Raw genomic sequence first — 72,089 nt, 5'->3', positions numbered from 1 at the left:
AACAGCCCCATATCAACCTACAAAGAGGGATTTGGCTCGTATCCTAGAAACAGATGATTGGCATAAATCAAAAGGCACATATGCAAACCTAGATCTCTCTGAACTTAAGGCTTTGGCCAGAGAAAGAGAGATAGAGTCTGAACTTCCAGAGCAAACCATAATTTCCAAATTGTGGCAGCAAGATGAAGAGAGAAGGAAGGGAGATGCCAGCCCTTCTGCCCCTGGCATAGAGAAATCTGTTGCAGTTTATCCTGTCAGAACCCAATTAGTTTTTGAAGGTGATGCTGTTGACAGTAAGTCTCAAATTAAATGGCATGTACCTTTTAGTCCCCAAGATATGAGAGCCATATTAGAAGGATTGGGAGATCCTAGAAAGAATCCAATTGGGTTTGCAAACAAACTTAGTGCTGCACAGGAAGCATATGAGGCTTCTGCTACTGACATTCATCAGCTTCTTATTAAAGCAGTGGGAAGCAACATGTCTGGCTATATACTTAAAGAATGTGGTGTAGACGTCAAAAATCTAGGTAAGATGGTTAGTGGACGGGAGGTTTGTGAGAAATTGAAGGAAAAATTGCCCCAAATATATGGACAAACCAGACATGCTGAATTTATGAATGCTAAGCAAGGGAAAGAGGAAGCAGCAGGGGCTTATTGGAGGCGGTTAAGTGAGATGGCTGAGGAAGCAGGCATTAAAATAGAGGAAGAGAAGGCGGGAGAAACTGCAAGTCCATCTACACAACTGGTGAAACAAAGGTTTCTTGATGGTTTAATACCCCAGTTGAAAGAAAAGTTGTTCACAGCAAGGCCTGAGGCAGGCAATATGTCTATTCGAGACGTCCTGCCTATCCTGTTGTCCATAGAAAACAGGATTAACCAAAAAGACAGCAAACCCAAGGTAATGTACATGGGGAAGCAGAGAGGAAAAGGAAGAGGAAGAGGCAAAGGCAATTTCAGAAATCATGGCAATCGGGGACCAATTATATGCTACAATTGTGATGGGGAAGGACACATAGCCAAATTCTGCCATCTTCCTGACCGTAGACTAGAAAAGAGCTTAGAGGCCCCTCATGCTGATCCCAGTTCTCTGCCAAAAGCAGTGGATCAGGCATAGGAAAATGGCATGCCAGTATCAATCATGTTAAATAGGGGAGACAATGGTCCCGAGGCCAGAGTAAAAGTATTTTTACAAGAACTCCCCTATCCTGGAGGAGAAACAGAATTAACCTGTTTAATTGATACTGGTGCAAGCCGAAGTGTTTTTAATATAGAGGACTTACCTCCAGGATTATTATCTACAAATGTTATCTCTGGTGTTGGCCTAACTGGGACCTCTACTGATTTGGTTGAGTCCAAGCCACTTAAACTTAGGCTAGGACAGCAATCAGAAATCAGTCATATCAGTCTTGGCGAGCCAGCAAACAGAAATTGTCACTAAAGTGTTAGTTTCAGACACAGTTCCTACCAATCTTTTGGGAGCTGACATTTTGAACCAAATTCTAGCAAACATAGACTACACTCCTACAGGAGTCCAAGTGGTCAGTAGTCTATCAGGAGAAGTTTTAAATTCTGCCTGTGGAGTATTTTTAATCCAAGACTCCACTCTGCCATTTCCACCAGAATTGAAAGTGATTCCCACTGAATTATGGGCCACCAGCAAATATGATGTAGGTCTGCTGGATTGCACCCCAGTCATGATAAAAATTAAACCAGGAGCCCATCTCCCACAGATTAAACAGTACCCACTGAGTATTGCTCAGACTGAGGGGATAAAGGATCAAATCACTCAACTGAAAGCAGCAGGGGTTGTTGTACCCATTAAGTCCCAGGTCAATACACCCCTGTTCCCAATTGCAAAGAAGCCAGACAAGAAGGGTGGGCAGGTGACATATCGCATGGTGCATGATTTGAGAGCCATTAACAATATAATAGAGGCAGATACCCCGATCGTGCCCAACCCCCGCACTTTACTAAGTGGAATACCTGCCTCCAGCACCTGCTTTACAGTGATCTTGCAAATGCTTTCTTTTCGGTGCCCCTGCACCCAGATTGCTGGCACCTTTTTTCATTTACCCATGATGCCCAAAAGTTAGCATGGACAAGATTGCCCCAAGGCTGTGTGAGTAGCCCCTCTGAATATAATACTGCGTTAAAGCAAGTATTGGACCAATGGTCCCCCTCACACCCAAACACAGTTTTGCTTCAGTACATAGACGATTTGCTTATTTGTTCTGATACAGAGGACATTTGTAGCAGAGAAACAGTAAGCCTTCTCCTGTTTCTCTATAACAGTAACAACAAAGTTAGCAAAGATAAGCTACAATACTGCCAAGAGAAAGTGATCTTCCTGGGTCACTGCATTTCACATGGAATCCGTCACCTAACCCCAGATCGAGTTAAAACTCTACAAAACTTTGAAAAGCCAAGAAATGTCCGGCAACTACGTGCCTTCCTGGGGTTAGTGGGATATTGTAGGGACTGGATTCCAAATGCATCAGAACTTATAGCTCCTCTATATGAGGCTACCACTAGAAACCCTTTCAAACTCACATGGGACAATGAATTGCAGATGAAGGAGCTTATTAAAATTTTGTCTGAAGCTCCCGCCATTGGACTTCCTGACTATACTAAGACTTTCTCGTTGTTCTGTCATGAAGTCAATGGATTTGCTGCAGGTGTACTCACCCAGCTACATGGAGACAAACAGAGGCCTGTGATGTATGTATCAGCCTCATTAGACCCTGTCATCAAAGGCTCCCCCAGTTGTATGCGAGCCATAGCAGCCTGCATTTTGCTGCTAGACAAAGTAACGGAGCTTGTACTAGATTCTGCTCTGATCCTGTATGTACCACATGCAGTACAGGAAATCATGAATCAAGTAAATACTAGACATGTGTCTGCCAGTAGATTTGACAAGTACCAGTCTGCTCTTTTTGCTCCATCGAATTTAACAATCAAACGATGTGTTACTTTAAATCCGGCTACTCTTCTTCCTATAATTGATGAGGAAGATGCAACAAATGGTACTGATGTAGAACCTGAGAGTTTTTCTCATGATTGTATGGCTCTTATGAAGGTAGAAAGGGCCTCTGTCACACCAGCAAAAGATGAGCCCTTATCAGATTGTGACACACACTTATTCGTAGATGGTTCCAGATTTTACACTGACGATGGTCAGCCACACACAGGGTTTGCTGTAACCACTACAGACACCATTTTACATCAGGAAGCATTGAAACCCCAGATGTCAGCACAGGAAGCGGAGTTGTATGCTGTAGTCAAAGCATGTCATCTCCTAGAGAATCAAAGGGGAAACATCTACACTGACAGCAGATATGCATTTGGAATGATTTTGGGCCTATCTGGAAAGCACGGCACTTTCTGACTAGTGCAGGGAAGCCAGTGAGACATGCAAAACTCATAGAGCGGCTATTTGAGGCCTTTCAGAAACCAGCAGAAGTTGCCATCTTGAAGGCAAAAGGGCATGCAAGGGGAAGTGACATGACAGCCAGAGGAAATGCTTTAGCGGACCAAGCGGCAAAGGATGCTGCCCTTATGGCATTTGGAGTCACATCCACTGTAGGGGTCGCCCAGGTAGCGGGGACAGATTCCCCTCATCAAGAGCAGTGGGATGTAGAAACTCTAATTCAGTTGCAGAACCAGGCCCCTGATGAAGAAAAGGATAAGTGGATCAAATGTAATGCTACCCAAAATCAGCAGGGCCTGTGGAGCGCTGACAACAGGTGGTGTCTACCCAGGAGTTTGTACCCAGTTTTAGCACAGCTGGCACATGGCGTCAGTCATCTTGCTAAGGGCGCGATGGTGGCACTTACTGACTGCTATTGGATAGCACCTGGATTTAGTGCATTTGCAGCCAGGTTTTGTGCTTCATGTCTCACTTGTGCTCTGTACAATGCAGGGAGGCCTGTTCATGTTCCCCAAAGGCATTCTCCAAAGCCAGATTTCCCTTTCCAAAGAATTCAAATAGACTACATTCAGATGCCCAGAATAGGCACCTATGAGTTTGCTTTAGTGTGTGTTGACATGTTTTCAGGTTGGCCCGAGAGCTGGCCAGTAGCCAAAGCAAATGCAAAAACAACAGCAAAGAAAATTTTGAATGAAATAGTTTGTAGATATGGAGTTCCTGAAACTATTGAGAGTGACAGAGGAACCCATTTTACTGGGGAAGTAATGAAAGAGGTAATGGAAGCACTTCACATACAGCAAGCTTTCCATACACCTTATCATCCACAAAGTAGTGGTAAAGTTGAGAGACTTAATGGAATTTTGAAAAACAGATGTGCAAAAATTAAAGCAGATACAGGAAAAGGATGGGTGGAAGCTTTGCCATTAGCCCTATATTCTGTAAGAACTACCCCTAAACAACCACATGGGCTGTCCCCCTATGAGATTTTATTTGGAGGGCCACCCAAAACAGGGCTATATTTTCCCCAACAGTTGCAGGCTTCTCACTCTAATCTGTTAGAATATGTTCAGATTTTGCAAAGAACATTGAATAAAATACATGAAGGTGTTTATAAATCTATCCCCGACCCAGATTCTGTTTCAGGTATTCACAGAATCCAACCAGGTGACTGGGTGGTGGTCAAGCGACACGTCAGAAAGCCACTAGAACCAAAATTTGACGGACCACATTTGGTGCTTTTGACAACCGGTTCTGCTGTCAAGTTGGAAGGAAAACCCACCTGGATTCACGCCAGTCACTGCAAGAAAATCCTGAAGTGATGATATCCTTTGAAAAAAAGATGATAATGTTTCTTTTCTTTTTGTTGTTTGTGAGAACTGAGACATGGAAAAATAACCCTTTCATCCAAATGTTAAAATTGTATGCAACCCATAGCAACGCTAGTAACTGCTGGGTGTGTTCTCACTTACATCCCCAAACAGGAACAATACCCATGATAGCAATGCCTCTCAATTTCACTGATCTAAACAGGACCAGAATAAATGGCTCATACATAGTCTCCACAGCCAATGAGCACAGATCAGTAACTTTGATGGTTTCGAAACAGATAAACACTCCACAGATTTGTTTAAACATCACATGCCCGTTTAACACTAAATGTAGACGGTTGGGCAATTCAGATTGCACTGGAGCAAAAATTACAGTTTATGGAGGAAACTATGGTCAATATTATTATATCCCAGATCCAGAACTAAATAGAACCCTTTATAGTACAAATTGCTCACAGTTTCCAATATGTGAAAATATCGGTTTCCTGAGATTCCATGTTATTGCTTCCAGTTTTTTAGGAGCAGGCATACCGTCCATACGTAGAGGGTTATATTATATATGTGGAAATAAAGCTTACGCCTGGCTTCCTACTAATGTCACAGGTACATGTTATATTGGGAAGTTAGTACCTGCTTTGGCTGTTCGCAAAGATACAGTGCGACCAGATCAAAGTCCAGAATACCCTTTAGTGTTCAAAAGAGAGCTGTTCACTGAAGGTGACATGACATGGTCATGGTTCCCTTCCTGGACAGGATGGGGAATTGAAGCAATGAAAAGACTAAATAATTACACTAGAATTGTAGATGAGATTATTAACCTTACTACCACTGATATAGGTTTATTAAATGAAGAAATGGCTCAGCTTAAAAAAGTAGTATTAGAGCACAGATTAACGCTAAATTATCTCACTGCAGCTCAAGGTGGGATGTGTAAGATATTTCACACTGACTGTTGTATATACATTTCTGATAATGAGGACATTATTAAAGGGCATCTTGCTAAGATAAGAGAACTACAGAATAAGGCCAGAGATATTCCTAAAGATGGATGGAACCCCTTTCAGGGTTTAGGAGGTTTTGGTGATTTTTTATATGGCATAGCAACATGGTTACAGAAACTAGGCGCTTACATTGTGATGTTTCTATTTCTCATGTTTGTTATTTACTTCCTCATCAGGCTATGCCTCTGTGTGACTACCCGCTGTACCAACAAATGTACCACCAGCCCTGATGAACCCATTATTGTGAGAAAGCTAGGAGAGAGCTGAACAGGACGCCGTCTCTCTGCGCCAATGTAACAGGAGTTACCAGCAATCGGCTGAACGTAACGCGGAGAAGAATGGTGTCAAATAAACAAAAGGGGGAAATGACATGGACATTCATTGTACTGTTCATTTAAGCACAAGAGAATCCATTTTGTTCTCACTGTTGAAATGTGTTCTGTAACCTTCACCTAACACACAGACACTTCTCCTACTAAACGCTCTCTACTCCCCCCTCCCTTTTCAAGGTTTAACTTTTGCAATTGTTCTATTCGCTAGTTTTTAATAATATATTTCTATTTGTTAGCTTTTAATAACATATTGCTATTTGTTACTTTTTAATAACATCTCACACCACCCCTTTCTTATCTATGTATAAAATAACATGTAATAATACATTTTTCACTGAACGGACATTTTAAACACAGTGATTGAGTCCTGTGAATCTGTTCCTGCAGCTGCAGTATTAACTTTGTTTTAGAGTCCCAATCAGAAATCAGTCATATCAGGGGCATGGTCAGAAATCAGCCTGAACTTCCTCCCAAAAAGGTAATATCTGAGAGATTCCAATGCCCACTTAATGGCCAGACACTCTTGTTCAATTATAGCATAGTTTTTCTCCGCTGGTGTTAACTTCTTACTGAGGAAGACTACCGGGTGCTCCTCTCCATGAACAACCTGTGACAACACCGCTCCCAATCCTACATCGGAAGCATCAGTTTGGACAACAAACTCTTTTGAAAAATTGGGTGCTACCAGGACAGGGTGTTGGCACAGTGCTGACTTGAGCTATAAAAAGGCCTTCTTAGCATCTGCATTCCACTCCACCATGACCGATTTCCGACCCTCAGTCAGATCGGTGTTGCCTTATTGGATTATGTGAAATCTCCATTAATCGCTGTAAAATATTGCAATTAGAAATATATTTCAGTTAGAGGGAAATATATTTAAAATACCGAGTGTTGTGTTGGTGTTATTGTAATTAGTTCAACTTCAAAGGTTGGCCTTTTGTTCTCCCTGTTAACATCTTCCCTGGGTAGTAAACAACAGCCTTCTTTGACTCATCCAATCAGGTTGTGCCCAATATACATTTACTAGGTACAGTGACCAATTAGGGAGAATTATATTAGCCACACTACAGAAAGGTGGGGGGGGATATAATGCTTTGTGACCAAGCTAACTCGCTCTTTGGTGTGGGAACAGACAGCAGTCACCATGGGCTGACCTGAAGTTAGCAGGTAATCTAATATACTTGTATTTTATACTGTACTGTAAATATGGGTGTTGTGGGTAATTTGTAAATACCATGTAAGCCAGGAGACCTACACTGTACATTGTGTTGTAAATAATGTTGGGTGTGTACTTTGTATAGATTATGTAACCCTATTAATAAATGTGTATTGCGGAACGAACCACCTCTTTGTTGTAAGATCTCTCAGATCTAGATATGTATATGTCCATACTACTACAATGATTGAGGTGTATGCACAAAATACAGAACTAGTCAACATCGGTCAATGGAGCCGCCAACGTGGCAAAGTTGGGTACAAACCTCCTGTAGTATCCCACCATGCCCAGGAATGCACGTACCTGCTTTGTTGTGAGGGGACGGGGCCAACTCTGTATAGCCTCTACCTTGCTGACCTGAGGTTTCACCACCCCTCTACCCACGATATAGCCCAGGTATTTCACCTCCTCCATTCCCAAAGCACATTTTTCAAGGTTTATTGTAAACCCCCTTCTTCCAAAGAGAGTCCAGAACTGCCTGGACTTTGGGTAAGCGTGATTCCCAGTCTCTGCTAAAAATGACTATGTCGTCCAAGTACACTGAGGAATACTTCCGGTGAGGTCGTAAAATCCTATCCATTGCTCGCTGGAATGTGGCTGGAGCAGTTTGCAATCCAAAAGGCATCCTTTTGTACTGAAAACTCTCCTCTGGGGTAGAAAAAGCAGTTTTATCTCTAGCAGCCTTAGTCAACGGGATTTGCCAATATCCCTTGGTAAGGTCTAATGTAGTGATATACCTGGTTGGACCTAGTCTCTCAATAAGCTCATCTACCCGGGGCATGGGGTAGGCAGCAAACTAAGAAACTTCAATAAGTTTCCATAAATCATTGCAGAATTGCAGAGTCCCGTTGGGCTTCGGTACCAACATAATCGGGCTCGACCACTCACTTTGCGATTCTTCAATAATCTCCAGGTCTAACATCTTCTTCACTTCCTCGGAAACAGCCTTCCTTTGGGCCTCTGGGATGCGGTAGGGCCGGACAAAAACTTTGACTCCTGGTTCCGTGATAACATCATGCTCTATGATACTCGTGAGCCCTGGCAAGTCTGAAAACTTGTTTTTATTTCTCTGCAAGAACTCCTTTGCCTGCTGCCTTTGGGTTTTAGACAGGGTATTTGCTACTTGGGCACTCTCCACCCCAACCGAGGCTCCAATCTTGCACTAGCCAGGGAGGTCACTGGTTCCCTCTCTGTCCAGGGCTTTAATAAGTTTACATGATATATTTGATAGGGTTTCCTCTTACCTGGTTGGTGGACTCTATAATTTACCTCTCCCACTTTTTCTACAACTTCAAAGGGGCCTTGCCACCTGGCCAAGAATTTACTTTCCACAGTGGGAATCAACACCATTACTCGATCCCCCACTTGAAAGTTCCTTATTTTAGCAGCCCTATTATAGACCCGTCGTTGAACCTCCTGGTCTTTTTGTAAATGTTCCTTGACTAGTGGCATCACAGTTCAGATCCTCTCCTGCATTTGGGAAACATATTCAAGAACACTTATGCTGAATAGGTTCACTTTCCCATTCCTCTTTAACAAAATCCAGTAGTCCGCGGGGTCTCCGCCCATTTACCAACTCAAAGGGCGAAAACCCAGTGGAGGCCTGGGGCACTTCCCGGATAGCAAACAGGAGAGCTGGTAACAGGCAGTCCCCGTCTTTCCCATCCCTTTGTAAGACTCTCTTGAACATAGATTTAAGGGTCTTATTTAGGGATAAGCCGAACACCCCCCTGTTCGGTTCGCACCAGAACATGCGAACAGGAAAAAAGTTCGTTCGAACACGTGAACAACGTTAAAGTCTATGGGACACGAACATGAATAATCAAAAGTGCTAATTTTAAAGGCTTATATGCAAGTTATTGTCATAATGAGTGTTTGGGGACCTGGGTCTTGCCTCAGGGGACATGGATCAATGCAAAAAAAAGTTTTAAAAATGGCCGTTTTTTCAGGAGCAGTGATTTTAATCATGCTTAAAGTCAAACAATAAAAGTGTAATATCCCTTTAAATTTCATAGCTGGGGGGTATCTATAGTATGCCTGTAAAGGGGCGCATGTTTCTCGTGTATAGAACAGTCTGACAGCAAAATAACATTTCAAAGGAAAAAAGCCATTTAAAACTACTCGCGGCTATTGCATTGCCGGTCCAACAATACACATAGAAGTTCATTGATAAAAACAGCATGGGAATTAATTCCCCACAGGGGAACCCCGAACCAAAATTAAAAAAAAAAATTACGTGGGGGTCCCCCTAAATTCCATACCAGGCCCTTCAGGTCTGGTATGGATATTAAGGGGAACCCCGGCCAAAATTAAAAAAAAAAATGACGTGGGGGTCCCCCTAAATTCCATACCAGGCCCTTCAGGTCTGGTATGGATATTAAGGGGAACCCCGGCCAAAATTTAAAAAAAAAATGACGTGTGGGTCCCCCTAAATTCCATACCAGACTCTTCAGGTCTGGTTTTGATTTTAAGGGGAACCCTGCGCCAAAAAAAAAAAAACGGCGTGGGGTCCCCCAAAAAATGGATATCGGGTGGCATAGTCGAGGATCACCAGTATGTAGGAGTGACCTCGAGTTGACTTTACCAAGGGACCCACTATATCCATGGCTATCCTCTCGAATGGGACCTCAATTATGGGCAGAGGGACCAAAGGACTCCGGAAGTGGGTCACCGGAGTGGTCAACTGACAGGTGGGACAGGAGGTACAGTATCTCCTTACCTCTGCTTTCAGACCTGGCCAGTAAAACCGGTCAGCGATCCGTGCCTCCGTCTTTTCAAATCCCAGGTGTCCCCCTAAAACATCATCATGGGCCAGGTCCAGGACCTTGCGTCTGTACTGTTGGGGTACCAATAATTGCTCTACCACATTTTCTCTCACTTTGGTAACCCGATAAAGCAATTCATTACATATTGCAAAGTGTGGCCACCGCTCATTCGCACCTGGCTCTTGGGGAACCCCATTTACTACTACGACCTGTTCCACATTCTCCTCTACGCTCCTCCACACCCATCTGTAACTTCCTGTCTTGTTTTTAAATCCACTTCCTCTGACAGGTGAGTTAACCCTTTTTGTTCCCTTAAAGGGACCACAGTCCAAACAGAGGGGAAACATAGCGTCCTTCCAGGACCCAGCCATGGCGTCCTGTACTATATATATATATATATATATATATATATATATATATATATATATATAATAATTTCTTCCTTTCAGATTGGATAGGATATTTATTGGATATTGGATACATTGGATTCATTGAAGGAGTGTTATGTAAACTACCTGATTTATTCAAATTATAAACTTTGACTAATAAGGTTGTATATTTCTTGTAAGAATAAAAAAAGTAGTTTGTGACAGCATCAATAATGCAACTTGTAGTTAAATTAAACATTTTTTGACAAACTTAAAAAATGTTTTCTAATGAATTAACACTTATGAGATCAGAGATTATTGAAGCCTAGATGCCAAGGCTACATTTACCGTTGTTAACATATCTCCATCCAAAATACCTTTATGGCCAACTTATATATTTTTAAAATAATTTGTATACATATTTTTAAGAACATATATCGCCTTGAAAAAGTATTTAAACCACTTGAAATTTTTCACATTTTGTTACAACCAAAAACGTAAATGTATTTTATTGAAATTTTATGTGATAGACCAACACAAAGTGGCACATAATTGGGAAGTGAAAGGAAAATGATAAATGGTTTTCAAAATTTTTTACAAATAAATATGTGAAAAGTATGGCGTGCATTTGTATTCAGCCCCCATTCAGTCAATACTTTGTAGAACCACCTTTGGTTGCAATTACAGCTGCAAGTCTTTTTGGGGCTGTCTCTACCAGCTTTGCACATCTAGAGAGTGACATTTTTATCCATTCTTCTTTGCAAAATAGCTCAAGCTCTGTCGGATTGGATGGAGAGCGTCTGTGAACAGCAATTTTCAAGTCTTGCCAAAGATTCTCAATTGGATCTAGGTCTGGACTTTAACTGAGCCATTCTAACACATGAATATGCTTTGATCTAAACCATTCCATTGTAGCTCTGGCTGTATGTTTAGGGTTGTTGTCCTGCTGGAAGGTGAACATACGCCCCGGTTTTGCAGACTCTAAAAGGTTTTCTTCTAAGATTGCCCTGCATTTGGCTCCATCCATCTTCCCATCTACTCTGACCAGCTTCCCTGTCCCTGCAGAAGAAAAGCATACCCACAACATGATGCTGCCACCACCATGTTTTACAGTGGGGATGATGTGTTCAGGGTGATGTGCAGTGTTAGTTTTCCACCACACATAGTGATTTGTTTTTAAGGCAAAAAAGTAAAATGTTGGTCTCATCTGAACAGAGCACTTTTTTCCACATTTGCTGTGCCCCCACATGGTTTCTTGTCAGCTGCAAACAGGATTTCTGATGGCTTTTCATAAAGACCAGATTTGTGGGGTGCATGACTAATAGTTGTCCTGTGGACAGATTCTCCCACCTGAGCTGTGGATCTTGGGTAACTCTGCCTCTTGGCTGCTTCTCTGATTTAATGCTCTCCTTGCATGGTCTGTCAGTTTAGGTTGACGGCCATGTCTTGGTAGGTTTTCAGTTGTGCTGTACTCTTTCCATTTTCCGTTGGTGGATTTAACAGTGCTCAATGAGATGTTCAAAGCTTGGGATATACTTCTCTACAACTTTATCCCTGACCTGTCTGGTGTGTTCTTCAGCCTTCATGATGCTATTTGTTCACTAAGGTTCTCTAAGACAGTGGTTCTCAACCCTGTCCTCAAGTACCCCCAACAGGCCATGTATTGTGAATTTCTCTTAGCTAAAATAGCTGTCCAAAATACCAAGTCATTAACTCTGATTTAAAGCACCTGTGCAAGATAAAGAAAAACCTGCAAACCTGGCCTGTTGGGGGTACTTGAGGACAGGGTTGAGAACCACTGGTCTAAGAAACCTCTGAGGGCTTCACCGAACAGCTGTATTTATACTGAGATTAAATTACACACAGGTGGACTCTATTTACTAATTAGGTGACTTCTGAAGGCATTTGGCTCGACTTGATTTTAGTTAGGGGTATCAGAGTAAAGGGGGCTGAATACCAATGCACCCCACACTTTTCAGATATTTATTTTAAAAAATGTGAAAACCATTTATCGTTTTCCTTCCACTTCACAATTATGTTCCACTTTGTGTTGGTCTATCACATAAAATCCCAATAAGATACATTTACATTTTTGGTTATAACATGACAGTATGTGGAAAAAGTAATGGGGTATGAACACTTTTTAAAGGCACTGTATAAGGTATCTTTTCAGTACACTATTTTAACAGAAAAAAAAACTTTGCTCAATTTTTCAAACATGAATGATTGTTTTTAATAGTGTAATGGTATTTGGCAGGTACACTATAAATATGTGACATTGCAGAATGAAGTTGTCATCATACATTTGCAGGCTGAAGGCTTTCATTTTTCCTTAGTGGAGCCTTCAGCCTTCATGTGATTACTATGTCAGAGCTGCCATAGAGATCACATGATTGGAAACCACTTTGAAAGGTTCCCATTGGTCAGAGAGAACTATCAGTCACAAGAAGTGTCATTTAGCTGCTCTGAAGCGAGAGAAAGACATTTTCTAACATCAGCTTCACAAAATTTTGCCACTAATTAATTCACACTGAGTAAAAAGAAGATTTTATCAGTGTTTCTAGGTATTTGACTATTTATTTCACATTGCCCTATTGTCAACTTCGCTCTGCAGCAGCCCCATTTATACCATACGGCTAACAGTGTTCGTATAGATCTTCCATGTCCATTGAGGTAAGGTGCTACAGGTCCAGTGCATTTATGATTTTATAGGACCTGCTATTCTGTGGGATTAACCCTTCACTTCTGCAAAACTTTGAAGTGCAAGTAAAAGGCAAAACTTTTTTTAGCTTTGGATAGAGTGAAGAGGGATGAGAGCACCTGTCAGGTTTTTATTGCTGTCTGTGCCCCCCATTAAGGAGATTCACCTTCTCTATTTGTCCTGTTTACCATTATCATTAAAAGTGAAAGTAAAATAAAATCTCAGGTATTGGGTTGTCCTCACAAAAGTAATAGAGGGGAAATCTTCCAAAGGCGACACTAGTTCTGGTGACCTGGGGGTCCCTAAGGAATTCCCTTCATTTGCAAGGATTCCCTCTCACTTCCTGTTTGCCTATAGGACAGGAAGTGAAGGAATCCCCGCAATTGGACAGAGATGGTGAAAAAAAATCTGACAGGGGTTTTAATCCTCCCTTATGCCGCATACACACGGTCGGACTTTACGGCAGACTTTGCCCGGCGGACTTTTCGACGGACTTTCTGAATGAACGGACTTGCCTACACACAATCCACCAAAGTCCGTCGAATTTGTACGTGATGACGTACGACCGGACTAAAATAAAGAAGTTCATAGCCAGTAGCCAATAGCTGCCCTAGCGTGGCTTTTTGTCCGTCGAACTAGCATACAGACGAGCGGACTTTTCGACCGGACTCGATTTCGACGGATTGATTTAAAACATGTTTCAAATCTAAGTCCGTCCAAGTTTTGAGAAAACAAAGTCCGCTGGAGCCCACACATGATCGAATTGTCCCACGAAATCCCGTCCGCCGGGCAAAGTCTGCCGTAAAGTCCGCTCGTGTGTACGCGGCATTACTCTATCCAAAATGAAAAAAAATTCCCCTTTGTCTCTTCTTCTGGTGAAAACTCATTTTGTTTTTTTTCTCAATTTCTTTCTTGGTGACAAAGGTCCCAGGAGCGACAGAGGGTTGAATCTCCCCAATTAGGAATACAAAAAAAGAAGGGTCCTAAAAGATGACCCAAGTTTGGACTTTACTGGCACAGTAAACAATAAGGATATAGAAAAGTAATATTTATTGAAACATAGAAACATACACAGTATATAGTATAAAAAGGAACATGAAAAAGGATTAAAAAACCATATGCATAGAAATATACAGTGGGGACAGAAAGTATTCAGACCACCTTAAATTTTTCACTCTTTGTTATATTGCAGCCATTTGCTAAAATCATTTAAATTTATTTTTTTTCCTCATGAATGTACACACAGCACCCCATATTGACAGAAAAACACAGAATTTTTTTTGACATTTTTGCAGATTTATTAAAAAAGAAAAACTGAAATATCACATGGTCCTAAGTATTCAGACCCTTTGCACAGTATTTAGTAGAAGCACCCTTTTGATCTAGTACAGCTATGAGTCTTTTTGGCAAAGATGCAACAAGTTTTTCACACTTGGATTTGGGGATCCTCTGCCATTCCTCCTTGCAGATCCTCTTCAGTTCTGTCAGGTTGGGTGGTAAACGTTGGTGGACAGCCATTTTAGGTCTCTCCAGAGATGCTCAATTGGGTTTAAGTCAGGCCTCTGGCTGGGCCATTCAAGAACAGTCACGGAGTTGTTGTGTTATTTTAGCTGTGTGCTTAGGGTCTTCTTGGAAGGTAAACCTTCGGTCCAGTCTGAGGTCCTGAGCACTCTGGAGAAGGTTTTTGTCCAGGATATCCCTGTACTTGGCCGCATTCATCTTTCCCTCGATTGCAACCAGTCTTCTTGTCACTGCAGCTGAAAAACACCCCCACAGCATGATGCTGCCACCACCATGCTTCACTGTTGGGACTGTATTGGATAGGTCATGAGCAGTGCCTGGTTTTCTCCACACATACCACTTAGAATTAAGGCCAAAAAGTTCTATCTTGGTCTCATCAGACCAGAGATTCTTATTCTCACCATCTTGGAGTCCTTCAGGTGTTCTTTAGCAAACTCCATGCGGGCTTTCACGTGTCTTGCACTGAGGAGATGCTTCTGTCAGTCCACTCAGCCATAAAGCCCCAACTGGTTGAGGGCTGCAGTGATGATTGACTTTCTACAACTTTCTCCCATCTCCCGGCTGCATCTCTGAAGCTCAGCCACAGTGATCTTCAGATTCTTCTTCACCTCAGGCTCTTCTCCCTTGATAGCTCAGTTTGGCCGGATGGCCAGCTCTAGGAAAGGTTCTGGTCATCCCAAACGAAGGTGTAGAACCATCTCGAGGATGATCAGAAGAAATGTACAGCACCTGAGTTAAATATATGAGTGTCACAGCAAAGGGTCTGAATACTTAGGACCGTGTGATATTTCGTTTTTTCTTTTTTAATAAATCTGGAAAAATTTGAATAATTCTGTGTTTTTCTGTCAATATGGGGTTCTGTGTGTACATTAATGAGGAAAAAATTTAACTTAAATGATTTTATCAAATGGCTGCAATATAACAAAGAGTGAAAAATTTAAGGGGGTCTGAATACTTTCCGTTCCCACTGTATAGTATGTAATGTGAGCCCTAGTGCGTCAACATGTTTTGCCATTAAGCTTTGTCAGGACACATTCGGGATTCATTGGTTGCAAGAAAAAGGAAAACAGATCTCACGATTTGCAAGAGAGTCAGTCTTGTACAACATATAGTTCAAGAAGAATTATCCAATGTAGAAAAAGAGTTGGCTCACAGAAAGAGAGCAATTCTCAAGGATTCATAGAAACCAGTGGCTCATAAATTAAAGTATCCTTGTATTATGGCCTCAAACAGGGGGTGGTACATATGAGTAGCAATGAGGAGATAACCATATACAGGTTGTCACAATATAAATGGATACAATCTTCCAATCCAAGATATCCAATAAGCAGACAAGCTCAGCTAAATCCAAACACAAGAGTATGTTGTACTAAAGGCCATGCTATTGTCCTCAAAACAAGTTGGTGGTATGAAAACATCAACGTAACCCCCTGGGAGAGAGTGAAATGCTCTGCAACTTGGGACACACACTGCAATAAAAACTTGACAAACCCCTCTTAAATCTATCCAAAGTATAAAAATGTTTTTTTCTTAGAGGTACACTTTAACATTATGAACTAAAATTTAAATATTATTTGATCATAGTTTGTATGACCGGGTAACTCACTTGCAAAACTTTAACCAATGAAGCCTCAAATTTGATGATAATTTTTCCAACAACTTGTTTCAAGTTTTTATTCCTCAGTCTGTATATGATTGGATTCATCAGAGGGGTGACCATAATTTAAAGCAATGACACAAATTTGTTGATGTTCCATGATTGTCCTCTACTTGGTATCAAATAAATGAAAATTATGGTACCGTAAAACATGGAGACAACAGTCAGGTGGGAGCTGCATGTTGAGAAAACCTTCTTCCTCCCAGTTAGAGATGGGATTTTTAAAATGGTAACTATAATATAAACATATGATACAATGATGACAAAAAATGGAATGGTACCAAAAATGATGGTTAATAATGTTACTAATAGTTGAACAAAGTTGGTATTGGAGCAGGAGAGTTGTAGAATTGGTTCAAGGTCACAGAAAAAGTGATTGATATTATTGGGAACACAAAACTGACATTTTGATATGTCTAAAGAATAAGTCAATATTGCTAAAAAACTAAAACTCCGACTTGTGATGATTGTTATCCAACAAAACTGGTGACTCATTAACAAAGGATAATGTAAAGGCTTACAAATGGCCAAATTTCTGATATTAATAAGACATTAATGTCAATAGAAGACCCTCTGAACCTTCTGCGACAGCAAAGAAATAATTCTGCATGATACAATTAGAAATGGAAATGATAGTAGCATTTTCCACCAAAAAATCATGGAGCATGTTAGGAAGAATATCAGTTGATAAAAAGATATTTGTTACAGCAAGCTGGGAGAGGAAGAATTACATGAGAAAATGAAGAGTTTTGCTGTAAAACACCAGTGTGATGATCAGGAGGTTTCCACATATTGTCACGCAATAAAACAAAAGAAATATTAAGAATGACGAAAATGTTAAACTATGTGAAAATCTGAAACCCTAATGCCCTGTACACACAGTCTGACATTGATCGGACATTCTGACAACAAAATCCATGGATTTTTTCCAACGGATGTTGGCTCAAATTTGTTTTGCATACACACGGTCACACAAAGTTGTTGGAATTTCTGAACGCCAAGAACGCGGTCACATACACCATGTTCGACGAGACTATAAAAGGGCAGTTCAATACCAAGCGCGGCACCCTTTGGGCTCCTTTTGCTAATCTCGTGTTAGTAAAAGTTTAGTGAGAGACTACTCGCGCTTTTTCAGACTCGTGGTTTTTAGATCTTTTTTCTGCTGTTCAGTTTGTGCTTGTGGGTTTGTATCTGATCTTCAGTGCGTGAGTTTTTGTATCCTATTATTATCTTGATAGGTAATAGCAGAGTGTAAAAATGTGCTAAAATGTGTACAGTGTGTATTTATATCTTTCTATTATGACACTTCTTACCTGTCCAGTGGGCTGCCAATAGTATAAGTAGGGAGGGGCACGCCAAAGTAACACACATTATTTAGGCATTCATCTCTCAATGAAGTGGAGAGGGTTACCTGGCCAAAACATCTTCCCCCTAACATTTTTACAATGGGCCATGAGAGGGGGGATGAATCTGATAGGCGGACCTTATTTGTCTTTAAATGCTCCCTAAAATAAATGTTATACTGATGTTGGCCAAGAATGTTTGTGTCTAAGCTACTTTCAATGTTTATGTGCAAAATGATTAATTTATTTTTCTTGTTTGACTCCACAGTTTCCTTCCAACCCACAGGAATGGCAGACTGTCCCACTTTGCCCAGTGGTGGGACTTTCCTAACTGAGTTGTGGCAATTGATGGGAAACACGTCCTCATCATCCCATCACCCAATGCTGGGTCATACTATTACAACTACAAGGGGTTCAATAGTATTGTGATGTTGGTGGTGTCGGCTACTTACGAGTTCCTGTATGTGGATGTGGGGAAGAATGGCAGATGTCAGATGGTGGAGTCATCGCCCACACAGAGTTCTACAGGCATCTCCAAAATGGCAGCTTGGGCTTGCCACCTCCAGAAGACAATGCGGAAGGACTCCCATTCATCTTCGTTGCGGATGAAGCGTTTGCGCTGGGGGACCATCTTATGCGACCAATCCCTATGAGGACCCTCACCCCGGACCAGAGGGTTTTTAATTACCAGCTGGTCAGAGCCAGAAGAGTGGTGGAGAACACGTTTGGAATAATGGCCAGCCGGTTCCGCCTATTTCTTACACCGATACACATGGCAGAATATAAACTCAATCACATCATCCTGGCTTGCTGTGTTCTCCAAAATTTTTTAAGGAGAGATTCTTGGAACTATGCTGGCTCAGTTGGGCCTGAGGCCAGAATTCATATTAATGAACCAACCCTGTCAGCGCTTGAAGTTGGCCGTCCTGGCTAGCCCCCCCAGAGTGCCCGCAAGGTCCATATAGGAAGGTTGCTATATATATTCCACATATTCACCCAAGCCTCAGTCTGAGCCTCGAGCAGCTAATGTTGATGACGCCATATTCGTTAAGGGAAAACTGAAAAAACAGAACCCATTCGCCAAGGGACAGAATAGATAATGACGGAAATGACAACCGCACATTTACTGCCACACCGTCATATATATCATGACTGTCCTCGTAGTCGGCCCAAATATTTATATGTATTTAAATCAGCGAAAAATCCTAACACTGCTGTGGGTAGTAATCAAACCCCCTACACATGTTATATAATTAGGCCTAACATTAATTGTGGTTAGAGGTAATATACCCATAATTGGTAAAGGGGGGAGAGAGGGAAGAAAAAGGGGAATGGAAGGAGGAAGTGAGAAACCATTGACAAAACCCCAACCTTACTTCCTTATTAGTAGAAATTTAAAAAAAATTTAATTCATTTACACAAAAATCATAATTTTATAAAAATTTAATGAACGAAATTTAGAAATAAAATTCATAGTTGAAAACCATACATTTATATTAAAAAATTGATAATAATAAAAGATGAAAGAACTAAACTGATGAATAAAAAATGAAAATGAGAAAATGAAAAATAAAGGATCTATTACTAGGTAAATCTAGGTAGACTATAATGGTCAGCTACCAAACGAGCGATAGCACCATGGTATACATTAATAGATCTCCACAGACTTTACATCAACACGGGCAGATAATTTCCCTTATGGAAATTGTTTACAATTATACCAAAGGGACACTAATATTCCATTGAATTGCCAATTGTCTTCCAAAGAAAACTGCCCAAGACTCAGACCAAGTTAACATAGAGGTGGGGTCAAAAAACTGGAACAACAGAAAATATATTAAATACACCAAAAACAGAGAAGTCATAATTTATTCTTTCTAGGAGTTATATATGAAGGAATTGCGTCTACATCAATATTTAAACCGTAAGGGGTAGAACACTTGATTTTATGAACCCAAGTCATCTCTAATTTTGAGATGCTTCTAACAAGAAAACTGCCCTTCCAGTGAGTACTTGTCAATCCCTCAAAATATGGTATTGGTAGGGTCTCTATTATTTACTGTTAAATAATGTTTAGATAGAGTGTTTAGTGAAACCTTTCTGGATGTTGTTAAGGTGCTTGTTCAAACGTACTTGAAGGGGACATTTGGTCCTGCCCACAAGTACGTTTGAACAAGCACATTAACAACATCAGTAGAGCAAGTGATAAAGGGCTCTATTTTGAATGCCCTAGAGGTACAACTGGAAGTAAATCCAGTCATTCTCCTAGTTCTGCATCCATTAACCCCTTCCCGACCGGCTCCTGTACATTTACATCGTTAGAATGGCACGGCTGCGCAAAGTAACGTACCCGTACGTTACTTTGAATTTGCCTGCCGCGAGCTCAGTGAGTCGGGTCACGGGTCCTGTGGACTCGATCGATGCGAGCATACCTGCGATCGCCTCACAGAGAGGATGAATGGGGAGATGCTGATGTAAACAGCATCTCCCTGTTCTGCCTAGTGACAGTGTCACTGGATCTCTGCTCCCTGTCATCGAAGCAGAGATCAGTGTAGTGACACACACAGCCCATCCCCCCTACAGTTAGTAATCACTCCCTAGTACTTATTTAACCCCTCCCCGCCCCCTAGTGGTTAACCCCTTCACTGTCAGTGTCATTTATACAGGAATCAATGCATTTTTATAGCACTGATTGCTATATAAATGACAATGGTCCCAAAAAAATGTGTCAAAAATGTCCGCCATCGCAGTCACAATAAAAATTGCTGATCGCCGCCATTACTAGTAAAAAAAAAGTAATTAATAAAAATGCCATAAAACTATCCCCTATTTTGTAAACGCTATAACTTTTACGCAAACAAATCAATAAACGCTTATTGCAATTTTTTTTTTTTATCAAAAAATATGCAGAAGAATACGTATCAGCCTAAACTGAGGAAAAAACATTTTTTTTATATATTTTTTGGGGATATTTATTATAGCAAAATGTAAAAAATAATGCGTTTTTTTCAAAATTGTCACTATTATTTTGTTTATACCGCAAAAAATAAAAATCGCAGTGATGATCAAATACCACCAAAAGAAAGCTCTATTTATGGGAAAAAAAAAGGACGTCAATTTTGTTTCAGAGTCACGTCGCACGACCGTGCAATTGTCAGTTAAAGTGAAGCAGTGCCGAATCGCAAAAAGTGCTCTGGTCAGGAAGGGGGTAAATCCTTCTGGGGCTGAAGTGGTTAAGGGAACAAACTTGACATTTTCTACACTGATAATAGCCCATAAGATCAGTGAAAAAACTGGGTTTAGTAGTGGGGGGATTGAGAATATTAGGGGACAGTTTATCTCTCAAAGAGGGAGTGCCCCTAGATACTACCTGAGGTTTAGCTGGCAAAAAAGGTATTTAGTATCCTGCCATTGTCCAGGATATGCAACTATGTTAACTATACGCTTGTTGTTTTGATGTTGATTGGAAAAGTTGGTAATAAAAGGGTTTTTGAAGGAGTTATGTCTCCCCTGGTTAGAGGGCCTCTCCTTCAAGAGATCTGCCCTAGGGAATCCTGGAGAAAATTGTTTCCAAGGGTTTTGATAAAAATATCCTAAACAAGAAAGAGAAATTTTCAGCCTGAGCCAGAAAAGTGTTTTTGTTAGTACAATTGCGTCTTAAGCGCATTAATTGTCCTTTAGGGACATTATAGAGCCAATTTCTATGGTGACAACTTTCCTCTGGAAGGTAAATATTCCTAGCTAAATTTTTAAAGTGCGTTTTGTGAAGTTAGTTTCGAGTCTTCTTGTATGATTTCCAAATCAAGAAATTATATATTCTTTTCACTAATGTCCAAGGATAATTTGATATTTCTATAATTTATGTTTAGATTTTCTAAAAATAGGGTCAGCTGATTTAAATGTCCTTTCCACAGGATAAAAATGTTATCGATATATCTTTTGTATAATACTAATTCACCAGGTCTATTTTTTAAAAAAATTCTTCTTCCCATTTGGCCATAAATAGCCTGCCACACTGGGAGCAAATTTATCTCCCATAGCAACTCTGGTTTGTTGATGGTAGCAGTTCCTATTATACCAAAAATAGTTGTTCTTCAAACAAAAGTCCAAACATTTTATCAAGTATTTCCTTTGAACACAGGGTAAAGTGGTGTGCGTCCTAAGGCCCCATTTAGAAGCTTCACAAGCTTGATGGTGAAATATTATAGTGTATAAAGATGATACATAGGCTGTAGCCATAATCCTGGCTTCAACTATTTTTGGTATAATAGGAACTACTACTATCAACAAACCAGAGTTGCTATGGAGCTAAATTTGCCCCTAGTGTGGCAGGCCTATATATGGCCCAATGGGAAGAACATGTTTTTAAAAAATAGACCTGGTGAATTAGTAATATACAAAAGATATATCGATGACATTTTTATCCTGTGGAAAGGAGATTTGAATCAGCTGACCCTATTTTTAGAAAATATAAATTTAAATGATAGGAATATCAAATTATCCTGGGACATCAGTGAAATGAATATATCATTTCTTGATTTGGAAATCATACAAGAAGGCTTGAAACTAACTTCACAAGCACACTTTAAAAACATAGATAGGAATAGTTACCTTCCAGTGGAAAGTTTTCACCATAGAAATTGGCTCTATAATGCCCCTAAAGGACAATTAATGCACTTAAGATGCAATTGTACTAACAAAAACACTTTTCTGGCTCAGGCTGAAAATATGGGACACAGATTCATTAAGAAAGGTTACGATAATCAATTCATTAAAAAGAAGATAACAGAGGTTGCAGAAATGAATCATAATGATCTAATTAAAGACAAGAAAAACCAGAAGTCATCAATGCAATACAAAAGTTATCCCCGCACTAGTTTAAGTCTCACCAGGTGTAAAGCTGATCTTGCCCTCCAGAGATGAGAGGTTCCAGGTGCTGGCTCATGCTAGTAGAGAATATGTGCAAACGAGAAGATCTGGACAGCCGCACTCCAGGAAGTAATAATCCAAGTTTCTTTATTTTAAAATCAGGAACACATCAGATACAGGACATCATAGACAGAGTGTACAGATCATAGGCTAACGTGTTTCACACTTGTCCAAGTGCTTACTCATAGCTAATGATAATAGAAAATCAGACCACATATATTCTAACTATTATTGATCACATGACCAAGTAATCAATGCAAACACATGAAGCAGCTGAAATTCAGCTGTGGGGAATGTGAGTGTGAGCGAGCATTTAAATCTTGAAAGTCACTATGCATATAAAGTGTATATGTGTGAGCAGTAGGGGTAAATGTGAAAGTGTCAAAATTATTTAGTGTGAAAAAGTGCATAAAAATTATTTGTGAGTTGGAATAATGAAATATATTATATAAAATTTAAAAATAAAAAATAAAAATTCCAAAATATAATTGTAATGAATGCTGAAAGCAATTATAAGTGAAGAGACCACAGAATGGGTGTAAATGTGGTGATACAAACATAAATTGATTGTAATAGGTGATAAAAGGAATTTTATGTGAATTTTGTTAGTGTCATGAATAAATAAAATAACAAAATACATGAAAATAAACTCGAGTAAAATAAATGGTGATATATATTTAAAGAAATTAAGAGCTAAGCTTGTGTACGTGATAAATGTGGTAAATGACATTTGTGGCAATACCGCGTATGAAGGTACATGAAATTGACATTATTTTTAATATCATTTGTGCTGTAAAGAGTACCTGATCACGTAAAAAGGAAAGGGAAGGAAAATACACAGAGAAAACAGTCAGTGGATACATGTCTCCACTATTTATAGTAAAAGTTATATAATTAAAAGTTATATAATTGTATCAAAAAATTCTTTTTAAATATACATTTGGTGTTTATATTTACTCCAGTATCTTGTTAACATACAATAACAACTTTTCGTAGTTTCTAAGAATGAAACATTTCCTCTGAATAAACAAAGTCAAGAAGAAACAAAATATACTGTGAAGAGCTTCTACCGAAAAGGCATACCCATGAGTCTTTCATTAATTAATAGGGTTTGACATGTTTTCATACTCTGAGTAAACTTTTGAGTGCTGTGATAAGAGAAAACCATTTAATGGGATATAAAACTATGTTCATGACAAAACTAAATCATATTTAGTTTGAAACCTACATTAAAAATTGTTACAAAAAGTTGACACGCACAGAGCTGTGCGTATGTGCAGGTGTGTGTATATATAGGTGTGGGTGTGGGAAGGTTCATTTCAGCTGAAACAAATCGGCTTCTGTGCCAAAGAACTCCTGCACACACATACACATAAAGATCTTGCTCATTAGGACTACAATTGTCTATAGAGAGTAAAAAAGGGCATATTTCAGCCACCATGTACATATTGGCTGAATGAAAGACCATCTGAAAAGTCTATAGAGATTAATATGTAGTTCTAAGTCTAAACCATCAATCAAGGGAATGCTCGCTAAAAATTATTTGTCAAATTTGGTGATAAATTTCCAGAAGGAAGGATAAGAAGTTTAATGAAAAGTAAAAAGGAACCAAACTTGATGGCAGATTCCCAAAGTGAAAGATGGCAGAGAAAGTAAAGGGGGGAACTCTCACAGATTAATTAATGTAATGAGAAATTTAATCTGTTTCCATTAACATTATAAATGTAATATGAGTAGCTTTATTTTGGTTTGTTAATTTAGTTTATATTTATGTTTTTGTTAATATTTATCAAACCTTCTTGTCGCTATGTCAGACCATAGTGAAATTTATTAGGGGTGTCTAGAATGTTAAATAGCATTAGGTTCGACATGAAATTGGCTACTCTGATCAGCAGTTGAACCGCATTAATATTCATATTAGTCAAAAGGAATGTAATTTAAAATATTTAGAATGTTGAAGCGTGTTCAAATAAACATGAAGTCAGTCATACTATTCAGTGGTAGAACTACAAACATCCCCGTATTAGTCAAAAGGAAGTGAGACCACTTCCCCTTGAACATGATAGTAAAATTTAAAAAATAATAATAGGGAGGATGTGATAACCTTGACCTATTAGGGGTTTAAATGGCAAGCAATAAAGTGGAAACACATAGAGAGACACAACTATAAAAATCTGGTATATGTGTCTCTATATCCATAAATGCAATGGTCTATGGAGCCATAAAAGGAAAAATAGAGAAGTGGAGTCATATGTGAACACCATCAGAAGATGTTTGACTCTGTGGAAACAAGGATCGGAACTATGAAAAATCGTTGTGTATATAGGCACTGTTGTTGGTAAAACTTACTAGTTTTCGCCCTCATTAGCCAACCTTTTCATGGGTTGGTGGGAGAGGTCCTGCATATTTGGATGTGATAGTCCCCGCCGACAGGACACTGTATTTTTCTGTTGATTCATTGACGATCTCTTGTTCATCACGTCTGATGCCCAAGCTGACATTAACATATGGCTTTCCTACTTTAATGATAACAACCTTAATCTCAAATTTACTGGAAATTTGGAAATCAATGATATAGTTTTTCTTGATGTTAAATTAATGGGAACCAGGGATATGATTCACACCAGCCTTTACAGAAAGCCCACAGCAGGAAACACCATCCTTAGAGTCGACTCCGCGCACCCCAAACACACCATTAGGGGAGTACCACATGGTCAGTTTCTGAGGCTGAAACGTCTGTGCAGCACACCAGAATACTTCTATGCAGAATCGCAGGAGATGGCACAGCGCTTCAAAGACCGTGGGTACTCTGCTTCCCTCATCACAAAGACACTTGGTACAGTTAGCAGTATACCTAGGCATACCCTTTTAAAAGAGAATACACCAAAAAGGAACAAAAATCCATCCAAGAAATTCCCAAGTGATATTTCAATTCCGGTTTTCTCCACGCCCTATAGTTTGGATTTCAAAAAAATAAAAAACATCATAAACAAGTACCTTCCCATCCTATTTAATGACCCAATTTACAGTAAAATCCTCTCTGGAGGTATAAAAGTGGTCTCACGGAGAGCACCTACTTTGGGAAACTCTCTATCACCGAGTTTGTTCCCAAAGAAACAAAACAAAACAAATTGGTTGAATTTCACAGGAAACTATAGATGTGGGAAGACGGGCTGCAATTATTGCTGCCATATCAAGGTGGATAAAAATATACACTCATGCATTAATGGTAAAAACTTTCAAGTCCCTTCTTTCATCAATTGCAACACACAGTTCTTGGTGTATGTCATTACTTGCGACATATGCCAAGTCCAGTACGTTGGCCACACAACACGGCGACTCAAAGATCGCCTACACAATCATTTATATGACATAACAAAAGACAAATTAATAAATGTAGCCAAGCACTGGATTTTCACACACCACAAAGATGTTTCCAGTCTATTTATTCAAGGAGTAGAGAAAATAGCTATGCCCACAAGGGGAGGAGACAAATTCCGTCTTTTATGTAAACGTGAAGTTTTTTGGATTTTTACTTTAAACACCAGAATTCCCCTCGGCTTAAACTTCGAATGGGACGTTTCCTATTATTATGACTGATATACAGGCTATTTACAAGTGGTTTTGATCATCCAGCCCTACCTTATATATATATACTTTTTTAGTTCAAAAGTGCCCCCCCCCACACAGATAAAACAATGATAAATAATATATATAATAGATGTTACTATATATTTCTTTCACCTGTGGTCATTAATATGATCACAATAGGAACATATATGAGACTATATATACATGATTACAATCATATTAAATCATTATCTGTGTGGAGGTAGCATATATAAATATGTCTGTATACAGTCATATTAAATATTTGGCGTATATTACATCAGTAAATAATAATAAAAAATATAGTCTCAGTGACATAGCAAAATGAAATAACACATTTACATGAAACTGTAGGCAACGTTGGTTGCAACTACTTTATTATATTTGTGCACATAGATTTGTTGTGATTTGATTTTATTTTGCCTCTATCTCCATAGACTTATCTGTATATGCAGCGGCATATCATGAGTTAAAACATCTAGTAAGTTTTACCAACAACAGTGCCTATATACACAACGATTTCATAGTTCCGATCCTTGTTTCCACAGAGTCAAACATCTCCTAATGGTGTTCACATATGACTCCACTTCTCTATTTTTCCTTTTATGTCTCCATAGACCATTGTATTTATGGATATAGAGACACATATACCAGATTATTATAGTTGTGTCTCTCTATGTTTTTCCACTTTATTGCTTGCCATTTAAACCCCTAATAGGTCGAGGTTATCACATCCTCCCTATTATTATTTTTTAAATTTTACTATCATTTTCAAGGGGAAGTGGTCTCACTTCCTTTTGACTAATACGGGGATGTTTGTAGTTCTACCGCTGAATAGTATGACTGACTTCATGTTTATTTGAACACGCTTCAACATTCCAAATATTTTAAATTACATTCCTTTTGACTAATATGAATATTAATGCGGTTCAACTGCTGGTCAGAGTAGCCAATTTCATGTCGAACCTAATGCTATTTAACATTCTAGACACCCCTAATAAATTTCACTATGGTCTGACATAGCGACAAGAAGGTTTAATAAATATTAACAAAAACATCAATATAAACTAAATTAACAAACAAAAATTTGTAACATTTTGTAAAGTAGGTTTCAAACTAAATATGATTTAGTTTTGTCATGAACATAGTTTTATATCCCATTAAATGTTTTTTTCTTATCACAGCACTCAAGAGTTTACTCAGAGTATGAAAACATGTCAAACCCTATTAATTAATGAAAGACTCATGGGTATCGCTTTTTGGTAGAAGCTCTTCACAGTATATTTTGTTTCTTCTTGACTTTGTTTATTCAGAGGAAATGTTTCATTCTTAGAAACTACGAAAAGTTGTTATTGTATGTTAACAAGATACTGGAGTAAATATAAACAACAAATGTATATTTAAAAATAATTTTTTGATACAATTATATAACTTTTAATTATACAACTTTAACTATAAATAGTGGAGACATGTATCCACTGACTGTTTTCTCTGTGTATTTTCCTTCCCTTTCCTTTTTACGTGATCAGGTACTCTTTACAACACAAATTATATTAAAAATAATGTCAGTTTCATGTACCTTCATACGCGGTCTAGCCACAAATGTAATTTACCACATTTATCGCGTACACAAGCTTAGCTCTTGATTTCTTTAAATATATATCACCATTTATTTTACTTGAGTTTATTTTCATGTATTTTGTTATTTTATTTATTCATGACACTAACAAAATTCACATAAAATTCCTTTTATCACCTATTACAATCAATTTATGTTTGTATCACCACATTTACACCCATTCTGTGGTCTCTTCACTTATAATTGCTTTCAGCATTCATTACAATTATATTTTGGAATTTTTATTTTTTATTTTTAAATTTTATATAATATATTTCATTATTCCAACTCACAAATAATTTTTATGCACTTTTTCACACTAAATAATTTTGACACTTTCACATTTACCCCTACTGCTCACACATATACACTTTATATGCATAGTGACTTTCAAGATTTAAATGCTCACTCACATTCCCCACAGCTGAATTTCAGCTGCTTCATGTGTTTGTATTGATTACTTGGTCACGTGATCAATAATAGTTAGTATATATGTGGTCTGATTTTCTATTATCATTAGCTATGAGTAAGCACTTGGACAAGTGTGAAACGCGTTAGCCTATGATCTTTACACTCTGTCTATGATGTCCTGTATCTGATGTGTTCCTGATTTTAAAATAAAGAAACTTGGATTATTACTTCCTGGAGTGCGGCTGTCCAGATCTTCTCGTTTGCACAGGAGTCATCAATGGTTGTAGCACCAATTGTCCTCGACTATAATGTACAACACAAAAAGATAGAAAAACTGATCAAGCGACACTGGCACATACTTTTGGCTGACAAAAAGTTATTGGATGCATTACCGACCAACCCCAGATTTGTATATAAAAGAGCACAAACTATTCAAGGTAAAGTGATAAGTAATGTATTAGATCCACCAACAAGAGGCTTTACTTTTTTATGGGAAAAGGTTTTTATCCCTGTAAACTATGTTTTGCATGTACAAAAACCAAACCCCCAAACGAAAAGAAACCTAATTTTATGTCTACAAGTACAGGGGATACCTATGAAGTTAAAGTCTTCATATGCTGTAATACGGAACGGGCTGTATACGCCCTTGAATGCAACTGTTGTTTACAGTACCTTGGGCGCACCAAAAGACCCCTGAAGGTGCGCATCAAGGAGCATGTCCAAAACATCCTCAATGCATATGATAAGCAGAATGTATCGAAACATTTCCTTTTATGCCACAATACAAGATCCCATCGATTTAAAATTTTGGGGAATAGAACCATACATTAAACATTGGCGGGGAGGCCACAAAGTGAGGACTCTTAGTCAGCTAGATTCGAAATGGATTTTCACATTAGACACTTTCTCACCTTGAGGCCTTAATATTGAATTTGATCTGAACTGTTTTCTTAGTGATATATATATATTTTATATTTTATGGAAACTATTTTTATAGTAATAATTTAATATTTTTTTTTTTTTAATTTCAAATCATTTTATTGGTGTTTTTACATAACACACATGAAATTGCATACATTTCTGAAGAATGAGGTAACGTAACATAAAAAGTGTTATATGGTTATGAACAATAATTACTATCTAAAACAAATGAATAAATGCAAAACTGTCGCAACCTATTTAGCTCTCGGCTGCTATATAAATCTCTGTTGTGTCCTATCGTTAACCGAGACTCATTAGAGTATTAAACTGTTCTGTGAAGCACAGAGTGAAAGGTAAAAAAAAAGTGAAATAACTATTCAATAAAAGATTATCTATGTAAATTCTTAGAGATTCTCATGAACAGAATATAAACAGTCCTGAATGTTAGAGAACTAAACCAGGTCTCCTGGTTCGCAGGAATTCCTTATGAGGATATACTAACAGGTGAATATCCTTTAGTGAAGACCCTCAGAAGTCTCTAGAGACCGCAAGGTAAGGGCAGATCATTAGATCTGCATGTACTGATCAGAGATATCCAGGGGACCCCCCAATACAGGAGGACAGGCAAAAGTAGGAATTCGCTCCCGGAGGATGGACGTCGGATGGCCCCGGGAGCCCTTACACACCCCCCATTGGGATCTTCCTGAAGGTGTGTTTAGGCTCTGCCCCGGTCCAGCCGACTCCCCAGGAACGTTATATATTGGCTGAAAGGGTTAACAGAACGGAGCCCCCCACTTCCAGTTTGTTACTGTGGTGCCTGTTTAACCTCTAGTGAGAGGGAGAAAGGGTCCCACCGATACTCTGATTAACAATCTCCCGAGAGCTCTCCTCAGTGTGCAAATAGGTCAAATTATACCTGAGAAATAGCAGGGTCTGATCAATCTCGAAAAGGGAAGACAGAAAATGTGTGAAAAGGGGAAAGAAAGGAAGGGGAAGGTGGAGTGAGGTTTATTTAATAACAGAGGCTATACTTGCGTCAGGTTCAATACCCGGGATAAGAGATATGTTGCAAAACGTGGCCCAAGGTTCCCAGATGGTATTAAATTTCTCAATTTTGTCATTCAGTTTTGCTACTATTTGTTCCTGGGACATGATCCAGGACACTTTCCTCTTGCAAGCCTGGAAGGAGACCGTGGTTCTCTTCCAAGCTTTTGCTATGGTGATTTTTGCACCTAATAAAACGAAGTAGGATAGTACCTGTAAGTGCTTAGGTGTATTGGGTATATCATGATTAAATAAGGCAATATGTGGATTGGGGGAAACCGAGACCTTAATCAGTTTACTAATTGTATGAAAGGTTATCTTCCAGAAAGTTCTGATGCGGGGACAAGGCCACCAAATATGTAGCATGGAGCCCTCTAGGCCGCAACCGCAAAAACAGAGAGGTGAGGTACCGGGGTATATTAATGCCAGTCTGGATGGAACATAATACCATCTGGTCAGAACCTTTAGACTGGCCTCTATAAGGGAGATGTTATAAATACCTTTGTAGGAGTGTGTCCAGGATTTAAACCAAGCTGTCGTCTGCCAAACTTCCTCCTTCCAGGTCTCTGCGTAGGGCGGTTTATTCAGATTTGACTGTAGCGCATTATAAGTCAAGGAGATTCCCCCCTTTTGTTCCGTAAGGTTCGAGCACCAATGTTCATATGGGGTTATTGAGGGAGGTTCCGATTTGTTAGTCCAGATAGAGTGTAAGAAATGGGAGATTTGTGTAAATTGGAACTGTTCCGTGTCTGGCATTTCTAGTTTACGCTTGCAGTAAGACAAGATGAGGGGGCCAGCTGGGGATAGAAAATGTCCAATCCGGTAAAGGCCTTTGTCAGTCCACCATCGGAATGCTCAAATATTTACTCCCGGTGGAAATTTAGTGTTGTGAAATATGTGGGATAAAGGCTTGAGCTGCGAGGTAAGGGAGGGGTGTTTAAGTAGTTTAGTGCATGTTGCTATTGAGTGAGAAAGTGTGGGGGCCATTATAGCAGGTCTTTGTGTAGAATCACACCACAGGAGGAAATCAGTGGTGTTGTGGGGTGTAGCCCTTCTTTCCATTGAGAGCCACTCGGGTTTTGGGCCCTTAGAGAAAACGATAGAGATTTGCGACAATTGCGCCGCTTGAAAGTAGTTCCATAGGTCCGGGAGGCCTAAGCCTCCCTGTGACTTAAGGCGATACAGTATTTTGGATGGGCATCTATACCCCTCTTTGCCCCAGACAAAGCGAGTAATCTCCGATTGAAATCTGCGAATAGCTTTCCTCGGAAGCAGGATTGGCAGAGAATGAAATAGATATAAGAGACGGGGAAGGAGAGTCATCTTAACAGTGTGTATTTTTCCCAGCCAGGACAGACCACATCTCGACCACTTTTGTAGTTCCCCCTACACCTGTTGAACATGGTGGGGTAATTAGCTTTAAAGAAGTTATTTACATCTGGGGTTAAATTAATCCCCAGATAAGGGATGGTCATGGGGGCCCAGGAGAATTCAAAGTTATTAGTTAGTTGTGTCACTATGTCGGGAGCAACAGTGATATTTAAAGCTATAGATTTGGACATATTAACCTTTAAGCCGGAGAGTTTGCTAAATGAGTTCAGGACCCCGTAAATGTTCGGGATGGTTATTAAAGCAAGAGATCATCCGCATAAAGTGCGCATTTGTGCTCCTGGTCCCCGCATGTCACCCCCTTGATATCAGGGTTTGTTCTAATTGCTATGGCCAATGATTCAATGGCCATTGCAAAGAGAAGGGGCGAGAGGGGACAGCCCTGCCTAGTGCCCCTCCCAATTGGGAAGGAGGTTGAATATCTTCCCATCAACCGTACTTGGGCAGAGGGATTAGAGTACATAGAATTGATTATATTTAGGAAATGGGGGCCAAAGTTCCATCTTCTAAGGGTTTCGGAAAGGTAGTTCCATTCGATTGAATCGAACACCTTGTGAAGGTCAATAGAAAGAATAAAACCTGATTGGGGGGTACCTCCATCCCAGCTAGATTTAAGGAGGGAGATGACATCTATTGTCCTTCTAATCTGATCTGGGCCTTGCCTCCCAGGTATGAACCCTACCTGGTCGTTATGTATGTATGAGGGGATAAAACTGGCTAGTCTATTGGCTAGGATCTTGGTCATAATCTTTATGTCGTTGTTAATTAAGGAGATAGGCCTGTAATTTCCAACTTCGCTCGGATCCTTCCCTGGCTTGGGAATCACCGAAATATATGCTGCATTTAGGTCAGATCCCAAAGGATGTCCTTCCCTAAGAAAGTTAAAAAACTTTGTGAGATGTGGGGCTAATGTTTCCCCAAATTTTTTATAATACCCGGTGGAAAACCCATCAGGTCCAGGGGAAGAGCCGAGCTTCAAGGAATTAATAGTGTCCAGAACCTCCGGGACTGAGAAGGGGCTTTCAAGTAGGTCCCTACGCTCTGAGGATAATGAAGGCAAAGGCAGGGAGTCAAAGAAGTCTCCCCGTGATTGTCCTGAATGTTGGCTTTGCGGTCTGTAAAGTTCCGCATAAAACTGTTGGAATGCTTCCATAATCTTGGTAGGATTCTGGGTCAGGTCACCTGAGTTCAATTTAATTTTGGGGAATGCCAGTTGACGAGGTTTAGGAGTAAGTTTTACCGCCAATTTCGCTCCTATCTTATCTTTCTGGGAGTAAAAACGCGCCCCTGTCCACCTGAGGTGCCTTTCCGCCGCTGTGGTTAGGTTCAGATTGAGAAGAGCCCGAGCCCTATCCAGCTGAGTCATGGACTCCGCATTGGGATTAAGTTTGTGTGCTTTTGCGAGAGCATGAAAGTTTGCAGTTAATTTGATCGTATCGCTTTTGTGTTCCGCTTTCAGTGTAGCTGTTAATTGCATTAATTTCCCCCTGATCACCGCTTTATGAGCAGCCCAGACTGTGGACGGCGTAATGTCCGTCGTGGTGTTTAGATTAAAGTATTCTTTAATAGATTTCTCTATGATAGTGGCCTGTACGGGATCGTTAAGGATGGATTCCTGAAGGCGCCAACGGTTGCGTTCTCTATGACCTGAAGTTCTATGGGTGGATAGAGTAACCATTGAGTGCACTGATAGCGGAGAGTCTATAATCCGTGACCGTACTATCAAAGGGATCGTAGAGGCATGTATAAAGATGTGGTCTATCCTGGCGTAGGAATTATGGGGTGCTGAGAATTGTGAGTAATCCTTAGAGCGAGGGTTAGTTTCCCTCCAAGCATCTACCAGTCCAACTTCATGTAACAACTTAGCTACTTTAACGCTCTGTCTAGTAGGGCGTTTGGGTTTCGTTAGCCCATCTCCTGACTTATCCAAGGAGAAGTCAAAAGCTAAATTTGAGTCCCCCCCATGATAGTTGTTCCCTTAAAATGAGGGCGGAGTTTGTGTAGCATGGATTCAAAAAATGCCCGTTGACCTTTATTAGGAGAGTAATATGAAACAAAGGTGTATAGATCACCATCTATGTTCCCTAATACTAGTAAATAATGTCCCAAAGGGTCTATAATCGTGTGAGGTTGAGAGAGATTGATATGTTTAGCAAAACATATAGCCACCCCTTTTGTTTTGTTGGGTGCGGATGAAATGAAAAATTGGGGGAAGTTGCGATGGAGAAATGTAGGTTTGTATGATATGGGGAAATTAGTCTCCTGTAAAAAGAGAATATCCGTGTGCATTGAATGACAGATTTGAAACAGTTTCCCCCTCTTGACAGGGGAGTTCAATCCCTGAGTATTGTGTGATAAAAAGTTAAGTGATGGATGGGCTTTGGGGAGATCAGTCATAAATTGAGTGTCGTGGGGTTTTGCTTATGAGAGAGGTAGAACTTGTCTCGACGATCACTTGGAGGAAGCTCGTCTGGGGTGAAAGACCTGGGAGGAGAAGCCATAAGTGAGTGCAGAACCTGGGAGCTCTCAAGAGGGAGGAAGGAGAAAGAGAGAGGAGAGGGGTGAGAGAAAGTACTAGAGAGAGTAGACATGTTACTAAAAACTGATCCACAGAACTGCCATACATGTAACAAGAGCAGAACATAGTAAAACAGGAGTCCCCTGACCCCTCCCCAACCCCCGGGTAGGATGGGCTGCCCATTTGTTACCCTTTCACCTGAGAGGGCCGGTATCCAGCCAAAGGGATAACCGGACAAGAAACCAAATGCACGATCAGTGCGTCTGGTTTCAACTGGAGGTGCACTTAATCCACCACGGCCCCGCCACATATAAAACCGTATATCTAATGAGCTTAAAACATTCTAACATTGCTTCAAAAAAAATAATAGAAAATTAAGGAGAGAAATAAAACAGAGCAACCCTATCATCTAATGGTTGTGTGTAAAATAGGATTGTACTGTCCCTACCGGACCTACGGGCTTTAGTGGCATGGCAGGGGTATCTAAGTATTAGGGTCCGCAGGACTATTCGGACCTTAAAAGGTGATCAAAATATTGAAAATATTGAGAATAAACTAAAGTAAGTGCAACTTTGGGATCCGCCAGTAAGGGGGGGATCAACAAGCAATAGCATCTATATGGACCTAGCAGGACTGAATGAAGTCCAGATACAGGTATATATAAAATAACATAAAAGAAAATAAGAGACCTCCTCCTGACTCTGCCACAACCCTATAATTTCACAGGGTCTGCTGTTGCTGAGCCTGTGAAATCTGAGATGGGAATAATGGAAGCCACTGCAAAGGAATAGGGCCCCGCTGTCATATGGCAACTTTGCAGAGGGTGTAAAAAAAGAAGGGGAAAGGTCCCAGAGGAGTCACCGTTGAACCGAAAAGTCCACTGGGGAGCACCGGAACAGGTTCTGGATCCAAATGGAGGGAAGCCCATCACGGGGAAGTTTGGAGCTCTGTTTAAGCCAGGTGGGTTGCAGTGGGCTTGCTGGTGGGGGTCTTTTTGTGGATGAGGAGGAGCTCCTGCTGTTCTGTGAGGAAGAAGGGTCCTGGGGGATCAAACCCAATTGCAGTAGCAGACGTTCCCCTTCGGCGAATGAGGAAAAGCCAAAATTTTTGTTCCTATAGGAAAAGTTTAATCGAAGGTAGAAGGACCAACGATATGTGATCTCCTTGTCAAGCAGTAGTTGGAGTAACGGTTTGAGAAAGCGTCTTTTTTGCACAGTATATGGTGACAAGTCTGCAAGAATCTGGATCCTGTGTCCCATCAATTTGAGATTTTCAGAGCCCCTGGATCTTATTATCACCTCTTCCTTTATGGACTAGAAATGGGGTTTCACAATGATGTCTCTGGGGAGGCCATCTGAACGGGGGTTGTAGGGCTCTGTGAGCTCTGTCCAGCTCCTGTTGTTGCTCCGTGATATCTGGTATGAGGTTCCGCAAGAGAGTCTTTACTGCAGCATGAACATCTTTTTCTGATTCAGGGAGTCCTCGAACGCGAAAGTTATAGTGTCTCGATCTGTTTTCGAGGTCATCGATTTTGGCAAATACTGTTTCCAGCTGGTCTTGCAGATCTTGTATCCTTGCTGAATTTTGATTAATGCGAGATACTGCTTGGTCAGCTCTCTTCTGAATTATGTCCATCCTCATCCCTATTTGCTGCAAGTCAGCATGGATGGATGAGGTAATGTGTGCTGCATTTTGGGCCAGGCTCTTTGATAGGAGCTGGGAGAAGGCCTCCATCATGGAGGGGAAGTTTGATGGTACAGGGACTTCAGAGTGGGCTTCTGGAACTGATAGCAACATTCCTATATGAGGGTCTAACATTGGTGTTGAGGGAAGGCCCAGACCCATCCTGCCCAGGAGGGACTCCGTGGAAGCGGGGGATGCAGCCAGGGGCAGAGGTGGAAAGTACTCACCTGGGGACTGTGGTGGCTGTGGAGGATGTGAGTCCTGTTCCCCCCTCGAGAGCTCCATCTCCGCCTGTATGTGTGGGCCTTGTGGAGCCGCCGCCATTTTGGCGTAGCTGAGCGGAGGGCCCACCGCGGTCATCTGGCTCGCCAGGCTCCGACGGACGTTCGCCGTTTGCAGGGCTATGTTCTTGGGGGTTTCCCCCACTTGTACAGTCCGGTGTGGTGCTCGGTCGGTTGCTCCGAAAGCTCCAGTGGCTATCGCAGGGCGGCTATCTTAGGTGCTGCCGCGCATGCGCCTCCTCATAATTTAATATTTTTTAGAAACACATGAAATTAATATATTCATTTTAGTATTTATAACTTTTTGTATGGAAGATTTGTTTCTCAGTGTGTCACAGTACCCCATATGCCTGAACCCCCCTTTTATACATTCCTCTCAGTAATATATTTTTAATACCATTATGCCATGGGCTTAACGTTGCTATTTTTATTATACCATTATTTACTATTTTTTATGGCACTAGTTTGATTAATTTATTTATCTAGATCCATCATTGTAAGATATTATATGGATGCATTTATTTTTGCATTAGGAATATCATTATGCCTACGTTAGTTCTGTTGTTTCACTCACCCTGTATTTTAAATCCATTCGCAATATAAGTCCTCCTTTTTTTAAAATTTATGTAGAGTTTATAATTTTTACCTATTTTAATTTGACTCCAGTGGTTCAAGTTATTTATACACTGTATGCATCATTCTGAACACATAGTTTGTGTATATCTCTTCCTATCAGCAGTGGGATACCACCGAAAAAAGGCTGCGCTCATTTTAAAGAAACAATCTTTTTAAACATTGCCACTATGATATTTTTGCATTGGGCTACAACAAAATGGCCGTCCAATATATCCAATGCTGTAGATTATTTAAAGACAGTTTCAGTGCCTACCATGATCCCCTGATGAAGTCACGTGACCATGATGCCATGTGTAGGGATGGATAGGCACTGGAATTGACATTTACATTGGCATACGAGCTTGCCGCTCGTGGAGTTCTGTTTATGATTTTGAAATTCAATGTGAGTACCTTTACTGTTTGTTATGAAATATAAAACTACTTGGTTTTACACACTACATGATCCAGAAACCCCCTTTTTTCTTTCCAATAATATCCACGCACCCACTGGGAGACAAAAAACATTCAATACATTAGACCCATACTATTGGCCCAGGATTGCGGTATAAGGAAGAAGCAAACAACACAGAATTTTATACACATGCAGTTACCTCATTAGGTAAGGTAAGAGGACATTCTTATTAGTGTGTGTGGTTGCACGAAGAGGAGTATATCGTCTTTTCGCACCTTCGCACTTTTGCTGTTTTTTGCACAGAAGAAAAGACTTGATTGCGGTTTTGAACAGTTTATTTGCACTTTGCACAAAAAGACTATATTGCTGGTTTGCACAGTTTATTTGTATTTTGCACAGTTCATTTGTATTTACACATGATTTTATTTACAGAAGAGTAATTTCATTGTATAGCACTTGTTTAATACCATATCACTTTGCACTTTGGAATTAGTCACTCAACAGTACACTGTGGAGAGTGTTTACACTATTGATGTGTTCTTGTTCATTTATTGATTTTTTTATTATTCGCATGTGTACTACTACCTTTAGCAGCACATTGCTTCTTGATATAGTTTGAATATTCTGATTGCTTGGATTGTTTTATTGAACAGCGCAGCACCAGTTATCCTTTCTTAATTCCCCTCTTAGACTGTTGTTCCTGAAACAAGTGTCTGCACTGGAAGATTTTACCTCTGACTAAGCCACCAATAAAAATAGAGCTCTAAATATCATGAATGGAGACCAAATAAATACTGAACTAAATACTGAACAGAGGGTCTAATCCTTCCCCATTCAATGCAAAACAAAAAAATCATTTTTCTCTATAAATACACCTTAACATTTTAACCTCTTCCCACCCACGCTATAGCCGAAAGACGGCTATAGCGCAGGCGTAAATTGCCAGGAGGGCGTTGTACGTCCTCCCATGCATGAGCTGCCTGCGCACCCAGCTTGCTCTGTGATCAGCGAGTCAACAAGACTCAGCTGATCACAGATTAGTCCCAGTCCCTTACTACGTGATCAGATGTCAGCCAATGACAGCTGATCATGTGATGTAAGCAGAGCTGGTACACGCCTTTTTTTTCTCACGCTGACAGCTGAGGAGAAAAAAAAAGTTGATTACCATCTGGAGTAAAAGGTACATTGGTCCCACACACTCCAGACCCACTGCTTCTAAGCAGTGTTCACCAGTGTCACATACCAGTGGCCACCACTGTCACCTGCCAGTGCATATCAGCACTGCTAAGCAGTGCCCACCAGTGCCACCTATCAATGCCCACCAGTGCCACCTATCAGTGCCCATCAATGCTGCCAACCAGTGTGACCTATCAGTGCCCCCTATAAGTGCTGCCTATCAGTGCCCATCAGTGCCACCTATCAGTGCAGCCTTATCAGTGCCCACATGTGCCGCCTCATCAGTGCCCATCTGTGCCACCTATCAATGCCCATCAGTGCTGCCTTATCAGTGCCTATCAGTGCTGCCTATCAGCGCAGCCATCAGTGCAGCCCATTAGTGCCCATTGGTGCAGCCTATCAGTGCCCATCAGTAAAGGAGTTAATTACCTGTTTGAAAATTGAATAACAAACTATGAAAACTGCGGGGGCTTTTTCAAATGTCTGTCTTTGTTTAGCAAAAAATAAAAACCTCAGTGGTGAATCAATACCACCAAAAGAAAGCTCTATTTTTGTGAAAAAAATGATAAAAATGTCATATGGGTATAGTGTAGCATGATTGTGCAATTTCCATTCAAACTGTGACAGCAATGAAAGCTGAAAATTGGCCTGGGCAGGAAGGGGGTTTAAGTGCCCAGTAAGAAAGTCGTTAAATCAAAAGTTACCTAATTATCAGATCATGCATTGCATGCCTGGTTAAGTAATTTGAAAATGTTAATGATTATGGAAATGCAACATCAAAAGGTTGTTGATAATTCTTTTTACAACATTTTTCAGGTCTTTATTCCTCAGACTGTATATAATTGGATTAAGCATAGGGGTGACCACAGTGTACATTAATGACAGGAATTTTTTAATGTTCAATGATTTTCCTCTACTGGGTATCAAATAAACAAATATTAGGGTACTATAAAGTATGGAAACAACTGTCAGGTGGGAGCTGCATGTTGAGAAAACTTTCTGCCTCCCAGTAATAGATGGGATTTCAAAAATGGTGACTATAATATAAACATATGATATAATGATGACAAAAAAGGGGATGAAACCAAAGATTACAGTTGATAATGTTACTAGTAGTTGTACACGGGTGGTATTAGAGCAAGAGAGTTGTAGTATTGGGTCAAGATCACAGAAGAAATGATCAATAATATTGGGACCACACAACTGTAATTTAGATATGTTTAAAGTATAAGTCAATACTGCTAGGAAACTTAAAGTCCAACTTGTGATAACTGCCTTCCAGCAAAATCGGTGGTTCATCAGCATTGTATAATGCAATGGCTTACAAATGGCCAAATATCTGTCGTAAGACATCAACGTCAGAAGAAGACATTCTGAGGTTTCTGAGACAGCAAAGAAATATAACTGGGTGATACAGTTAGATATGGAAATGAAGGTAATATTTTCCACCAGAAAAGCATGGAGCATGTTGGGAAGAATATCAGTTGCTAAAAGGATATCTGCTACAGCGAGCTGGGAGAGGAAGAAATACATGGGAGAATGGAAGGTTTTACTGTAGGACACCAGTGTGATGATCAGGAGGTTTCCACAAATTGTCAAACAATAAAGCAACAGAAATAAAAAAAATATCAAAAATGTTATATTCTGCGGAGTCTGAAACCCTAAGAGTTGGATCACAGTAATCATGGTTTTATTTTCCTCATTCATATCCTAAGCAAAGAACATTACAGTTTTTAAAACAAGTTTGCCCACACCCAATGAAAAAGATTTCAGTTGAATTTTAAAAGACAGGAGAAGGGGGAATGGGTAGAGGAGAGAAAAAGGAATGAAGAAATGAAAGATGTAAAAGTCGGTAAAAAGGAAAGAGGAGACAAAGGAAGGAAAGTATAGGCAAGGTGAGAAAATGATAGTCACTGAAAAAAACAAATAAAAAAACATTACCCCAAATATTCAGCAGCAGGGGTAATAGAGCCATAATCCAAAACCTCAAATAAATGAAGTGCAACATAGATTGTGGATGGTCATGTGATTTGATACAATACAATGATGTAGTGTTCCCTACATTTCCATCGTTGGTGTGTAGTAGAACCTAAGTTGTGTCATGTAATGCATGGTACATACTATGAGTTTTATTTTCGTTTGGCCCAAAGGCCTGAATGAAAAAACGAAGGAAGCGGCAAAGAAGTCTCTGTACTAACTATGCAATGTTAGTAGAGCGATCTCCCTGCTGAGCTACTGTGTTCTGACAGGTGGATTGACCTCAACCCCCCTCCCTCCCTAAACACACCAGTTAGAGCTCGCAGCTAATGGCTGTGAGCGCTGATCGGATGCTGATTGGCAGATGTTTTCTGGCATGCCTGTTCTACAGAACTTGGATGTTTAGCCAGCTTCTGTCAGACAGGCTGCCATACACATGTGTCGAATGTCAGCTAGCTTCTGTTGATGGGAATGTTGATGATATTTTTTAAAGCTGCCCAGCTGGCTGTCTGGGAGTAGTGATGTGACAACTCCAGTTCCTTCTTTAAGATTCTAATGGCCTTATTTAAAGTGATACCAAAGCCTAATTTTTTTCTATTTAAAAATAACAGAAATGTTATACTTACCTCCCCTGTGCAGTGGTGTTGCACAGAGCAGCCCGGATCCTCCTCTTCTTGGGTCCCTCTTTTGTGCTCCTGGCCCTTCCCTACTGTTGAGTGCCCTCAGAGCAAGGAGCTTGCTACGGGGGCAACTAAGCCGAGCCACAGCTCCATTCCGACATAGAGCCATGGCCCAGCCCCATCCCCATTCTCTTCTCATTGGCTAACTGACTTTGACAGCAGCGTGAGCCAATGGTGCCATTTTACTGTCTCGACTAGGGATGAGCGTCGAGTTTGAGTCGAACATGAGTTTGACTTGAACATCGGCTGTTCAATCATTCGCCAAAGATCAAACATTATGGGGTGTTCGCGCCAAGTTCAAGAGGCGCGTCACGCCCCATAATGCACTGCATCATCGCAGTGCATTGCTGGCTGATGATTGGCTAGGCATGCACTATGACCCGCATGCTTTGGCCAATCACAGCGCCATCAGCAAAGAGAGCCATAATTGGCCAAAGGCAGCGTGCTTTTGGCCAATTATGGCTCAGGAGTTTAAGTCTACGTCCCAGACTATACAAGGCCGCCTGCACTTCGGCCTTGTGTAGTGTGTTGCTGGTGGAGAGAGAGATATAAAGAGAGAGTGTCATTTCATTTACTTTGAGCAGGCAGTTTATTCAGTTAGCTAGATCTCACTGTAGACTGTTCCTGCTGGCAGTTAATTCAGTTAGCTGCAGTGTATTTAATATATATATATATATATATATATATATATATATATATATATATATATATATATATATATATACAGTCAGACTATATATAGATAGATAGATAGATAGATAGATAGATAGATAGATAGATAGATAGATAGATAGATAGATAGATAGATAGATAGATAGATAGATAGATAGATATAGATATATATAGATATATATATATATATACACACTGTATCCAGTTTGGCTAGATCTCACTGCAGACCGTTCCTGGTGTACGTTTTCAAATACACTTTCAAGCAGGCAGGCAAGTGATTCAGTGATCTGCAGTGCATTAAATATATATACAGTCTCCAACATATATATCCACTGCATTCCAATCTAGTCAAGCCTATATCTGACTGCAGGCCATTGCTGGTGTACGTTTTCAAATATTCTTTCAGGCAAGCAGGCAAGTGATTCAGTGATCCACAGTGCATTAAATATATATAATATCTCTTACATATATATCCACTGCATTCTAGTCTAGCCAAGCCTATAGCTGACTGCAGGCCATTGCTGGTGTACATTTTCAAAAACACTTTCAGGCAGGCAAGTGATTCATATACAGTCTCTATATCTATATACATCTATATAGAATATATATATATATATACAATATAGATTTATACATCATATAAATCTATATACAGTCTCCAACATATATATATTTTGAGGCAACTATTGCATCAGCTTTTAATGTACTGTCAACTAAACCTATTTTTGTCAGACTCATTAGACTTTTCACATTTTCAACTTTGTTGTTTTAAGTAAAGCCAACTCAATATTTTCAGTTTATAGACCAGAGGTTTAGGTTAGGAATACATACATGTATGTATTCCTAACTTAAACCTCTGGGCTATAAACTGAAAATATATAGTAGGCTTTAATTAAACCTATGGTCTATAAACTGGAAAAATTGAGTTGGCTTTACTTAAATCTATGGTCTATAAACTGGAAAAATTGAGTTGGCTTTACAGTACTTGAAAGGTGCACTCAGGTGCGCTACTAATGTCAAACCAACCAGGCTGAGGGAACTCCTTTAGCCTAGGTGTGCTTATGAGTCATACTTTTGAGCAATACTAATATCAAATGATGTGTCATACATAAAAATTCAAAAAGGCCATGAGTAAATGGTTTCAATGTGGCACAGTCCACTTAGGGGGTAAGTAGTTGAAAATAGGTAATTCGAAAAGTCCTGCAACTCAATGTGTACTTTCCTAGGTGAACAATCCTTTCTTTGGGAGCCAAAATCTTGTGAGAAATTGAAAAAATTGAAAAAAGGGGGGTCGCTTACCAGATGTGTGGGACCCCTATCACCGGGGTCTTAAGGGCTCAGATGTGTCAAATCCTGTAGGCAGGAACAGCTGATGTGGTTATCCTATTCAGACATCCATCCGACTTATATCCTTCACTGACGCTGGGATATCGGTATGATGAGCTCCCGTAGGCTAGAACAGCTGATCAGGTTGAACAGCTGATCAGGTTAAACAGACTCCAATCCTTCACAAGCGCTGTTGTATCTGTATGGCAGGACTAGCCTCTGTAGTATCACTTGCCGTATATGAGAAGGGATTACAAAAGCAGAAATCCTCCATAGTGTAATAGGTTAAAAACTTCTTTATTAAAAACCAAAAGGTGGCCGGCATCAAAGGTATTGGCAGAAAATCAATTGATTTTCATCATACCGCTATCCCAGCGCCAGTGAAGGATCTAAGGCGGATGGATGTCTGAATAGGATAACCACATCAGCTGTTCCTGCCTGCGGCATTTGACATATCTGAGCCCTTAAAATCCCCGATAGGTGATAGGGTCCCACACATCTGGTAAGCCGCCCCCCTTTTTTAAATTTTTTCAATTTCTCACAAGATTTTGGCTCCCAAAGAAAGGATTGTTCACCTAGGAAAGTACACATTGAGTTGCAGGAGTTTTCAAATTACCTATTTTCAACTACCTACCCCCTAAGTGGACTGTGCCACATTGAAACCATTTACTCATTGCCTTTTTGAAGTTTTATGTATGACACATCATTTGATATTAATATTGCTCAAAAGTATGACTCATATGCACACCTAGGCTAAAGGAGTTCCCTCAGCCTGGTTGGTTTGACATTAGTAGCGCACCTGAGTGCACCTTTCATATGATAAAACAGAAAATTCTGTTTTTTTAGGGTTGCAGCACTAGTAGTAATTTTTTTCATTTTTTATTTATTTTCCAGATTTAGTGGTTTTATATTTCATTTTTCACCTTCAAATTCACATCACTTTTTGAACATGGTAGTAAGTCGGGGTTAGCGCAGATTACATGTTACATTATATTTACAGTACTTGAACCTATGGTCTATAAACTGAAAAAAATTTGTTGGTTATACTTAAAACTATAGTTACAGACAAGTTAAGGTATGTATTCCTAACTTAAAACACTATGGTCTATAAACTGAAAAAAATTAGTAGGCTTTACTTAAAACAACAAAGTTGAAAACATGAAAAATCTAATGAGTCAGACAAAAATAAGTTTAATTAACAGTACTTAAAAAGCTGATGCAAATAGTTGCCTCAATATTTTTCAGTAGACCCAGCACAATATTTTTTACAGTGCAGTACTTAAAACATTGCTGATAAAAAGGGTAGTTAGTTGCAAATAATCAACAAAATATCAAATGTTCTTGAGTGAGTGAGTTAATGATAAAAGTGTATAAAGAAAAAAAGAGTTTTACAGTTTTGAAATTTTTCATGGCAACTTATTAAATAATCTCAAAAATGTATTTCTATCAATCAATAAAATTGAAATGTTAAATAATAATAACAATAATAATAATAATAATAATAATAATAATAATAATAATAATAATAATAATTAATTTTTATTATTAATTATAATGTCAGCTCACCTATAAACCTTTGCAATTTCATTGATGATTTTTTTTGTTCATGGAGTATTGTGGCTTATATAGGTAAGCAGATTAAACTAGACGGCTCACTGGGAGTATGAAATGCTCATTAATATTTTCATGGGATTCATCAATTATACATGAAAAAAATGTTATATTTATTTCAGCAAATAATTTCTTAATTATTTATTAATCATCCACTGAAATATATATATTATAAAAATATTACACATCACATGAAGAAATGTACTGACTTCTATTTACTTACTTTTTCATTTATAAACATTATTTCAGACATTACATATTCTGGAACACTCAACCCATTTTTCTTAGGTTGTCAGTTCTTCTCTTGCCACACGTTTTTGCTTATAGACTGTATATATGATCTATATAGTTTTAGATCTAGAAAAAGGACATTGTGTAACATTTCCTCAAAGTGACCCTGTCATTGAAAAAACATCTATAAAGAATAAGTTTAATTAAATATTTAAAACAAAATCAGCACAAGGGATAGTACTTACAGTCAATGAAACTCATTGGGAATGTTGACTATGCTTATCCTTCTTGCTCCCCTCATCTATTCATAAAAGCTGTATTTTGGCTTCTATCAATGAAAGGCATTACCTGTATATGAATGGAGGAAGAATAGATAAATGGAAGCTCCTCCTCCTCCTCTATTCATACATAAATGAATGGATGATGAATAGATACAGTGCCTTGAAAAAGTATTCACACCCCTTGACATTTTCCACATTTTGTCATGTTGCAACCAAAACCATAAATGTATTTTATTGGGATTTTATGTATTAAACATACACAAAGTGGCACATAATTGTGAAGTGGAAGGAAAATGATAAATGGTTTTCAATTTTTTTCACAAATAAATATCTGAAAATCAGCCCCCTTTACTCTGATACCCCTAATTAAAATGTAGTGGAACCAATTGCCTTCAGAAGTCACCTAATTTATAAATAGAGTCCACCTATGTGAAATTTAACCTCAGTATAAATACAGCTGTTTTGTGAAGCCCTCAGAGATTTGTTAGGGAACCTTAGAGAACAAACAGCATCATGATAGCCAAGGAACACACCAGACAGGTCAGGAATAAAGCTATGGAGAAGTTTAAAGCAAGGTTAGGTTATAGAAGCAACCAAGAGGCCCATGGTAACTCTGGAGGAGCTGCAGAGATCCACAGCTCAGGTAGGAGAATCTGTTAACAGGACAACTATTAGTCGTGCACTCCCCAAATCTGGCATTTATGGAACAGTGGCAAGAAGAAAGCCATCATTGATAGAAAACCATAAGAAGTCATGTTTACAGTTTGTGAGAAGCCATGTAGGGGACACCGCAAACATGTGGAAGAAGGTGCTCTGGTCAGATGAGACCAAAATTTTACTTTTTGGCCTAAAAGAAAATGCTATTTGTGTCAGAAAACTAACACTCCACATCACCCTGAACACACCATCCCCACCGTGAAACATGGTGGTGGCAGCATCATGTTGCAGGGATGATTTTCTTCAGCGGGGACCTGGAAGCTGGTCAGAGTTGATGGGAAGATGGATGGAGCTAAATACAGGGCAATCTTATAAGAAATATTTTTGTACCAAAAAACAGTGCTGCGCTACTTGGTGACTTATAACATAAATAAAGTGACACAAAACATACATAACATGATCTGAGAATAATGAACTGTGTAAAGTACAATATAATATACTGTGTATCAAAAGTTTGTGCAATTAATGATGACTGATTGAATAAAATCCAGATGTAATTCACCCCTCTCGAAATGAGTGCAGTGTGACAAGCTCCGCCCCCCTAGACGTGTGTCGTCAGGGCATTGACTTCTTCAGTAAAACCTCCACACGGCGGCTAATTCGAGATTTCAATGCCTTGCAGTTTGCACAAGCTGATTGTGCTTCATTTGTGATTGTACCTACTACTTTTTATACTATTAAATTAGTTTAAAATGGAGAGCAATATATGTTGTATTTTTCTGCCATTTAAACACTCAATGAACAAGATGGTCCGTTTTTTATGAACCCATTAAGGAGTCTTTTACCACAGGAGGTCTCTGCATCCAGAGTGTGCCAGGTGTCTTGATTATCCCCTGAGGGGACAACTGCTGATTTTACTTGTTTATGAAGTGACAGTGGCTACTTTAGTAATTATTATCAATTATTAACTACTCAACTACTCAACTACTACTTAATTATTCACATTATATTGCGCCGATTGATTTTTGTTTACAATCTTAGAAGAAAACTTGTTAGAGTCTTCAAAAGACTTGAGACTGGGGCGGAGATTCTCCTTCCAGCAGGACAACGACACTAAACATACAGCCAGAGCTACAATGGAATGATTTTATATCAAAGCATATTTATGTGTTAGAATGGCCCAATCAAAGTCCAGACCTAAATACAATTGAGAATCTGTGGCGAGACTTGAAAATTGCTGTTCACAGATGCTCTCCATCCAATCTGACAGAGCTTGAGCTATTTTGTAAAGAAGAATGGTCAAAAATATCACTCTCCAGATGTGCAAACCTGGTAGAGACATCCCCAAAAAGACTTGCAGCTGTAACTGCAGCAAAAGGTGGTTCTACAAAGTATTGACTCAGGGGGGCTGAATATAAATGCGCGCCCCAGTTTTTAAATATTTATTTGTAAAAAAAATGTAAAAACATTTATCATTTTCCTTCCACTTCACAATTGTGTGCCACTTTGTGTTGGTCTATCACATAAAATCCCAATAAAATACATTCACGTTTTTTGGTTGTAACATGACAAAATGTGGAAAATGTCAAGGGGTATGAATACTTTTTGAAGGCACTGTAAATGAAAGCTCCTCTCTTCCATACACATGGCACTTTTTATTGATGGAAACTATAGTGTGGCTTTATGAATGAAGGAAGGAGATGGAAAGGGCAGGTATGGTATGCACTCTTGATGAGTGTCTATGACAGATTCAGCTGATTATATTAACCCCTCAGCACTGGAAGATTACAGATGCAGGGGTACGACAGGGGGACAGAACTGCAGAGTATGACAGGGGGGCAGAGGACTTTGCATTTCAACTAAGAGAGCAACCAGCAGCACAAGGGACACTGTGCATTGAATGCAAGTACCATCCCTTGTGTTGATTAGGCTAAACTTAGGCTTTAAAGATAACGCATTCTTGTATACCTCACCAAACTCCTTTACCTTGCTGATAAATCTTGTGCCAAAATCAGAAAGAAAATAGGCCCTTGAGGTACTGTCAATCTGCATAGTCCTCCTACAGCTCTCACAGGTCTCTTCCTCTGAGCAACAAATACCTAGTATATCTTGTAATGGGTGAAGGGCAGAGAGAAGAATCTGTGAAAGCTGCATGGGACCATGGAGACCAACACTTCAGATATTTTGGTTTCCCTTTGTGCTTCCAGAGATCTCTCAGCACCCTGCAGTTTTCAGTTGCCTAGGCAGTAGGAAAGGTGAGTGCATCTGACTTGCATTGGTTTTAAAATGTTCTATAGCAAAAGTGTCACTTTAAAATGAATCTTTTTTTTTTTATTTTTTTTATTTTTTTGGGAGGGGATACAGGTGACTGTATGCCACTATTATATCTACATATTGTTTACTAATATATACAGTATATAACACAGTGCTATTCTCTTGTTGTGGGGGGATACTAAAATAAAGAGTGCCCATATTAATGGTCACTAGAATTATTTCTTCTGGAAGGTGTGGAACCCTCTAGATTTCCCAAAAGATGAAGTGTATCTCAAGTGTAGGAAAGAGTTTTTCAACATGAGGCCATGAGGTCATGTTGGCTGTTGTCCCATAACAGGAGGTGGCTGCAAAAGGACCTTCATGGCACAATCACCGGGGATAATTTGATTGAATGCTTCAGATTTGTAAACATTGAAAATGATTTTTGAAATAAACTTGTTAAAGATTATAAGATTGGATTAAAGCAGGGATAGGCAACCTTAAGGAGGTGGAGATCTACCTGAACAACGTGGGAGAAGTCAAAGATCACCGGCACAGTGTCGCCTCCTCACACCTGATTTAAACCTCTAATTACTATACTACCGAGTTGCAATCACATGCATTGCACGGCAATCATGAGTTTAAATCAGGTGGCGAGGAGGCAATATATCAACTCCTCACCACTTGTCAAACACACTCAGATCGCTTTTAAGAGGAGCAGCAGTGCCTGCTGCACTTGTGAATGAGCCCTTAGTTGCATTCAGCAGTGGCACCCTTAGGGCTCATTCACGCGTAAAGCTGGGGGGTGAGTTGCAGCTTTACCACCCCAACCCCCAATCCCTACCCCCTTTAGTTGCTGAGGCAGCAGTTAAAGGTGTACACATGCAGGAGCAGGAATTAAGCCCCCTGTTGCTTTTGATGGGTGCTATCTCCTGCTAATCATGACCCATTCAAGAGTGCAGTTTGGACCACTCCGCATGGGACAGGAGCCAGCACTACAGAGGAGGGATCGGCTTATGTGGATCTTGCTCCCCACTACAGCTCCAACTTTACAAGTAGTGCCTCTGCATTGCACTCTATTTGATGCTTTGGGATGGTGGGTCAGCAAGCCCAGAACGCGATCTACCAGTCACCTGTCTGCGATCTACTGGTAGATTAAAGGATACGTTCACTTTTGGGAACATATTAGATGTTCCACCCAATTTTTATGTAAAAAATAATGGCACACTACGAGTTAGATGAGTGTATGACACCTCCAGGGCCTAGCTGTATTATTTATAACTGACAGCTTTATAGTAATCCTGAAAGACATCCTTCGCTGCAGTTCTGGGAGAATGACATTCATCCTTCTGAGCTCAGCATCTTGAACAGGTGCTATGCCTGCCTCTTCCCTCCTTCTGCCCAATTACAGAAGCCTTGTGAACACATTTACAAAATACACAGGCTTCTGTGAATGGGCAGCAGAGGGGAGGGGCGAGAATAAGAGCTCTGTGTGTTTCTCTCCTCTCAGATCCAACTGAGCAGGGGTAGGCAACCCTTCAGAGGTTGAGATCTACCTTGACAACAGGGAGCAAATCAAAGATCCCTGGGGAAGGGGGGTCGCCCTTTAATAAAAAAATCAATCGCCCAAGAAAAACACAGCATAGCGTCCTGTGCCCCCCCACTCCCTTTACATCATTCACCTCACAATAGTGTCCTTTGTCCCCCCACACAGTAGTTTTCCTCCCCCCTCCCACAGTAAGGACATCTGCCCCCATACAATAGTGTCATCTGCCTCCCCATAGCAGTGCCCTTTCACATCATACCCACCCCACTATAGTGTCCTGTTCCCCCTACACCCTGCAGTAGAGTACATTGCCCCTCCTACTATTGCAGGGTCCTGTGCCCCCCAAAGCAGTGTACCCCTATCCCCTACACACACCCCTCCCCCCACTGTAGTGTCCTCTGTGCCCCCCCATGCAGTTTCCTCTGTCCTCTTTACCCACCCAGTGTAATGTTCTCTGCCCTCCCAGTGCGATGTCCTCTTCACACACACCCCCCATGTAGTATCCTCTGCCCCCTTTAGCCCACCCTCCCCCCACTGTAGTGTCCTGTGTCCTCTGTCTCCTTCACAACAGTGTGTACTATGTAGCACTCTCCTACCTTACACCAGTGTATAGCAGAGCAGAGAATGGCAGAAGTCACAGTACTGGGTAGAGGGTTGAGGCGGGATCTGACAGAGTTAATGTTTTACATGAACAACCTGGTGATTGGTTGCTAGGACTGCCTTGCAACCAATCACCTGGCAGTTAATAGAAAATGTTAATTCCAGCAGCTCTGCCCCGACCTCTATTCAATGCTGTGACTTCTCCTGATCTCCGTGTTACAGTGAAGAGGAGAACGGTGGCGACAGCTAGGGAAAGAACTGTGTTCCTGATTGACGGCTTGCGAACCCCTTCCCCAGAGTGTCTCTCCAGCAGAGGAATAAACCTGTCACATTTAAATAATAGAGCTAAGCTAAGAAATGTCATGCATCTCGTTGGACTTAACTTCACTTTTTTACAAAATGGATTAATTCCTGGAATTCAGCTTTAATGATGGTCCTCTCCTGGGTACCAAATACACACAAAGCAAGGTGCCATAAAATGTAAAAAAGAACAATCAGTAGGGAACTGCAGGCCACAAAACTTTTTGTCTTTATGTAATTGACGTGATTTAAAAATGACTATAGTGAATATAGTATAAACAAATGATGTGTAAAGTAGAAAACGTATACCACGCTCTGTGTAAACAAATTCAGAAAAAAATGGCAAAGCAGCATATACAACATACCATGTGATATATGAACACAGTACAAAAGATAAAATTAAAAAAGTTGTGCTAATATCTCATATACATCCAAGGAGAGAATGACAACCTCTCACATATAAATGCAGACATTGAAAGAGTGGAAAACAAAAAGTGAAAATATAAAAGTGAAAATATATGTAAAAATATTTCCACAAAAGTCCAAAGTGATATAGTCTGAAACCATGTGGTCAGTAAATACACACATGCAACATATATCCTGTAATATGGAAGCTAGGATCTGAAGCCCTTTGCTAAGTGACCACACGCAAAGCTTACCAGAAACAGTTGACCATCCACTACAGATAGATTAATCAGGCATAAGATAAGATAATCTCCTCTATTCTTTACTGGATAACGAGTCACCATAGGTGATTCATAGTATATTCCAGTGCGAGGTTCCTCCATATTTCATAGTATTGAGAACAAGAACAGAAAACTCCCATAGTATAATCTGTATAAACATTATTTATTTGGGATCCAAACATTACACTCACATGTCCTGTGTTAAAAAAGCACTTTCACAGTTTAAAACTCAGACGGATTACCAGTATTTGCTTCCCATATACTTCCGGCATTAACATAACAACATCACAGCAGGTTACACCATATGTGTTTAGTCACAGCTGACATCATTTAGTGCCCTAGATAACGTCAGTTGTGACTAAACACGTAGGGCGGAGCCTGCTGTGACGTTGCTACGTTTATGACGGAAGTATTTGGAAAGCAAATCTATTCACCTTCTATGAGGAGGTGAGCTGCCATGTAAATAAAGGAAGGCCCATAGATGTGATGTATCTGGATTCTGCAAAAGCATTTGACACAGTTCCCCATAAATGTTTACTGTACAAAGTAAGGTCCGTTAGCATGGACCATAGGGTGAGTACATGGATTGAAAACTGGCTACAAGGGCAAGTTCAGAGGGTGGTGATAAATAGAGAATACTTGGAATGGTCAGGGGTGAGAAGTGGGGTCCCCCATGGTTATGTGCTGGTACCAATCCTGTTTAATTTGTTTATAAACAACCTGGAGGATGAGGTAAATAGCTCAATCTCTGTATTTGCACTAAGCTAAGCAGGGCATTAACTTCTCCACAGGAAGTGGAAACCTTGCAAGAAGATCTGAACAAATTAATCGGGTGGGCAACTACATGGCAAATGAGGTTTAATATATAAAAATGTAAAATAATGCATTTGGGTGGCAAAAATATGAATGCAATCTACTCACTAAGGGGTGAACCTCTGGGGGAATCTAGGATGGAGAAGAACCTGGGGGTCCTACTGGATAATAGGCTCAGCAATGCCAAGCTGCTGCCAACAAAGCAAACAGAATATTGGCATGCATTAACCTCCCTGGCGGTATTCCCGAGTGTGGCTCGGGGTTAAAATTCAGTACCATTAGCGGTAACCCCGAGCCACACTCGGGATCGCATTGCAGGATCCTGGGGCGGCTTTACTTACCTTGTCCCCGGGATCCTGCGATGTCACCAGCAGTGTCCGAGGGCTCCGTCCTCCTCCGAAGCCTCTCCGTGCCAGGCTCCGTTCCCTGCGAGCGGCGCGACGCATGGGGGCGGAGCCTGGCGGCAAATTAAAAAAAAAGTAAAAATCATAACACATACAGTACTGTAATGTAACAGATTACAGTACTGTATGAAATGATTTCACATCCCTTTTGTCCCCAGTGCTTTGTCCCATGCCCTGCATGCAGTTTTACATGATATACACTGTTCTTTCTGCCTGGAAACTGGAGATTGTCCATAGCAACCAAAAAGTGTCCCTTTACATCAAAAGTGGCTTTAGACCAGCTAGAAAACAGCGATAGTAAATTAGAACACTTGCAGAATTGAGCGATAGTGAATTGTGGGGAAATTTATTTTAGTACTATTTTTTTTTTTTTTTAATTATTTATTTTTATTTATTATATTATAATTTATGTTTTTGTGTTTCAAACTTTATCATACCCGGGATATCTACTAGACTCTGGTTTGGACAGATTTAAGTGTGTTATTGTTAAGATTTACAGACCTACAATATAAAACGCCAAATTTCCATGCAAAATAATTGTACCGCTTTCAGCACCTAAAATCCGAAATAAACATACCGCCAGGGAGGTTAAAAAGGGGATTAACTCCAGGTATAAAGCGATAATTCTCCCACTCTACAAGACTCTGGTCCGGCCGCACCTGGAGTATGCTGTCCAGTTCTGGGCACCAGTCCTCAGGAAAGATGTACTGGAAATGGAGCGAGTACAAAGAAGGGCAACAAAGCTAATAAAGGGTCTGGAGGATATTAGTTATGAAGAAAGGTTGCGAGCACTAAATTTATTCTCTCTGGAGAAGAGACGCTTGAGAGGGAATATGATTTCAATTTGCAAATACCGTACTGGTGACCCCACAATAGGGACAAAATGTTTTTGCAGAGGGGAGTTTAATAAGACACATGGCCACTCGTTAAAATTAGAAGAAAAGAGGTTAGACCTTAAACTGCATAGAGGGTTCTTTACTGTAAGAGCAGCAAGGATGTGGAATTCCCTTCCACAGGCAGTGGTTTCAGCGGGGGGACATCAATAGTTTCAAAAACTATTAGATAAGCACCTAAATGACCGCAACATACAGGGATATACAATGTAATACTGACATATAATCACACACATAGGTTGGACATGATGGACATGTGTCTTTTTTAAACCTCACCTACTATGTAAATACTGTTCATCCGGAATCCGCTTTTTTAACAGAAGACATGTGAGTCTAATGTTTTTATCCTAAATAAATAACCCTTATACAGATTACACTATGAGGGGTTTTCTGTTCTTGTACTCGATACTATGAAATACAGAGGAACCTCACACTGGAATATACTATGAATCACCTATGACCTATCTAGTGAAGAATATAGGAGATTATCTTATCCTATGCCTGATTAACCTATCTGTAGTGGATGGTCAACTGTTTCTGGTAAGCCTTGTGTGTGGCCACTTGGTGAAGAGCTTCAGATACTAGCTATCACATCACAGGATATATGTTGCACATGCGTATTTATTGACCACACGGTTGGAATATATCAATTTGGACTTTTGTGGAATTATTTTTACTTATATTTCGCTTTTTGTTTTCCACTCTTCCAATGTCTGCATAAACATATGACACCATGATGATAATAACTGGGATTAAATAAAAAACTACACTTTTTGATACTGATATTAGTTGAACAATGGTTGTATCTGAACATGAGTGTTGTAAAGTATGATCCAATTCTAAAGAAGAAGATATGAATAATTTTGGCACCACAAAACTGTAATTTTGAAATCACTAAAGTATAAATCAATCCAACGAGAAAACTTAAACGCCAACTTGTGATAACTGTTATCCAACAAAAAATATTGGAAAGTATAATACAATGGATTACAGATGGACAAATATCTGTCATAAGAAATTGCTGTCAGCAGAAGACTATCTGAGGTTTCTGAGACAGTAAAGAAATATTGTACAACTGGATGATACAATTAGAAATTGAAATGCTGACAGTATTTTTTTCCAAAATAGTATGGTGCATATTAGGAAGAACATCAGTTGCCATTAAAATATCTGTTACAGCTGGGAGAGGAAGAAGTACATGGGTGAATGGAGGGTTTTGCTGTCGGACATCAATGTGGTAATCAGAATGTTTGCACATATTGTCACACAATAAATCTAAAATAATACAAAGAATAACAAAAATGTTAGAGTTTGTGGATCATGGAACCCTAATTCCGCGTACACACGGTCGGATTTTCTGACGGGAAAGGTTGGATGTGAGCTTGTTGTCGGAAAGTCCGACTTTGTGTATGCTCCATTGAACATTTGTTGTTGGACTTTCTGCCAACAAATGTTGGCTAGCAGGTTCTCAAATTTTCCACCAACAAAACTTTGTTGTCGGAAAGTCTGATTGTGTGTACACAAGTCCACGCATGCTCAGAAGCAGAAGAGGTCGGTCTTGTAAACTAGTGTTCATAATGGAGAATTAACATTCGTGATGTGGCACATTAGGAAATCTCCAAATGCAGCGCACAATTCTCTTCTTCTTTAATGGGATAATAATGAAGCTGCTTTGCTGGTGATACTGATGGAGTTATTGCAAACACATTTTCAAAGGCTTTTTTTTTCAAGTGATATCAAGAATAATAATAATTATACTAGCGCAAAATAAAAAACCCAAAAAGAAAAGCGCAAATCAACACTCACCAAACTTCTACTAACACGAAATTAGCAGAAGGAGCCCAAAGGGTGGCGCTAAAGATCTGAAAAACCATGTAGTACGTCTAGTACGTCACTACGTTCATAATTGTTGGCCAACATTTGTGTGACCGTGTGTATGAGAGACAAGTTGGAGCCAACAACCTTCGAACAAAATTCCATGGTTGCCGATCGTGTGTACGGGGCATAAGAGGCAGATCACCATAATGGTTGCCTTATTTTTTTCATCCATAAACTAGGCTGAAAACATTACTACTTTTTAAAACTAAATTGTTTAGGCAATCAAAACATTTTGAGCTGAAATTTATGAGGGGATATGAAATGAAGAAAGAACAAAAGCAAAGTAGGTAAAAATAAAGAGGAAGCAAGGAAAGAATGTTGATATATGATTTCTAGGCAAACTCCATTCCACCTGTGAAGTAACATATCTTTACAACCTGTTGAGCCCCAGCAGTCACTGAATCTTTGAGAGAGAGAAAATGCATGGATTTTTTGATGCAATTGTGTGTATGATTTGTGTTATATGAGGTATGTCCAGCTCAGGGTAGAACACCCAGATAATTAGCACCTCATCCCAAGTAATTAATTATGAAAAGGAAGAGGAGAGAAGTGGGATTTTTTTCGGTGCTGATAAATAATAATGAAAACCAATGAGATAAAATTTATATTTATATAATAATTTTAATGAGAATATAGTTAAAATATAGACAGAGCTGCTTTGTTTACTGATAATCAACAACTGGTGATAAAGGTGGTCAAAGGCAAATATTCAGCTTTAACAGAGATTGCTTTTTCGTATATTAACCCGACATATTTCACATTAGCTTCATCAGGGGATATACAAATCAGAAAAGCATAAAAACTTAATAGTAAAACGTAATACATTTTATCTCATTGGTTTTCATTATTATTTGTGAGCACCGAAAAAATCCTGCTTCTCTCCTCTTTCTTTTTATGATTTGTATTAGTTGTTAAGGAGCCTGCACCCACCAGTGTCCTAACAACCAGTGACTCATTCCTGCTGTGAGCAGCAGAGAGGAGTAATCGGTTGTTAAGGAGCTGGAATCCACCAGCTTCCTAATAACGATGAGTCATCCTTGCTGTCAGCTGGCATTAAAAGAAAACAATGTGGAGGTGCCCTCCAATCTATACCAGGCCTTGCGGGTCTGGTATTGATTTTGAGGGGGGCCCCATGCCAAAAAAAAATAATAATAATGAATGGGTCCGCCCAATCCATACCAGACCCTTATCTGAGCATCTAGCCTGGCAGGCAAGGAAATGGGTTGATGAGTGCAGTCCCCCTCTTGAACCATACCAGGCCACATGCCATCAACATGGTGGGGGCACTTTGCATGTAGCCTGGCAGGCCAGGAAAAGAGGGCCAAGCATGTGGCCTCTTATTTATTTATTTATTTATTATTTATTTCAGGTACTTATATAGCGCCGTCAATTTACGCAGCGCTTTACATATATATTATACATTCACATCAGTCCCTACCCTCAAGGAGCTTACAATCTAAGGTCCCTAACTCACATTCATACATACTAGGGCCAATTTAGACAGGATCCAATTAACCTACCAGCATGTCTTTGGAGTGTGGAAGGAAACCAGAGTACCCGGAGGAAACCCACGCAGACACAGGGAGAACATGCAAACTCCAGGCAGGTAGTGTCATGGTCGGGATTCGAACCAGCGACCCTTCTTACTGCTAGGCGAGAGTGCTACCCACTACACCACTGTGCCGCCCTTAAACCATACCAGGTCACATGGCCTAATTGTGGGATGGTACCTTGTTAAGATATTGTTGAGGACAAGGGCTTATTTCCCAGGACCCTGACCCAGTGTTTGTAAAGGGCGCAGGGTGTAGCTTATCAGAATCTTGAAGCTCCTTTTAACAAGGGGGACCCAAGATCCTGCCCCCCTATGTGAATGAGTAAAGGTAAATGGTACCTTTACTAATTTACCAAAAAAATTAAAAAAGTAAATAAAAATACAAAAGACAGTTAAAAAACCATATTCCCCAATTTAAATCCATTGTCAAACACAATGAACTCTGGCTGCCAACCCACACAAAAAACAGCCACCCACCGAACATGACCACTCCTGTTGCTTGACACTTGCTGAATGATGGCTCTGCCCTTACGCCTATGTTGTTTATTTACAGTTTCCTGTGAATTAATTAGACTACCAGTACCATCAACCATTGTGGCTGATGGCTTGTAGTTCTTTCATTGTTTATGTTTAATTTATTTCTGCTTAGCACCTTCCCCTCCCTAGCCCAGAGGCACTATGTTCATCATTTCAGTGAGAAATGAAAGACGGATTTAGTCTCATACCCAAGTTACAGTGAAGACATTGGCCACATTTTAACACATGCTCCGTTTGATACAATTATATATCTTGGGCAATTGTATTCTGGTAACTACTTGACAGTCTAAAGCAGTTTCTGTCCAATATTGAGCTAAAAGTCTTCCCATGTGAGCATGTGCATGAAGGGAGGCAGCACGAAAAAAAAAAAAAAAATAATAATAATAATAGAGGGGGAAGGTAAGTAGATGAGGTCTGAAAGGGAGGGGGAAATAGTAAATTAAAGTTTATTCCAGCTATAATGCAGGTTTATTCAGACTTGAAGATAGCATCAAATAGCATATTTCTGAGTCCATTCCTGGGCTATTCTGTTGTACTTTTCCCTATCTGTTTTGTAGATCCATAGATCTCTGGCACTAGAGGGTCATTTGGGTTTGGGTCACACAACAGTGAACAAATTGACAAAAGAACCTTTTGTTATTGTTAAAGCTGGGGACCACTGTGATCTGAGAATATCAAGACAAATGCTGCCATTGCTGTTGATATTTGGATGGTAGATTCTAGTTGTAAATGCAACTTTTGGAGGTTTGAAGGGGTAGTCTGTTAGAAAATGAATAGTCAAGAAAAACACACCACCTTGATATGGACTGTCATTGGGTCCCATAATTGTTGCTTGCCAGTGAAACATGTCATCTCCAACTGAGCCTGCAGAACATTGTGCTGGAGATTCACAAGCCAAATCATTCAGTTCCTTGTGAATCCGCTTCAGAGCCATGATGCCTCTCGCTGCTGCCAGTGTCGGGTGGGTTATTCGGGTGAGCTGGGTGGAGGAGGGCTTGTAGTTCTTAATGAATGGCGAGGGTGCTGGTGGGTGCTCTTGTAGTACATTGATTCTTCCTGCCATACAGTAACTGCCTGCCCATACGGGAGTTATTGCCAGTCAGCTTACTGAGTGACTGCAGGATCCCGGCATTGCACCCCCGATCTGCTGATTCTTTAACCACTTCCCGCCCGCCCTATAGCGGATTGACATCCGGGAAGTGGTTCTGTTATCCTGACTGGACGTCATATGACGTCCAGCAGGATAACATTCCGCAGCGCGCCCCCGGGGGCGCGCATTGCATCGATCGGTGGAGCGGTGTGTCAGTCTGACACACCGCTCCACTGATCTTGGTAAAGAGGCTCTTTACCACGTGATCAGCCGTGTCCAATCACGGCTGATCACACTGTCAATAGGAAGAGCCGTTGATCGGCTCTTCCTCACTCGCGTCTGACAGACGCGAGTAGAGGAGAGCCGATCGGCAGCTCTCCTGGCGGGGGGGTCTGCGCTGATTGTTTATCAGCGCAGCCCCCCCGCAGATCACCACACTGGACCACCAGGGATCGCCACTAGGACCACCAGGGAAGGGGCAACATCTGGATGGCCAGGTATGTACCCCATGGCCATCCATATGTGCCCAGTGTGCCAAATCTGTGCCAATCAGTGCCCACAAATGGGCACTGATTGGCACCATTATGTTGCAGTGATGCCCAGCAATGCCACCCTTAGGGGCATCACTGCAAACAAGCAGTGCCATCAGTGCCACCCATCAGTGTCAATTCATGCCACCTGTCAGTGCCCATCCGTGCCCATCAGTGCCCATCTATCAGTGCCCATCCATGCCCATCTGTGCCAACTATCAGTGCCACCCATAAGTAACAATCAATGCCACCTACGAGTGCCCATCAATGCCACCTACGAGTGCCCATCAGTGCCACCTATAAGTGCCCATCTGTGCCACCTATGAGTGCCCATCAGTGCCACATACCAGTGCCACCTCTCAGTGCCACCTATCAGTGCCCATCAGTGCCGCCTATCAGTGCCCATCATCAGTGCCCGTCAGTGCCACCTCATCGGTGCCACCTCATTGGTGCCACCTCATCGGTGCCCATCAGTGCCGCCTTATCAGTGCCCGTCAGTGCAGCCATATCAGTGCCCATCATTGAAGAAGAAAACGTACTTATTTACAAAAAGTTTTAACAGAAACAAAGAAAAACTTGTTTTTTTTTCAAAATTTTCGGTCTTTTTTTATTTGTTGCGCAAAAAATAAAAACCGCAGAGGTGATCAAATACCACCAAAAGAAAGCTCTATTTGTGGGAACAAAATGATAAAAAATTTTTTTGGGTACAGTGTAGCATGACCGCGCAATTGTCATTCAAATTGCGACAGCGCTGAAAGCTGAAAATTGGCCTGGGCGGGAAGGTCTAAGGTCTAAGTGCCTGGTATTGAAGTGGTTAAAGGCTGCAATGTAAAAAAAAAATAATAAATGCACTTTTTTTTACATGCAAGAAGATGTCCATTAATTATTACTATTTTTTATACAAAAGGGGAACTTATCCTTCAATTGAACAAGCTGAAGTTAGAAGCTGATCGGCTACCATGCACAGCTGCACCAGATTTTGCTCTCTCCAGTTTTAGCAAGTCTACCCCCTAGGCTTCTCTTCTTCCCCACTGCTATAGTTGCCGGCATTCTAAGATCAGTATATACAATGCACGATGAGCAGTCATGTGGACTGTCCTTACTAGGTGCTCCAAACCCTATTCTCAAAAATGAATTATCTGTTGTATGGTTCACTCACTGCCACCAGAGCGATATTATTATTATTATTATTATTATTATTATACAGGATTTATATAGCGCCAACAGTTTAAGCAGTGCTTTACAGTACTGACAGTACAAGTACAATACAGGAGGAATCAAAGGGCCCTGCTCATTAGAGCTTACAATCTAGGAGGGAGGGTCAAGTTATACAAAAGGGTAATAGCTGTGGGGCACAATAAAAAGAAAATGCTGCGCTACCAGTGAAACAAACTAAAACTGTGGACAACTAAATCTGCTAGCACATAACAAACCAAGTTCACAAAATGATAAAACAATAAAGTGCAGCGCTGAATCTACATGTAGACGGATAAACTGGTATGTACCACTGAATGTGTGACATATGGTGATAAACTTCAACAATACAGTGACGTGCTGTGAATGAACAAACTAATGTCTCTAAAAGATGTGGCACCCTCACAGTCCATAAACAGTGAGAAAGTGGGGAGTCTTCTCCAAAATGAGGGGAGTATCGGTGTCTTGGGACAATAAAGGGCACTCAGGTGGGGAGGCGACCACAGGTGACAAAACACACTTCAATCTTCAAGAAGACAAGATGGGTACTCTTACCGGATCAGTAGGATGCATCTGCCGTATAGCAGTGCGTCTGTAAGGCAAGGAGGTAATTAACCAGGATATCCAACCAGATGATGTCATTCAGATCTCAATCACCAATGGAGGGGTGGTTGTCTAGGACAGGCGGTGGATCTCCAGTGCACCCGATCTCCAATACTGGAACAAATGGATCAGAGCTGAATGATTCTCGGTGGGCCCATGGAGGAAAAGAAAAAGGAACTCCACATAGTGTAGATCAAAAATATGGTTTTTAATGTCCAAAAACCGTACAAATACAGGTGATCACAAGCGAATAAAATGTGGGAAGCTGAAATAGCCGGCTAGGAAAGAACTCAACATAGTGTTTTTCTGCTTTAAAAACCTTTATTAAAACCACAATATAAAACTCACATTTGCAGATGCACTTTCCTGCAACCATCATGCTTCACAGTAGGGATCTCTCCCCAGAGAAATGCTGGAGCTCTGTCAGAGTCACCAACAGGCTCTTGACCTTTCTCCCTCGATTGCTCAGTTTGGCCGGGTGGCTCACTCTAGGAAGAGTCCTGGTGGTTCCAAACTTCTTCCACTTACAGATGATGGGGGCCACTGTGCTCATTGGGACCTTCAATGCTGCAGCATTTTTTCTGTACCCTTCCCCAAATCTGTGCCTCGATAAAATCCCATCTCGGCAGTCTACAAACAATTCCTCGGATTTCATGGCTCGGTTTGTGCTCTGACATGGACTGTTAACTGTGGGACCTTATACATACAGGTGTGTGCCTTTCCACATAATGTCCAATCATTTGAATGTACCACAGGTGGCCTCTAATCAAGTTGTAGAAATATCTCAAGGATGATCAGTAGAAACAGTATGCACCTGAGCTTAATTTTGAGTGTCATGGCAAAGGCTGCGAATACTTATGTACATAGGATATTGTTTTTTTCTTTTTAACAAATTTGCAAAGACTTCAAACAAACTTCTTTCATGCTGTCATTATAGGGTATTGTTTGTAGAATTTTTAGGAAAATAATGAATTTAATCCATTTTGGAATATGGCTGTAACCAGTGCCGGGACAAGGTCATTTGGTGCCCAGGGCGAAGATGGCAAACTGCGCGCCCCCCCCCCCCCCGTGTAAACAAAGAGTCAGTGCTTTGCAGGGAAAAGAAAAAAAAAGTGATCATTCCCTCTGTAAAGAGCCCCTGTATTGATTGTCAAGTTCTGGGCTGTGATTTGACACAGCTGATCAGCATGTCCCAGCCATGAATCATTGGCTGGGATCTGCTGACAGTCCTGATGTGTCAAATCACAGGTGAGTAGGTGGGAGGGAGCATGCGCCCGACACCCTGAAACAGGCAGCATCATACGCCTGTAGCTGCCACCCAATAGCATTTAATGTACTGTGATGGGTCGGCAAGTGGTTAATTACCAATGGCATTTGTAATATGCATCAAATAAAGCAAAAAATGGCGCTAATTATTCTAAAATACAAACATCTAAAGTAGCCGCAAACTCTACTGTGAGATAAAACACAGTCCCAAATCATAAATTCATCAACAGAGTTGCGCTAATTAATATCGAGTCAAGCACCAGTGATAAAAACAAAGTCCCAATGTGATAAAAAAAAGTTCTTTGGCAACATCCGCACCTTCAATTGAGTGATCCTGTGACAGTAACCTCCACCATAGATAAAGTGCTTGCTTACCAGATTGCACAAACCTCCTATCAGGGAAGGTCAGTGACACTTGTGGCTCTAAACCCAGCCAGGTCCTTTAACCATCCAAGGAACCCCTTATGGCAAGTGGACCCACCATCCAGGAAACAATATCACAGATGGTCCCCAAAATACAAAAAGGCTTGCTAGCCATACTGTAAAAATATTTAAAAACTTCATTGAAAGTATAACATTTTGCTTTTACAGCAAAAACATGTAATCGCATAAGGATCAAAACAAGCCGGCTTGCTAATTGCAGCTACCCATCCTTCCGGGATTCGCTCCATCACCTGACGTCACTGCGCTTCTCGAATCCCGGAAGGACGGGTAGCTGTGATTAGCCAGCCAGCTTGTTTTGATCCTAATGTGATTACATGTGATAGGAGGTCCATGCAATCGAGTAATTGGGACTTCGTTCTTATTACTGGTGTTTGACCAAATTTGTAATGTACAGCATGGAGGGGGGTTAATGTATTGCCATTGGTCACTGATCTATTAGTGACCAGTAGCAGTTAATTAACCCCATTTGTGCTGCAACATAACATTGATACTGGTGCCACCAATGCAGCACAAAGGGGTTAATTAACTGCTACTGATCACTAATAGATCAGTGACCAATGGCAATACATTAACCCCCCTCCATGCTGTACATTACTGAAATGTAATATGATTGGTAATTGGCCTCCCCTCAGCAGCCACCTCCAACCCCCCCCCCCTAAATCTACAGAGTTAATTAAGCTGCAATCGTCTGCTTTGCTTACTTGTGCAATACACACTGCAGTCACTCAGTGTTTAGTTCCTCCTCCTCGGTTCCTCTTGGTCACAGCCTCAGCAGCACTGTATGATGCTCCTGTGAGTCCTCCAATCCCGCCTCCCATCATCGCCGGTGTTCTGACAAGAAAGGGCCCCCCCATCGGATAGTATCTGCCCTGTACTGCGCAGGCGCAGCGCCTGCGCAGTACGTAGGACAAAGGAGATGCCGAAAGTCTCCGTGTAGAGCTGATGAACAGCTGTTAATCTTCGGAGACTGTCGGCGTCTCCCTTGTCCTACGTACTGCGCAAGCGCTGCGCCTACGCAGTACAGGGCAGGTACTATCCGATGGGGGACAAGACACCCGGCCTCTCAGTGAGTGACATCACGCCGGGCCGGCCGGAACCACGAAGCGCCTGTCGGGGGGGGGTCCGAGTATCTCCACTGACAGGGAAGGCAATGAAGGGCTGACATGTTAGCTTGTGCCGGGTGCAGGAGCGCACTCGGCACATCGTTGTAACTACAGCTATTAGCGGCTGGTATGTACAATCGCACACACAGCCAGTTTTTAAAAGCCCACTTCACCTGCGCCCCCCTCCCTGCAGTAAAGTGTATCGCCCAGGGCATCTGCCCCTTCCGCCCCTGCCTTGTACCGGCCCTGGCTGTAACATAACAAAATGTGGAAAAAGTTAAGCATTGTGAATACTTTCCAGATGCACTGTATGTATGTATGCCACCTCTGTATTTAGCTGTTTGTCTGGAGTTTGGTTTTAACTGCAACTCCAATGAAACTGGCAGTGATTGATTATAAATGTTGTCATTGCTGATCTCTCCCTATTATTCCACTAACTAGCTATACTTATTCAAAAACTTCAATGGGGTGTAAGTGACTGTCTCCAAAAATGTTCAGATAATCAGTTATGACTTTTTGAAACAACTATTTAGGAGGGTTACCCCCCTCTCCACACAGACACACACACTTTGAAGAGATCTCCTCTCATAGCCTACTTTTTATCTGGATCAGAAAGTAAAGGGAAATCTCCCTGAAAGAAGACAGACAAAAACTAAGAGCACTGTAGAGGTTGGAAGATGGAAGCAAAGCACAAGTTTTTGTTTAAAAATAACAAACATGTTATACTTACCTGCTCTGTTGCAGTGGATTTGCACATAGCAGCCCAGATCCTCCTCTTCTTGGGTCCCTCCCCAGCACTCCTGGCCCCTCCCTCCTGCCCCCACAGCAAGCAGCTTGCTGTGGGGGCATTCCAAGCCAAGCCGCTGTTCTGTGTGTCCATTCAAATGTGGAGCTGTGGCCCGGCTCCACCACCTCTCTCTCCTCATTAGCTCACTGAGTTTTATTGACAGCAGCGGGAGGCCAATGGCACCCACTGTGTGTCTCAGCCAATCAGGAGGGAGAGACTCGGACAGCTGAGTCTCTTGTGCAACATCACTGGATCAAAATGGGGCGCAGGTAAGTATTAAGGGGGCTGTTGCACACAGAAGGTTTCTTATCTTAATGCATAGAATGCATTAAGATAAAAACAATTCTGCCTTTAGAACCACTTTAAATGGCGCAAGAGATGTGGGCCATGGAGAGGTGAGTATAATACCTACGAAATACAGTAAGGCCGCGTACACACGATTGGAATTTCCGACAACAAATGTTCGATGGTAGCTTGTTGTCAGAAATTCCGACCGTGTGTAGGCTCCATCGGATATTTTTTGTCGGAATTTCCAACAACAAAAATTTGAGAGCTGGTTCTCAAATTTTCCGACAACAAAATCCGTTGTCGGAAATTCCGATCATGTGTACACAATTCGGATGCACAAAATTCCACGCATGCTCGGAATCATGCAGAAGAGCCACACTGGCTATTGAACTTAATTTTTCCTCGGCTCATCGTATGTGTTGTACGTCACCGTGTTCTTGACGTTCGGAATTTCTGACAACATTTGTGTGACCGTGTGTATGCAAGACAATATCTGTTGTAAATAAATCCAGGATTTTGTTGTCGGAATGTCCAATTGTGTGTACACTGCATAAGAATTGTACAAATATGGAATAGACTCCTTCAAGAGTTGGTTCTGTCCAGCTCAGTAGATTGTTTTAAAAAAGGCCTGGATTATTTCCCAAATACTGTACACATAATATTACTGGATACTAATATTTATAGGTAAAGTTGATCTAGGGAACTTCAGATTGCCTGTTGAGGAATCGGGAAGGATTTTTTTTCCCCCACTGGAGAAAATTGGATCATGCTTTGCTGGGGTTTTTTTGCCTTCCTCTGGATCAACTGTGGGTATAGGATTGTGTATATGGAAGTTTTTGTGTTTTTGTGTGTGTGGATTTTTTCTTTGTTGTTTGAATTGGAAAGACTTGTGTCTTTTTCCTGGTGGAGGGCTGCACTGACTTTGGACTTGACAAAAACACAATAGACCAACACCAGCAGATGACATGGCTCCCCAAATCATCACGCACTGTGGAAAATTTTGCATTTCATTTGGAAATCAAGGTCCAAGAGTCTGGAGGAAGAGTGGAGAGGCTCATGCTGCGTACACACGAGCGGACTTTCTGGCATACTTCGTCCGACGTTCTTCCCGCCGGACTGTCCGGCGGACTACCGCAGACTTTCTTTCTGAACTGACTTGCCTACACACGACCGGACTTTCCAGCAGGCTAGGTCCACCCGTCTTTCCGACAGACTTTTGCTGGAAATACGGCAGACTTTCAGAAAGAACGGACTTGCCCACACACGGACAAGTCCGTTCATTTTGAACATGACTCGGGTACGACGGGACTAGAAAAGGAAGACAATCTCGCCACTTTTATCGGTGAGATTGACACCTTGCGAGCCCCGTCATGGGGCATACCATGCCCTTAGGTCTGGCATGGATTTCAAGGGGAACCCCCTACGTCGAAAAATCGACATCAACATCACCTGGTGACCACGCCCCCTAAAACGTCACAGTCCCAGCATGTCCAGGGACTGTGACGGCATAAGGGGGCGGGGTCTCCACCTATATAAGTCACATCGGAGCGCTCAGAGACCAGTCCAGCCGGAGAGACCGTCGTGTCAACATCTGGAGAAGAGGGAAGAAGCCAAGAAGACAAGAAGCCAGAAGTCCGGACCTCCGCTGGCAAGAGAGCGGCATGAAGACAGCGGAGGAGCCGGCAGAAGAACTTGAACACCGGGAGAAGAGGATAGAGAGAGCGGAGAAGAACAAACTGGATGCCGGGAGAAGAGGAACCGGAGGGACCCCCGAAGTCAGAAGAAGACCCCCGAAGCCGGAAGAAGACCCCCCGGAGCTGTCTAATAAATTACTTCAAAAACCTGTGTAGTGTGTTTTATTATTGACACTTTTTCCTGAGGTGAATGGGTAGGGGTACCATGTACACATAGGGTGGGGGGCCGGGATCTGGGGGCCCTCTTATTATAGGGGTCTCCTGGATTCCGATAAGCCCCCCGCCCGCAGACCCCGACAACCAACGGCCAGGGTTGTCGGGAAGAGGCCCTTGTCCTCATCAACATGGGGACAAGGTGCTTTGGGGTGGGGGGGCCCTGCAGGGTGCCCCCCCTCCCCAAAGCACCCACCCCCCCATGTTGAGGGCATGTGGCTGGTACGATTCTGGAGGGGGGGCACTCACTCGTCCCCACCCCCTTTCCTGACTGGCTGGGCTGCATGCTCGGATCGGGTCTGGGATGGATTTTTGGGGGGACCCCACACCGATTTTTCGGCGTAGGGGGTTCCCCTTAAGATCCATACCAGACCTAAGGGCCTGGGATGCCCCGCACTCGCCGCAATAGGAAAATTTGTTTTTCCTATTACAGCGAGCACGAGATGCAGTACTCTGCCCTTGCATTGTATCTGGTCCGTCGGACCAGCATACAGACGCATGCAGATGAACGGGCTTTCCGTCAGGAACTGAGTCCGGCGGACTAAGATTTAAAGCATGCTTTAAATCTAGGTATGGCGGACTTTTGGGAAAAAAAAGTCCACCGGAGCCTACACACGGTCGGATTGTGCGGCGGACTCTGGTCCGCCGGACCAAGTATGCCAGAAAGTCCGACTGTGTGTACGCGGCATCAGAATCCAAGTTGCACGAAGTCCAGTGTAAAGTTTCCACAGTCAGTGATGATTTGGGGAGCCATGTTATCTGCTGGTGTTGATCCACTGTGTTTTATCTAATGTTCAAAGTTGGCGCAGCCCTCTAGAACAGTGGTCATCAATCCTGTCCTCAGGGCCCACTAACAGGCCAGGTTTGCAAGATAACTGAAATACATCACAGGTGATATCTTTTGCTGCTCAGTGATTTCGGTATTCTAGTCTGCATCTCCCCAAGGTAATACATAAAACCTGGCCTGTTAGTAGGCCCTGAGGACAGGGTTGATGACCACATCTCTAGAAGGAAATTCTAGTGCACTTCATGCCTCCCTCTGCTGACCAGCTTTATGGAGATGCTGATTTCATTTTCCAGCAGGTCTTGGCACCTGCCCACACTACCATAAGTACCAATACCTGGTTTAATGATCATGATTGGCCAGCAAACTCATCTGGTCTAAAACCCATGGAGAATCTGTGGGGTATTGTCAAGAGGAAGAGGAGAGACACAACAATGCAGACAAGCTGAAGGCTGCTATCAAAGCAACCTGGGCTTCCATAACACCTCAGCAGTGCCACAGGCCGATTGTCTCCATGCCATGCCACATTGGTGCAGTAATTAATGTAAAAGGAGGCCCAACCAAGTATTGAGTGCATACTATACTGTACATGGACATAGTTTTCAGTAAGCCAAAATTTCTGTGTAAATCCTTTTTTTTATATTAATCTTATGTAGTATTCAAATTTTCTGAGATATTGAATTTTGGGTTTTCACTAGCTGTAAGCCATAATCATCAAAATTAAAAAGAAATGCTTGAGATATATCACTCTGTGCGTAATGCATCTATATAAAATATATGAGTTTCATTCGTTTTATCTAATTACTAAAATAAATTACTGTTTTTATCGGCGAATAACACACACTTTTTTCCCCTGAAAATAGGGGGAAAATCGTGGGTGCTTGTTATATGCCGACAGCGTATCTTGGAGGGGAAGGAGGGGGATGAGTGCCGCCGGAATCACAGAGCCATCATCTCCACTCGGCTTGGCGCTCGGCTCGGCACTCAGCTCACTGTTTGGCTCGGCTCGGCAATCGGCTAGGCTCAGCGCTCAGCTCGGCATTCAGCTCGGCATTCGGCTCGGCGCTCGGCTCGGCATTCGACTTCGGCTTATTTTGCTTAAAAGTGGTTTATTTAAAAAAAAGTTTTGTTTTTTTTTCCTGAAACTTGCCTCTTAAATTGGAGTGCGTGTTATACGCTGATAAATACGGTAAGTTTTTAATGATATTCAAATTTTATGATATGCACCTGTACATACAGGCACATTTCATAGCATCAAAAGTAATGTTTAATATGTTTTAGCTTTCAAATAAATAATACCTGGTGATATATGCATGAATGTTTTCAGGGACAGAAAAAAGATCTCTGGTGGGACTTAGGGGCAAATGGGACACTGAATCATTCAATGTCCCATTTGCCTCTAAAGTCCCACCATTTTCCTCTAAAGTCTTTTTTCTTTGCCTAATTATACTATATAAATGGATGTGGCATTGGCGGGACCCTATTTTTATTTTCATGAAGGTTTTTTCTCAGGTATTTTCTCTCAAAAAGTGATAATGATCTGTTCCTGTTTCCCAAATGTGGCTTTGTATTTTCAGCCTTCCTATGAAGGCTACAAATGGTCATTTCGACATACACTAAGTAGACATGGTCCACCATTGTAAAGTTTTTTTTTTTCTTTTTATTTAAAGTAAATGAAACTTTTTAAAATACATGATGCTTTAGCAAACTAATTGTCATTCAGTTAGGTTTTAAAATCTATGGTCTTCAAACCAGTTTTCCATTCATTGACTGACTGACAATAAGGGTATTAGTTAATTAATGTGTACTTTCTTTTAGTTTTGAGTAGAGTGGGATATAATTAAAACTACTGTCAGGTTTTTATTTTATTAGTTATTTTATGTCTGCGTCCCATCAGGAAGATTTCCCTTCACTTTCTGTTCAGAAGCAAAGCAGGAAGAGATCTCTCCAAAGAAGATAAATTCCCTCTTAGACAGTCGTCATCAGAATAGGTTTACTCTTCAAAAGATTTCCTCTCATCTTCTGTTCTTCTGCTCAACTTAATATTAGATTTTACCCCATTTTCTGTACTGGGGACAATCTCTCCGGCAGGAATACAGTCATGAATAAAAACCCAACAGGGGTTGTAACCCTGACACATTCTAGTCTAAACTAAAGAAAATTAAAGTTGCCGGCTCATAATATGCTTTGTTTTTCTAATAAACCTACCAGTAGAATATAGTTATATGTTTAGAAGAAATACTGAAGATTTCAAAGCTATTTGTTTTTTGTTTTTGATTTATCTATCTATCTATCTATCTATCTATCTATCTATCTATCTATCTATCTATCTATCTATCTATCTATCTATCTATATATATATATATATATATATATATATATATATTGCACTATATTACCAAAAGTATTGGGACACCTGCCTTTACACACACACACAAACTTTAATGGCATCCCAGTCTTAGTCCGTAGGGTTCAATATTGAGTTGGCCCACCCTTTGCAACCTCAACTCTTCTGGGAAGGTTGTCCACAAGTATTAGGAGTGTGTCTATGGGAATGTTTGACCATTCTTCCAGAAGAGCATTTGTGAGGTCAGGCACTGATGTTGGACAAGAAGGCCTGGCTTGCAGCCTCCGCTCTAATTCATCCCAAAGGTGTTCTGTTGGGTTGAGCTCAGGACTCTGTGAAGGCCAGTTAATTTCCTCCACTGCAAACTCTCTCATCCATGTCTTTATGGACCTTCTTTTGTGCACTGGTCCAAATCATTTGGTGGAGGGGGGATTATGGTGTGGAGTTGTTTTTCAGGGATTGGGCTTGGCCCCTTAGTTCCAGTGAAGGGAACTCTTAAGGCATCAGCATACCACGACATTCTGGACACTTTCATGCTTCCAACTTTGTGGGAACAGTTTGGAGATGGCCCCTTCCTGTTCCAACATGACTGCACACCAGTGCACAAAGCAAGGCCTATAAAGACATGGCTAAGCAAGTTTGGGGTGGAGGAACTTGACTGGCCTGCCCATAATCCTGACCACAACCCCATAGAACACTTTTGGAATAAATTATAGCTGGCATGGCAAGCCAGGCCTTCTTGTCTACATCAATGCTGACCTCACAAATTTGCTTCTGGAAAAATGGTCAAACATTCCCATAGACACACTCCTAAACATTGTGGACAGACTTCCCATAAGAGTTCAAGCTGTTATAGCTGCAAAGGGTGGGTCAACTCAATATTGAACCCTATGGACTAAGACTGGGATGCCATGTGCGTGTAAAGGCAGGCCTCCCAATATTTTTTGCAATATACTGTATATATATATGTATAAATAGATATACTGTATCTATCTATCTATCTATCTATCTATCTATCTATCTATCTATCTATCTATCTATCTATCTATCTATCTATCTAAAAAATTGGAAAATTGTGTAACCTGAGTAAACCAGCAAAGTTTAACCACCATCAAGTGCAGTTTAAAAATGAGACCTTCCCCAACCAAAAAAAACAGAAGAAAAGTCAATCAAGTGTCAAGAAATGTGCTGAACTCAAATAAACTATATATTTTTTTCTTAAAAAAAAAGTTGTATAGAATCATACACTGCCCTATGGAAAAGAAAACTGGTACATTTACAGTGCATTTTACATTTGAATACAGAACATACACACATTCTCCACTGTTTATCTTTAAATTCATAACTTACATATTACATAATAATTAATTAAAAGATCATATTTTACATGCCTTTAAAACATTTGCATATTTTGATGACTACATTAATATAATTTCAAAACATTGTCAATAATTTTTCCAACAACATTTTTCAGATCTTTATTCCTCAGGCTGTATATAATTGGATTAAGCATAGGGGTGACCACAGTGTACAGCAATGACACAAATTTAGTGATGTTCCATGATTGTCCTCTGCTAGGTATCAAATACATAAAAAGTAAGGTACCATAAAAAATAGAGACAACAGTCAGGTGGGAGCTGCATGTTGAGAAAACTTTCTGTCTGCCGGTAATAGATGGGATTTCAAAAATGGTGACAATAATATATACATATGAGATAATGATCCCAAAAAATGGGATGACAGCACAAAATATGGTTGATAGCGTTACTAATAGTTGAACAAGGTTGGTACTGGAGCAGGAGAGTTGTAGGATTGGGTCAAGATCACAGAAAAAATGATCAATAATATCGGGACCACAAAAATGTAATTTTGACATGTCTAAAGTGTACGTCAATACTGCTAAAATACTTAAACTCCAACTTGTGATAATTGTTATCCAACAAAACTGATGGTTCATTAACAAAGTATAATGCAATGGCTTACAGATGGCCAAATATCTGTCATAAGACATCACTGTCAGTAAAAGACACTCAAAAGTTATTGGGACACCAAAGAAATACAACTGGGTGATACAATTAGAAATGGAAACAATAGTGGTATTTTCCAAAACAGCATGGAGCATGTTAGGAAGAACATCAGTTGTTAATAAGATATCTGATACAGCGAGCTGGGAGAGAAAGAAGTACATGGGAGAATGGAGAGTTTTGCTGTAGGACACCAGTGTGATGATCAGGAAATTTCCACATATCGTCACACAATAAAACAGAAGAAATAAAAAGAATACAAAAAACTTTAAACTTTCTGGAGTCTGAAGCCCTAAGAGATGGATAGCAATGATGGTCTTGTTTTTCTCATCCATAACCTAAGAATAGAAAATAATAGTTTTTTTAAAGCTTTTTCCATGTTACAAAAAAAGATTTGAGCTGAATTTTAATAGAAGGGAGAAAGGGAAAGGGGGAGTTAAATGAAAGAAAAGAAATGTGACATCAAATTAGACAAGAAGAAAGAAGAGATGATGGGAGATAGCAACAGTGAAGGCAGGATAATGACAGCCTCTAATAACAAAAGCCTAGTACACAAGGGC

At 40.7% G+C, this 72,089-nt stretch overlaps 2 protein-coding genes and 1 pseudogene across 2 annotated transcripts; all 3 read right to left on the bottom strand.

The window, feature by feature from the left end:
* Positions 1-39,018: 39,018 nt before the first annotated feature.
* Positions 39,019-39,972, bottom strand: LOC141134806 (olfactory receptor 11L1-like). The gene has a single exon (XM_073624240.1). It carries the CDS (start codon positions 39,970-39,972, stop codon positions 39,019-39,021), a length of 954 nt encoding a protein of 317 aa, XP_073480341.1.
* Positions 39,973-57,243: 17,271 nt separating this feature from the next.
* On the bottom strand, positions 57,244-58,119 carry LOC141134805 (ubiquitin-conjugating enzyme E2 D2 pseudogene; annotated as a pseudogene).
* Positions 58,120-70,928: 12,809 nt separating this feature from the next.
* LOC141134804 (olfactory receptor 1468-like) lies at positions 70,929-71,864 on the bottom strand. Its single transcript, XM_073624239.1, has one exon. It carries the CDS (start codon positions 71,862-71,864, stop codon positions 70,929-70,931), a length of 936 nt encoding a protein of 311 aa, XP_073480340.1.
* Positions 71,865-72,089: the final 225 nt, after the last annotated feature.

Source organism: Aquarana catesbeiana, linkage group LG03 (genome assembly GCF_042186555.1).
Source record: "Aquarana catesbeiana isolate 2022-GZ linkage group LG03, ASM4218655v1, whole genome shotgun sequence".
In the NCBI taxonomy this organism is placed as follows: Eukaryota; Metazoa; Chordata; class Amphibia; order Anura; family Ranidae; genus Aquarana; species Aquarana catesbeiana.
This window is presented reverse-complemented; position numbering and strand designations above follow the sequence as displayed.

What these genes read in the sequence shown, in the direction of transcription:
- LOC141134804 (XM_073624239.1), bottom strand. Translation starts at nt 71,864, where the DNA reads ATGGATGAGAAAAACAAGACCATCATTGCTATCCATCTCTTAGGGCTT.
- LOC141134806 (XM_073624240.1), bottom strand. Translation starts at nt 39,972, where the DNA reads ATGAATGAGGAAAATAAAACCATGATTACTGTGATCCAACTCTTAGGG.